This window comes from Papaver somniferum, chromosome 7 (genome assembly GCF_003573695.1).
Source record: "Papaver somniferum cultivar HN1 chromosome 7, ASM357369v1, whole genome shotgun sequence".
In the NCBI taxonomy this organism is placed as follows: Eukaryota; Viridiplantae; Streptophyta; class Magnoliopsida; order Ranunculales; family Papaveraceae; genus Papaver; species Papaver somniferum.
Window position 1 is genome coordinate 27,586,669 of NC_039364.1, and position 72,089 is coordinate 27,658,757.

The window sequence follows — 72,089 nt, forward strand, 5'->3', positions numbered from 1 at the left end:
AATGCCTACAATGGTAAAAGGAGGAACGTCAAGTGGACAACCGAATCCTTAAATCATTGTGAGAAAATAAAGAGGCATACGAGAAAGAAAGATAAGTCAAATTCCTTGATAGACGCATTTATGTGTCTAATTTGTCCTCAATGTTTCATATTGTTATTACTCGATTTCGTACTTATTATGGTGTTTTGTGTGTTTATAGGTATTTTTTGGAAATAAACATTGTTGGAAAATTCGGCTCTAAAAGTTGCTCGGGATACCTCCAGAGAACATTTGTTATACGGATCCCAGATTTGGATAAGGGTCACCTGAGTATAACCTAACAGAAGCAATTGTCCATTTTCAGGATTCTGATGATCTAGAAATTAGGGAAATTGTAGTTAGTCTACCTAGAGACACCCAAAACTCTAAGTTTGGGGGTGATTATCATTCTCCTTGTGCTTTACCTTTAACTCTTAGAAAGTTCCCTCGTGTAGTTCTTGACATTTGTGCCTCAACCATCGTACAAGATTATCTCCATACACGTTTTCCCGAACCTAATAATGTCCAGAAAGAAGTTCAGTCATTAGAAACCCATCCTCTGGCTGATGTGGTTTGCCCAGGCTATGATACCCTTATTGACTTTGTTTTCCCACCAAATAGTTTTCTTCCAAATGTGGGAACGTTTATATTTCAAATGTGTCGAATATTTAGTTGTGATACTAAACCTAAATGCTTTAGGAAATTAGAATCAACACATTTTCTTAAGAATGACTACTACCCTCACTGTGGTCAATTTTGTAAGTCAAACCTGATTGACTTAGAGGATCCTCAATTATTTAGGTTATTATTATGTGCTTCTAATTTTTTTTTTGAGTTTTTACAGACTCTAGGACCTAATAATTCGGATCTCACTTTTGAGGAGTTGCAGCCTAAAGAAATATATTTAGACCCTTTTATAGAACCTGGACCTGAACCACAATTAGATGTAGTTGTCTTAATCAGGAAACTAGGTAAGGGCATGCTAGTCTTGTTCATTTTCTTGGTTTACTGCAGTTTCCTTTGGTCAGCTCTATTTGGTTTTGAAGACCCACAGTTATTCCGGCTACTGTTATACGGTTCGAGTTGACTAATCCTTTCCTAAGTCTGGCTGAAGACTTTAAACTTAGAACTTCTTTGGAGGTAACCCATGCTCATGCAACATGGTAATATCTTTCCTTAACTCTTTTTCTTCAAGTGGTAACAGTTTCTCCTTGTTCATGCTTTTAATTTTATCTTTAGAACATCGAGGACAATGTTAGATTTAAGTTTGAGGGTGGGGAAGAACTTTTTAGTTGCACTTTTGAAACTTCTAGCGTCACATGGTATCCGGTTAGCTAAGTTTACATATTGTTTCTCACCGAAAAGATAGAAATTGGAATGCTAGGGATAACAACCTTTTGAGACATTAGAGAAAAAGACATTGAGATCCTTGAAATTCAGGAGAGAACTTGTTCCTTTTAGAGGGTAACCGTGATGGACCTAACCATACATGATGGAAAGGCAAGTAGGTCGGGAAATGCCAGAAAGACAAAGCAACCTCACAATGTAGTCTTAGTTACTGGATTGCGACTCTCTCTCAGTAGAAACTTATCATCATCAACAAGCGGAGTGACATCAAAATCTACGAAGAAAGTTGAAGACGTTTTAGGTTTAGAAGCAACCATAGAAAAGAATAATTAAAAAATCAAAGTTGAAGTTATAAGAGAAAATCATATAAGTTGTTAGAATCCATGATACCAAGACATCACAAGTTGCGAAGATCCAAGTTTTGAAAGTCCTTCTCTCATGGCCATGTAAATTGTTGTCTTGTAATTTTTGTTTCAAAAAAAAAAAAATGAAAAAAAAAATCATCGTTACGTTTTGTTCAATAAAGCCAAAGGGAAGTAGAAATTTATAAGTCAAGGAAGAAATCGAAGAGAAGAGTTAATTGTCAAGGTTCTATGAGGTTCGATAGTTTATCATCAACAGTTGAAGACCGAAGAAGACGTTGTTTCTACTGAGCACTATGAGAGAGTCGAAGAAAGATACATTTGGTTGCTTTGTTAGTCCGCTTTCAATCTGGCACAAGATCTTTCTAGCACTGGTTTAACTCATCACACGTAATTAGTCCAGCTGTGTAGCAGATGTCCCTCTCATCTCTATCTCTCTCCTAATCTTATCCAGCTGTAAAGCAGCGGACGCATCTTACAATGTTTATCTAGCTGTGTAGCGGATATCTCTTTATCTAGAAGTGTTGCGGATGTGTCTCCCCTTTTCTTTAGTCAGCTTTAGAGCTGACACCTTTAATTTCTCTAGCATTCTAGTTACTTGAAGATAGGTTGAGAATATGTATGTCCTCATAGCTCTTTGGATACTTGTGACCAAGTAGAAGTCATGGTTTTGTGGGTACACCTCTGGTAAACCCTCCCGAGATTAACTCGGTTTTATTTTCTTATTATTAGTTTTGCTCGAGGACTAGCAAATAATAAGTTTGGGGGTATTTGATAGACGCATTTATGTGTCTAATTTGTCCTCAATGTTTCATATTGTTAGTACTCGGTTTCGTACTTATTATGGTGTTTTGTGTGTTTATAAGTATTTTTTGGAAATAAACATTGTTGGAAAATTCGGCTCGAAAAGTTGCTCGGGACACCTCCGGAGAACATTTGCTATACGGATCCCAGATTTGGATAAGGGGCACCCATGGTTATGTGTATCCCAAATTCATCTTCAGCACCCAGGGCTATATGTAGCCCAAATTTGTCCACAACACCCATTTGTTATTGACACCCAAGAAGCTGGTTAAGGGGCACCTTCATCCCCTTCGTTTGAACTGAATATTGGCGGGAAAATATTTTTGTTCACTGTCAGATTTCAATCAAGGATTTGGAGGTGTTATAGGGAGACTAAATGGCTGAAAATTTATGGGATTGTTCCTGGGACATATACAAAGCTATTACAAGTGTTTTGGTCTATCAAATTTGGCTGAAAAATCCGTGAGAAGAAATCAGGGCAGCACGTGCATGAGAGGGACAGTTCACAGGATTACATGAGTTTTGGAGAATTTAAACGTGTTCTGCTCATGTATGATGACTCTAGCAACACTTTGGACCTTGAAAAAGATAAATGAGGAGATTTTGCAGCTGTAGAAATGCGTGAAAAGATAAATCAGGGAAGAAAATATTCCCAAAATATTTTCTTTACTGCCCGAGTTCAATGAAGAATATTGAGAATCATGGCGTGATTAAATGAGTCTAAGGAGTATAAATAGGTGGATGGGATCATAGAGAAGTGGTGTCGAGAGTCTGGGGGGCTGAGGAGAGCCAGAGAAGAAGATATTCGAGTTTTCCAAAACTCGGTTTCTGCTGCTGCTGCTGCTGATGAACATGAAGAACACGAAGAAAGGACCTGCAGAGACAGTCGTTTTTTAACAGTGTCAGCGACACATAGGCGAGGGTCGCAGCACAGTGTTTACAGCACTTTATGTCTGTCATTTTCTGTAACAGCCGGTTTGTAACACTTATAACTGTTACAAACCCGGTTTTATTGTATTTCTCATATTCTCCTCATTTGTAAACCATTTTTGAGTATCAATGAAATTCTTTGAGAGGTTTTCCAACATGATGAGCGGCTAATTCTCTCACAACCAAGGCAATGAGGAAGCTATTTACGCATGAATAATTGGTAATTATTTATTCTCTCTAATTTATAATTTATAATTCACTCAATCACTGCTTTTGCAGAGTTTTTAATTGTTTGCAAAAAAATTCTTCATTAGTTGTGATTCAATTAGATAGGTTATGCTTTGTTTAGATAATCTATGCTTATGGGATACAATTAATTTTTGAGAATTTTCCAGATTATTTGTGAATTAAGAAATAAGAGTCTTAAAAGACAATTAGAGTTTTGAAATATGTATCATTCAATCTTGCGTCATAGTGGAATCTAGTGTCTTGGTTACCTCTCTCCCACTTTGTTAATATTTTTGTATATAATTTTATTAAATCTTTAAATTTAATCTTCACAAGTCCGAGAGTTTGAACCTCATTACTACAAAATCATTCAAAAATATTATCATTCCTTCTCTCTGTCTGGAGAAGACCGTGAACCAGAGGTATCTGCTCCAGATTTTATTCATATCAATAATCGAGTCTCTAAGCTCAAGATAAGCATAAACAGACTCAAACAGAGCATCAAAAAGGCAAGGAAATCAGCATGTTCATGTATTCCTCGTTCCCCTCTGACAAAAACTCTTTCACTAATCCTAGTGATTCTTTTGAAAATATTCATGAAGGAAAGAAAAAAGAAGTCAATATTCTTGATGAGAAAAATGCTAATCAAAATACAACATGACTGCTCAATATAACGTCCTTCTTGTAATATGGAAGGATGCTCATAATTCTCAAGAAGCCCTTGCGTCTTGAGAAAGTAGTTGTTGTTATCTTTTTGTTTGTTTTGTTCTTCAAAACAATGATCATATAACTGTTGAGCCTTGTTCCAGTACTTGCATGATGTAATGTTTTTGATCGTTTACTCTTGAGAATAATTCCTTGTTGATTTCCTTGGTTTACAACAATTTTCTTATGTTCCTATGAACTAAGAATGTCTTCCTTTGTTTATAGTGACACTTAAGTTTTTCAAGACTTCGTCTAAATTGGCTCCATTATTCTCTTGGTCTCATACCAAGGTGGTAACCATAAGTGCACGTACCTGACCCACACGGAACATATACGAGTAACCCTAGGGTTTCCTATGAAACACTCATATATATTGTTATGTATCATGCTTCGTTTTGATACATACACGTTCGGTAAAGTCAGAAGGTTCACCTAATTCATATGTGCATAATGGATGGATGCAACAAAGAAGTCAATGTTGATAAGGAAAAGACTATCGAGTTTCACGAGGATCCTGTTTTCATAACCTGCTATCATGTTGTTTATCATGAAACCAAACTACCCGTTCAGATGTCATCACAACTGGTAGGAAATCTCCTTCGATATTTTGAGGTCGTTCGTGAACAACTTGGAATTACAACAAGGAATCTTGAATTTCTAAAAAAGCGAACTGAAGAAAGCAATTGATGAGCTCGTTCATTTTCAATCCCTGGTTGCTGGTCATGCTTAATGCTTTTTGAAATATGTTCCCCAGGGGTTGTTTTTATTTTGTCTAGGAAAGCTTCTTATGAGAATTCTATTCTTGTGTTTTTAAGAAGAATAACTAGTGTTTGGAATAACCATTATTGTGATTACACATAGCTATGTCCAACGATTTTCATCTTCAATTTTTTTAGATTTATTTATTTAAATTCTAAATTTTATTTGGAAGATGATTTTTGCAGTATTAATCTTTATGGTTTTATATATTGCAATCTGTTATGGGATATGTGTGTTTGCGTCTGTGAACTATGATTGTCCCATACGTGGTCAAAAGTTAAGTCTTTCATATGTCGATATGCAAGTATTGATAAAAGATTGAATGGACTTTTGACAAACGAAAGTTAATCTTTTTGTGTCTTTATGCAAATATTAACGTAAGAAAGGATGAATTTTGTTTACAAATATTAACTCTATTGTATGTCATTGTGCAAATAGTCATGAAAGATAGAATGAATCTTTGTTTATTCCGCAGTATTGATCTTCCCTGATCCATATTTTTTATGTATATATTGTGTGGCTCCGTAAGTTTTCTCATGTTGAGCACTTCCGATTGAATTAATCATGGATCCTCTCATGGTTAATTTAGTTGAGTATTTTGGATACAAATTCATGTTTCATGTGATTTGTAATGTCCAAAGAAATCCTTCTTTGCTTGTGAAAGTAAGTTCGCTCTTGTTGTTATTTCGGGAATGACATTTTATGGGGGAGAGTTCTTAATTGAACTTGTGCTTAATTGCCAAATCATTGTGGGGAGTGCGGCTGTGGAATATTATAGGGATTATCTTGTATCTTTATAAACTCCTTGATGAATGCATTTAGCTTCGGCTATATGATTGCATCTAAAAAGTTGATATGTGCTTTCTTTTGGTCATGAAGTGTCTCTATGGATATTTCATTAGGATCCCACTAGTTTTCATACCTTTTCCAATTTAATTGACAAAAGGGGGGAGAATTAATGTGTAGTTCACACTACAAATACATATGGTTTTCGGATCATTATATAAGGGGGAGTGGTATTCATGTGAGATAAAATATTGACTAAGAGGGAATGATACATATCACCATAGTATTGTTGTCGAAGTTGTGATACAATTGAACTTTTATGGTATGTAATAATACTATGACACTATGTAACAATGATTGAGAGCTTTTGCTTTCTCATTGTTATGGCTATGGAACTTCAACAACGATGATGTTGAACTTACAACCTTTGAAATCATTGGAGTACTTGGAAGTGAAGAAGATTTCGAGTAATGTTGAAGAACCAAGGAGATCATGCATGTGGAAGAGAAGATGCAAAGTTTATTTATTTTGTATTCCATATGTATTGATAGTTTTGTCACTAAAATTGACAAAGGGGGAGATTGTTAGAGCACTGCTCGGTCGAACTCGCAAGCGTTGCTATCTAAAGCTTGTTTGTCAAGTTTAGTTGCCAAAACTATAAGTCTTGATTTCTAGTCTATTTATAGCTAAGTCTAGGACTAAGATATAAAGTGTAGTTGATCTCTAGACTCCACGACGTTCATCATGGAAAGACGAAGAACTACTCAAGGAACTGGTGGATCTTCATCGACTAAAAGGTATGTGGAGACTTGAACTTATCTATCACTCAAAAGTCTATCTACTCTATATCCCATCTTGAGACAAAAGTTGTATTGCTATATAGACTTCGATTATACACATTTTCTATTTCGAGTCGAGTTTATCTCGCTTATCTATTTCTCGAAATATGTGTTGGTAAGCTTTCGCTTTGGCCAAGTTCATCTTTACAAGTGACGAAAGTCATGTTGGTTATTTCAATATCTTGAAAATTGCTTTGATGAAGAATAGTTTGTGAATAACCTCTATTTAACATCCTCTAAGAATGTTTCAATGATTGAAATGAGAGTTTAGAAGATATAACCTTGAATGGATATAAACATTGTATGTGAACTCATATGTGTATAAGTCCAAAATTCTTGAACCAAAGTATGCGTACTTTGCTGCTCAGGATAACCGGAACTAAAGTCCGCGTACTCGTATGCGTACTGCCGGAAGTTCACGTCCCGTAAATTTCTGCTGGAGTTTGTGAACTGAAAACAAACTTAAACCGGGTACTTAAGTATGCGTACCGGTATGCATACTTGAGTGGGTTATTTTCTAAAAACGGTTTATTCGTGAACTTAAACTTATATAAACTAAGGAATGCATATTTGCAAACAGTGGCTATAAAGTTCATGAATCGGTTCGAGTGAATCAAAATCGATTTTGTTTCGAATGTGTCTTATATACTTCTATGAGATCTAAGCAATTTAACAACTCTCCAACTAGTTCTTTTAAGTCATTTGAACTAGTTATGGTGAAGATGAATAAGGTTGATATGAAAGTGCTCATATGGCTAACCATTTGGTTAACTATTGTTGAACCAACTAGGTGTACACGTTTAGGTTCGGTTACAAAAACCTAAATGGTTGTGCATTTCATTTGTGTATAAAAATCTAAGTTTGATCTAACGGTTGAAAGATATTAGCTTGAATCTAATCAGGTTTTCATCTAACGGTGAATATTGAATGCTTTATTACCAAGGTAACTTAGATTGCAAACCATGATTTGGAGACTATATAAAGGAGAAATTTAGCAACTGGGAAAGCTAATACCCACACCTTCCGTGTGATACTAGTTGTATAAGCTAGAGTCGATTCTCCTTTAACCTTAGGTTTCTATCGAGACCTTGTAGGTTAACGACTTGAAGACTTCATTGGGATTGTGAAGCCAGACCCAACTATTTTCTCTGTAGTTGCGTGATCTGATCTTGCTGTTTCTATCGTATTGAGTATAATTGTAAAATTGGCTCGAGATTAATTTCTCCGATAGGCAAGATAGAAAAGTAGTCACAAACATCTTCGTCTCATCATTTGTGATTCCACAATATCTTGTTTCGCTAGTCGATTAAGATTATTGTGAGGTGATTGATATTTCTAGGCTGTTTTTCGGGAATATTAGTCCGGTATATCAATTGGTTCCTGTTCACCTTGATCTATCAAAAGACGGAACAAAACTCGTAGGTATTTCTATGGGAGACAGATTTATTTATTCCTGTAGACTTTTCTGTGTCATACAGATTTGTTTAATAAAGTCTTCGACTTTGGGTCGTAGCAACTCTTAGTTGTGGGTGAGATCATCTAAGGGAATCAAGTGCGTAGTATCCTGCTGGGATCAGAGACTAAGGAGCGCAAATGTACCTTGGATCAGTGTGAGATTGATTGGGGTTCAACTACAGTCCATACCGAAGTTAGTTTGTAGTAGGCTAGTGTCTGTAGCGGCTTAATACAATGTGTGTTCAATCTGGACTAGGTCCCGGGGTTTTTTTGCATTTGCGGTTTCCTCATTAACAAAACTTCTGGTGTCTGTGTTATTTCTTTTTCGCATTATATTTTGTTATATAATTGAAATATCACAGGTTATGCGTTGAATCAATCAATTTGTAAATCCAACCTTTGCTTGTTGATTTAAATTGATTGATACTTGAACATTGGTCTTTCGTATCGTTCAAGTTTATCTCTCTAGTATTTGATAAAGACTCGTAGATTTATATTTGCTTGAGTATAGATCAAATCGAGAGATTGAGATATTATTAACTCTTTGATATACTTTTATCTAGATTGAGTATGACTGTCTAGTTGATTCTCTAGAAAGTATATTGGAGTTAGTCCATACAGATTGCTAATCGAAATATTGGGTGTGGTTGTTAGACCCCCGCCTTTTCAATCGGTATCAGAGCAGGCAAACACGTTTGAATACCTTACAAGTCTGTGTTTGTGGCGATCTGACTGTATGTACAGTAATCTCTCTGAGACGCAACACCAGATCAGAGTTCCCCTGAGATGTTTCAAAATCCTGAGACGTCTAAGAAATCTCCTGTCTCTGCTTCTGCGTCTGAATCTGACTTCAACTGGGAAAAGTGTCTTGATGAATAGTTGGATGACCTTTTAGATGAGAGTGATTCAGAAGAAGGACAAACTGTTCATGAGGAAGTTTCTCAATACATCATGTTGATTGATCATGATTTGAAAGAAAAGAAATCAACAGCTTGCTTGAGAAAATATTTGGGACCTCCCTGTCAAGAAAACAAAAAGATGAGAAAACACTTTAAAGGTTATGATTGTGGATATAAGCTGTTACAATCTACCGTTAAAGATTGAGACGAAGACTTATGCTCAAAAAGGTTCGAGTGTGACAGACTTCTTCAAAATCTCTTTGTGTTGAAAGAAAGAATTGCAGAATCTGAAGCAAGATATGACTCTCAACAAAAATGTTTTAATGACATACAACCCACACACCGGATAACCGCAGTGACTAAGTGGGGACAATATCAGTGGAGGGAAGGGTCATTACAAGAATTGTGGAGGACAACATTTTTCATAAAACTAGTATGTCTAGTATCCGGTTACCCCATGAGAGATCATTTCAATATCGTTGGAGGTTGGGTCATTACAAGAATTGTAGAGGACAATATTTTTCATAAAACTAGTATGTCTAGTATCCAGTTACCCCATGAGAGATCATTTTGTGAATAAGACGTCTGTCCCATACGAAAAGGTGCAAACAAAATATAAATCCCAAGTCTGTATCAATTCTTCTTCTCCGAAAAATATTCACCATTAGGATTCGAGAATTCAAAGAGTTTGTTTTTCATTTTGTGTTCGCCTGCTTTTCGAAGTATTCAAGTGGTGTGCTACTTCGAAAGGTAACCGTTGTACCCTGGGAAACCTTTACCATTAACTGTTCAACATATGTATACATGATAAATTGCGCTTTAAGGAAAGAGCGATCCTCGCCTCGGTTTATTAAGTTTGTATTTTGTATCTTTATCTAATTCACTTCTATTCTTATTGTCTATATTCAATGTTGTTGTTGCATATAGAATAGGCTGAAGTAATTATGTGATATTTAGCATGAATTAAATTGCATGAATGTTGAATGATCTTGATTCCCTAATCTTCCTACAATACTGCTCTACATGTTTTGCCAAATATTGAGTTTGTTTTAAGTTGAGTTTGTTATGTACAGTTGAAGATTTTGAGTATGCATATCCCATGTTTGTTTTATTGCCCCTGTCATTTTAATCAGTTTTCTATTTGTAAGAAATGAGTAGGTGCTACCTATGTAATCGTTGTGAATGATCTGTTGATAAAGTAACTTGGACATACAACAACCAATTTTATCAGACTATTTATAATTTATTGGAATGAAAACTAGTTTCCTTTGATTTATGTATGCAGTAACTATGTTTTAATTTTAACCAACACCTTCCTATTAGAGATAGAAGGGTATGTGATCATGCTAAAAATGGTAGATTTTATATTAAAATTACGTATCACTGTCTCTCTATAAAGGAGACACTGCCAATTCTGATCTATGGATTAAAGTATGGGCCAAAGCAATTACGTACAAAAGTTAAACTCTTTGTATGCCAAGGCTTTGAAAGGCGATCTTCCTGTGAAGCTAATACCAGACCAGAGAATACATATATCAGATTTCCTTTTCCCTAGATGCAAGATGAAAGAAGAAACTATTATGCATTCACTAGTTTGACGCTCAAAATTGAACATAATATGGTCCCAAATAAACATATCAAATTCTCAATTTCAAGATCTTACCTTCGCTGAAAGGGTTAGATATTTCCTGCAGCTGAACCCATATAAAGATGATTCTAATAGAGAATAAACTTTTCCGATGATTACTTGTATAGATTGGTCACTCTGGACTAGCATAAATTCAACTGTTCGTTATGAAAAAAATTGAAGAACCAAATTCAATTTTGGCTAGAGAAAAATCAATGTTCTCGTTGTTGACAAATCAATCATATTTATAGAAAAACTCTGCAATAACTGCTGCTTTGAATCAATCTACTTGGATTCTTCCTTCTAGTTATTGGATTAAGGTTAATTGTGATGGGGTTTGGAATACCTCCTCAACAAAATAGGAAATTGGATTTATATTGAGAGATTCTAGGTACCAATTCTTGTTAGCAGAAGCAAGTTACATTAACAAGAAACACGAGCTATTATTAACGGAAAATGGGTCATTTGTCCAAATATATTTAAAACATGGTTCAAATGGACGAGTAAAAATTTGTATGGGTGAAATGGACACCAAAAAAATAGCAAGGATGAAACTGGATTCATCCTGACTTAAACTTAAAAAATAGCAAGGATGAAACTGGATGCATCATGATGTAAATCAAAAATAAGAAAAAGTATTTGAAAGTGGGTAGGATGAAACTGTTTACATTTTTTCCCATTTAAACAGTATCAAAATCTAAATGTTCTTTTCACCCAGGAATTGTTGATTTTGGTCTTTTTAACCAATTTTGTGTATTATTAAGGAGGCTCTGTGAACGACGCGGATTAAAAAAGAAAAAAAATCGTGATACTGAGTGATATAGAAAGAATTTCTCTCCAAAAAAGGCAGAAACACGAGCTATTAAGAAGGTTATGTGAGCGACGTCGACTAAAAAGGAACAACAAACAGTGAGTGATGTACAAAGAACAATTAAGAAGATAAATTAGAAAGACTTTTGTGAATATCTTAAAACTCATTTTTTGTTTACGGATATTGAAAACCTAATCTCAAAACTTATGAAAGTAATTTTCGTTTTTGTGCACCGGAAATGAGGTTGTCATGATATAGCCAAATGGGAAAAAACAAACAAGTATAATCTAATCTCTCATCCATCTTCAATCTCCAGCTTACTAACCCGTGTTATGCTTTTTCTTTTTTTGTATTAAGAATTTAGTTAGGTTTGTTTTTCTTTTTGCTTTTTTAGATCTAGTCTTCAACTTTATGAAGATAATCAAGCATACCAGCAACAACATCAAACGATCTCCAACACCAGCAGAAAAGGCTTATCCTAAGACACCTGCAGCAACAAAAACACTAAAGACACCAACAACACAGAGATTCAAAAGACCGAGTTCGCTTCAGACCGATCCAGTCCGATTCAGCCCTAGGATAGTAGATTTCAGTTATTTGTGTTACATGTATAATTGTATGTTTGGAAAAGAGGTTGATTATTGGTCGGATCTATGGATCATGTTACTCCATTATCAACTGTGTTACTATAGATTTAAAGAAAACCTTGAGAAATGGTTGGATCTTTTGATCCTAACATCTCTACTACATGTAGATTTGTATAATGATTTGGATGTGATACTCTTAATCCAGATCAGGCCATTTAAACTAGTCTTGTTACTTATGAATCGGAATGGGATGGTTAGATGTCATCTTGAAAACAGTTTATGTATCATTGTAAAATGTGTTTGTTGTTTGCTCGATGAATCTAGGTTTGTTTTTAATCTCCTGGTCAGTCCTGTAAACGAGTTGACTCGCTGTATCACTATCACTGTTAATATATGAGGCTGTGCCTCTTTTCCTAAAAGAAAGAAAAAAAAAAAAAAACAAACAAGTCTAGCACCATGCAACCTAAAAAATGTGCCCATGTAAAGGACCAAAACAGAGACCAGCGGATATTCATTGAAATGATGGTACTGTATGTGAGAAGTGAGCATGTGTCCTCTTTATGAGAAAAATTGTGACCACCACCACCAAAGATACTCCTACAGTCTTGCTTATTCAGTTATTGTATACCAACCCACTTTCCCTATTCTCTTTGTCGTCCATCTTCTTTTTCCTCATTTGCTCTCTCACTTTCTCTACTTAATAGTTAATACTCGAGTATCCTCTCCACTCCACTCCATTCCACCACACCCTCTCTCTCTTTCCACTTGTTGATACATACTGTGACAGATTTTATACTTGGATGAAATCAGACGCCATGAAAGAATCACCAGGCAAGCTTTCTTTCTGTCTTTTCTGTTTTCTTTTCATTGTTACAGTGAACCCTTTTCTTTCTTTTTATAAGAATTCAATTCATAGAAACCAGTTTTTGAATTACTGTTCACTCTGGGTACTGAAAAAGATCAATTTCGTGGGGGTTGAAATTTAACTAATTTGAAATCAATACTGAAAATTTAGTACCTTTATCATGGTATTGGTAGGGTTTACTAATATTGGAGTAGTATGTATGATTTTGTATTTCCGGACTCCTACTGTCAAATTTTGATTTGCATGAAATATATATCAATGGGTTTGCTTCCAATTACTCAAAAAATGATCTTGATTGTCTGAATAATGATGATGATGTGATAGGGTTTTTGATGGATGTGAAAATTGAGAAATTTCTAGCCTTATTTTGTGTGTACACCTTTTTTCTTGGTGAAATCGTGACCAAAGTATGCATCAACTCTGTCTGGGCTTACCTGGTAGAGGATCCAAAGGCGGATTCTTAGTGAGGATTTCTTATCACCGTTTAGATCATTTTTCCGAATTTCAACCTTTTGCTAATTCTTTTTGATCTCATCCTCAATTTTATGATCTCATCAAGAATCATGCTCTATTAGTGCGAAAGATTGATGTCTCTAACATTTTGGATTTCATGATTATAAGAGAGCTGTAGGACCAACTTTTCGACCATGACATGACAAGGTTATCTCACCAATTGTTTCCATAGGTTATCCTCTTCTATTTATGGAGGCAGTCATTCTTTTCGATGTTGGACTTGTCATTTTTGTCGACATATGCATTAGAAAGATCGCAGCACGTTCCTAATGGAAAATAGCTGTAAGTGGTTCCTTTTCCATAGCATAAGCTAAGAATCCTTCATCTGTCTACGGAAAAATCTTAGGAAATGTTAGAGCTTCCCAGTTGATGTGGGAGAATGCAATAGATTCTAGACCACTGTGAGAAGTTTCTCAGGTTATTAGGGGTGTGCTTTGGAATGTTGCAGTTTACAGTTATTCATGGGCTAACTTGGTACCGGTGGAGTAAGTATTGCATATTAAGGACTCTCTAGTTCAAGTTACAGTTGTTGTGTAGCATTAACAACATCCATTCAATTGCATTAGGAGAATAACACATGCAATCATTGCCTATTTCGTATGAATCAAGGAGTTTCGTGTATTAGCTATAATCAAGTGCTCCGTAAAGATTTTTGCTCTGTGAAATGAGTTGAAATTTGAGGGTAGCTATGATATCCACACCTTCACAATATTTCGATCCTTGCCCCAAAATTATCGTTCAACCGATTTAATGGTCTCTATCATAACTCCTTCACATGTCATTTCAGGTTCCTGTTGCTTATGTTCCTCTTTGAAGTCTTTTTTCTCTGACAAAGTCCAAGGCATGCTTTGTCGTTGCAATACATCTAGCAAGTATAAGAGGCTAAATCCAAAGCTTGAAAAGAAAATGGTGGAGGCCATCAAGAAAAGAGGCTCTTCTGAACCTAACACTTTTAAGTCAATTAATAGCATAATCTTGAAGTTTCCGAAGTTCAAAGAAGGATTAAAGAACATCAAGAGTGTTTTTGATCAATATGGTGAATCTCGCTAGTGTTTATTTTGTTCATTTGCCATATTATTCTTCAATTTTTCACTTTTCTGAAAGAGTTAATGGACAAGCACAGGCCTTTTACTTTTCACATATTTTATTTGTTTAGACGAGGATTCAAATGGAACAATTGATCACGAGGAGCTAAAGAAATGCTTAAACAAACTGCAACTCCATCTGACCGAGAGAGAAATAGAAGATCTTTTCCAGGCTTGTGATGTGGATGGAATTGAAGGAATACAGCTGAATGAGTTTGTGGTTCTTCTATGTCTCATCTATCTTCTGATGGACTCTCCAGACAATTCTCATTCTGTACCCACAACAATCTCCAATCCAGTAATAACACTTTTTCTTCTTCTTGGTTTCATGTTTACAAGATTCTTGCTGATTGTTGGTGACTTTGTCTTCTTTTCATCTCCAGATTTCAAGGACGGGATCTCCTGAACTGGAGGCCACCTTTGATACGATTGTTGAAGCATTTATGTTTCTTGATAAGAATGGTGATGGGAAACTGAACAAGGAAGAGATGGTAATGGCACTCAACGAGGCCTCTCCTTGGGAAAAATCCCCTGGACGCATTTCCAGAAATCGGTTCAGTATGTTCCAACATCCCCCCTTTTATACTACTATTATAGTATTATTTAAAGTCGGCATTTTCGCTGCTGTTTAGGCTCCCTGTTGAAATGATGTCTGATTCTGGTGAAACTATCAACCTTACTGGATATCAGCCTGTTGTAAAAGTTTTTACTCCATCTAAGAACACTCTTGTTAAAAATCAGCCCTTGAATCATCTGCACGTAGTTTAAAGAGCTTAGGTGGTGATGTTATGGTGCTCATGACTTTCCCTTCAATATTTTTTAACGAAACAAATTCTTTCCGTGTTTCTCCCTATTGCTAATGCAGAAGAAATGGACTGGAGCAACAGTGGAAAAGTCAGCTTCAAGGAATTCCTCTTTGCATTGACCAATTGGGTAGGGATTGATGCTGATGACGAGAAGGAACGCATATTGTGACTGGTCTGTTGAAGATGGGGAAATTGGACATCAGTGTAGCAGAGCAAGTAACTTGGAGAGGTGACACTAAAATCCTGAAATTGTATGTGGAATCCAAACTTCTTATCCTGTTGGCTTGAATTGACTTGGTTTCTTGCTGTCTTGAAAGTAATGTCGTCGTTTGACATTCTAGTAGATTGCAAGTTTGTGACTGGTATTGATGTAATTTTTATCCCCGCATCTATTTATCTTCAGTTCTCTATAGGGAATTCTTATGAAATGTGTAACGACAGGTGAGAAGTGTGAAATATGTTCTTTCAATTCAGTCTTTTGCATCACAACTATACATCCAAAACACACTGGAATTTGAAATTCATAACCAAATAGAACTACTATTCACATACATAACTCTTACCCTGCTAACATATTAGTTAAACCTGTAGTAGTTAAATCTCCAGAATCCTATATTACACATCTCTCAACTGGTCACACAATATACAGCTAAAACATAACAAAAAAAAGAAAGAAAAGTAGTGCTGTTTTCTTTACAAAACTGTTACTTATAATAGGAAAAAAAACTATAGGAGTCTTGATCTGTAGATTTGTACCTTTGTTATCAGTTTATCTGTTTGGATGTTCATTGTATTCCAAGTGCTTGGATTCTTCTGATCAATGATAAAGAACGGCCATTCTGGTTCCGCCATTCTTCCGGATTTTCCGGTCTTTGCACTTCTTTTAACAGCGAGTCATTTCCATCAAGTATACTTACAATCTGCCTCATGCTTGGCCGCAATTCTGGGTTTGAATTTGTGCAAGCCTTTCCCAATCTTACCAGCCTCGCCAGCTCTTTGTGATCATAGTTTCCATCTAGTCTCCCATCAACTAGTTCTAATAGGGACCTTTGCTGATTCTCGAATTCATGGACCTTCTTTACTAGTAACACTTCAGGTCGGCGGAAGTCAACTGCCATTCTTCCACTCACCACCTCAAGCACCACCACTCCGAAGCTATATACATCAGTGGAGGTCTTTGCTTCTGCAGTTTGAATATACTCCGGTGACATATAACCAAAGATCCCTTGAACTGATTTCTTAGGGTCAATAATGACATGGGGGCCATGCTCATTTCTGGCCAGGAATTCAGCTAAGGCAAAGCAACTTAGACGCGGGTTCATGTTCTGATCAAGGATAATTGCTGAAGAAGTGATGTTCTTATGAATGACCTGCTCATCCCATTCCTCATGAAGATAAAGGATGGCTGATGCAAGTGACTTCATTATCTTGTACCGATGACTCCACTTTAAAGCCAGATTTGTGTTCTCCTGACGGTGTTGAAAGAGAAGATGGCTTAAAAGCTGACATGCCGAGTAATCATAGACTACCAGCATTTCTCCTTGTTCTGTGCACCATCCACGGAGCTGAACAAGGTTACGATGTCTAAGCCTTGTCAGATTCCGAAGTTCATCAGAGAAGCGAGACCGCAGAGCTGGACATGTCTTCATCCCCAGACGTTTTACCAAGACATGGTGGTGATTGTCTAAATAGGCATGGTAAGCTGTTCCAAAATCCAGCTCTGCGACTCTCCGATCTTCTGAAAAGTTATTTGTGGCAGAAACAAGTTCCTTATAAGATATCTCTCGTGGTGTATCAACTGATAGGATTGTCTTCACACGTTCGTCAGATCTGCTTTTGCTTTCCCCATTTTCAGCAGTCAAAAACATGGTGTCTTCAGTGGCAGTGAAGTAAATGGATGAATTTGATGCGGCAGATATTGATGATATGGTTGTTCTGGTGGCAGTGGTGGTTGCAGAGGACAAAGAGATATAAAAAGGGTGTGACTGAAATGATGGGAGGGCTGGTAACTCACCGACAAAATTGCTTGAAAGTGCTTCTACTACCCATTTCATGGTGGGTCGCAGTTGTGGAGAATTCAGTGAGCATAACAGACCAAGATGCATAAGCCGCTCAATATCAGAACTCTTATAAGATCCTTCTGGCAACCTCAGATCTCTGGCTTTCAGACACATTCCTTCATCAGAAAGCTTCCTTACCCAGTCCAGCAAAACTATTTGTTCATCCGGATATGCAAGATCCACCGCTCGACGTCCAGATGCAACCTCCAGCGCAACAATTCCAAAGCTGAACACATCAGATTTTGCTGTTGCCATTGTATTTCTCTGGAAGCTCTCAGGTGACAGGTAACCAATTGTTCCACCAATTCTAGTTGTTTCAGCTAAACGAAACTTTTGACTTCTTGTACTCAACGTAGGCGTAGGCAATGAGGTAGGGAGTTGGATTTCATGATCGAGCCATCTAGCCAAGCCAAAGTCACCAAGCCGCGCGTTATAATGTGAATCAAGCATCACGTTACTCGTTTTGATGTCACGGTGAATTATCTGAGTCTCCAACTGCTCATGTAAATAAAACAAAGCACCTGCCAGACCAGATATGATTTTCCACCGGATTTCCCAACTCAAAGGTGCAATTCCTGTCTTTTCTTGTTGCTTGAAGAGTACTCGATCAAGACTTCTATTAGGCATATAATCATAAACTAGCAATAACTGATTCTCATAAACACACCATCCACGCAGCTTGACAAGATTCCGGTGGCGAAGCTGCGCAACAGACATTAATTCTGCAGCAAATGTCTTCTCAATTTTATCTCCTTTCTCTACAACACATTTCACTGCAACAATAGTTCCATCACTAGGCAAAACTGCTCTGTACACCCTACCAGAACCACCGCTTCCAAGAATTTCATCTTCACTGAATCCATTAGTACCAATATAAAGCTCAGAATAACTGAAAATTCTTGGATTGTTGTTGTTCAACTTATCTGACAATAAGATTCCAGAAATATCCTGAAAAGTTTCCGCGTAATTCTGCTTATGCTGTTGCGGAAAATCTCTGCAGAACCCAACCCATCTATGGTTACAGAAACGTTCAAGCGATTTACGGATGAAAGCAATGAAATGATGGTAACGACGCCGATTTTCCTTTTCCTTCTCCATATCAACTTCTTTGTTTACGGTTCCTGGTACCTGTCTTGGATCATTTTGCTCGATTTCGTCGAGATCAACAGGTAACATGAAACAAAGATGAGTTAGCTGCATCTCATGAGCAGAGACTGCAACAGATGAAAAATGAACAAAGAACAACAGAAGATAGCTAGAGATGGTTGAAATTTATGGTGCAAGAAGTGGGAATAGTTTGGTTTGTATATTATGCTCTTATTCAAAACTGTGTTCGGTAGGATTATTGACTTTTGCCGTCTAAAAAAAAAAAGATGTGATTAGAAGCAAGAAAAGAAGAAGATTATTAGATTCTTGGGTGGACGGACACTAGATAATATAAGCACTTAATGAGCCTATCATTAATCAGAGTCTTTGCATAACCACTGAAATCCTGCCATTTGGACATTGTGCAGGTGAGAAAACCAAACGACTTGGCAAAAAGAAAAGTAGGTTTAAGATTTGTCATGTTCTGCATGATGAGACACCATTTCCTTGCTTTTTCTGGTCCCTTAGAAAAATATTAGAAAGAATGGCTTTATCTGTTGTAGACCTGGCATTATTGAAGGTGTACATTTCCGAGTTCCCACCTTGTCATTAAGCTGAACTGTGGATATCCCGCGGTGTATGTGTCATTATATCTGACTGTTTTTGGAAAGCCGGCGCCGCGCATATATTTTTCGCGGTCAGAATTTCCGTGGGAGAAAACTCTGGCATCTAGAAGGACTCGTGTTAGAATGTGTGGACTTGGTAAATTTGTACTATTGAGTGGACAGCCACGGCAGGTCAAAATTCTTGCATATCCGCAGTACAAGAATATTTTGGTTCTATATATGCTGATTTTCGAACGGCCGAGCTTATTTTCGGAATGAGATCTAGAACATGAGGCAACGAAGGTACGGGATCTGCAGAACTCGAAGAACACTAAACGTTAACTACTTAACCAAAAGAAATATCCTGCTGATCACATTGAACAGTCGTGGAGTCATGGATTTGCACATACGACAAAATTTACCTAGAATTTTCTTGATTAAGCAATTTTCTATTCATGGCTAAGCGCCTTACTGGTTGCCAAATTTTCTTGCCGAACCATATTTTCGTAGGTTGTTTGGCTTTTATGTAGTCGGAGTTGTTGTACTACTTTGGTAAATGCTTTTCTTTCCTTCACCACTATACTACACGCAGTACAGCGACATAAAGTTTGAAACTCGATAGACTGGACGCCTTCTGTTAGATTAACGGGGTACATCACGATACAACTGCCAAGCACAAAAACGCTCATCAAATTTCATTTCAGTCTCTTTCGAAGATTTTTTTGATCTCACTTCTAGCTTATCTTGCTATTGTTGCCACAAGAAAAATGGCCGAACAAATCGACGGATTTTGTATAAACACGTGAGTCTTGATTGATTTTACAACTGGCGGAGCCATCTACATTTAATATGGGGAAACCGACCAAACTGTTGAGTAGAAGTGGGAGTGGTGGGTGGTGATTGTGCATTCAATTCATACTATTACTATTAATTAAAATCCTCCTTCTAAATAACCACCCACCACTGCCACTAATATAACCGAATAAAAGAGTACATTGAAATTGAAATCCTACTTCTAAATAACTTAAATTACTACTAATATATCACTTTAATTTAGGGGATAAGTGGCATTCCATGACGGGCCAAAATTTCGTTCTTCGATATTTTGTAGACGGGCTTCTCCCATTCCTGTAATTCATCCAAGGATTGTCGTAGAATTTTCATGTCCAATTCTCTTTGCTGCGTTTGTGCCAAGACTGAAGAGTTTTCCATGTTCTTCTTCAAATACTCTTCCTCTGTTTCATACTTGGCCGCTCTTTGTGCTTGTGCGTTTTCAAGAAGTTCGATGAGTTTATCCATTTTTTTCATCTGATTTCTGCGATGCTTTAGCCTCACGAGCCCTTTTCTTTGCTTGATCTCTCCCTCCACTTCTAACGTCATCTGTTTGTTCGAAATAGCGTCTTCTTTTTGATATGTCCGAGGTTTCAGAATTATGAGTAGATGAAGTGCTACCAAACCTTGCCATATTTTCCAAATCTTCATCCATATTATCATCTTCATTTTCTTGAGTAGCTTGAGTCTGTTGAGTAGGTTGAGTAGGTTGAGTGGAAGTACCGACTCCATCATCATTATTCACCGCAGGGTTGTAATCAGGTTGATAAGTCTTCAGGATCTGGAAAACCGATTCGTGCTTCCAAAGTCTTCCAAACTCTGCTTCATAATTCTCTTTTCCACGACATACTGGGAAAAAATGAAAGTAAAAATTTAGAGAAAGAAAGAAAGAGATCAAAATAGAAGAAAGAAAACATTAAAGAAAAATTGAGGTACTTACATAATCCTTCAATTATCCTTACATAATGGAAGGATAACAATCCATAAACAACAAATAAATAAATTATAACACTCCATAAAAAATAAATCATAATACTCCATAAACAACAAATAAATAAAGTATAACACTCCATAAAAATAAAAAAACTTATAACACTCTATAAAAATAAATAGTACTTAAAAGTATAACACTCCATAAATAAATAGTACTTAGAGTTTAATTCAGGTCAAAAGAAATTATGGGGTTGTTGGCTGAACTGAGTATCATAAACAATGTTAGACTCGCTTTCCCCCAACAACGCATCGGTAAATTCATTTCCTCCTTGTTGATACTATGCATTTCCTTGTTGTTGGTATTGTGATGTAGTAGCTCCATCTTCGACCATAGGAGTGTAAAAATGTTGACATGTAGCCCATTCATATGAACCACCTAATGTGAGGTCTTGTGATGTATTAGCTTCATTTGGATTGTTTGGAGGATGGGATTGGATAGATGGTACTGAAGAAGATGTAGATCTGCCAGATGAGGAACATGAAGTTGTAGCCAATTTGTATGACTCGTCCCATGCGACTTGACGAGCTCCAAGCTGGAACGAACATTGTTTTTTCATAAACCTAATGCAATCATCCTACAAGTATATAAATTAGAGAATTTAGTCAAATATTCAAGAAACTTAAAATGAAAATGAGTACAAAATGTAAATGTACTTACCACTGTCAAATTCATCTCCTGAAAGTTATACGGACAAGGAACCCTTGGAACTGGTACGTGACGTTCTACGCCGGCTTCATCGGAAAATGGTAAACTGAAATCTATCTCCGGCAATTGTGATGGAGGCTCATTCTGTGTGTTATAGGTGTATGTCTGCGACATCATGTCAGGAGGAGGATGACTAGGAAACAAACGACGAGGAACAACTGAGCTACCCAATGCTATCTCATCGACGTTCTGTGCATGGTATGACTCAGTGACATAAGTTCCAACACTCTTCTTCTTCCACCAAGTGTTATATTGATCCTCAGTGACTGCATAATAGTCGGTGACCTCTACAATATCTCTGTCATCAATTTGATCCAAATTTGGAGGATTTGTTGGGACTACATCTCATCTTTAATCTGCCTCTGGAATCTCTCTGCCAAGTAACAACTAATTCTTGTGCGTTTTTCAAAGTCAAAAAACAGAACTCTCTTTTTGGAGATATTTAGTGCGTGAGTATATTGGTCTCCCACAGAATACTCACTATCTGGCCATGGTTGCCAAATACATGATTCACTTGTTCTAGTGTCAATCTGTATTCTTGCACTTTTGACTGAGTGTTTCATAGTGTCCTTTTGTCCTACTTGATGTCCTCTCTTCCTTGATGCAATCCTAATCTTCTTGAAGAGACAAATCTTTGGGAAAATATCATACTGTCCTCCAGGTGTCTGACGAAGCAAGGGTTGCATGTTGCGGAAGTAGTAATAGTACCAATACTCAAGTACCATAGCCATGCCAGCTAAATTCGTACCCTTGGTTGACCAACCTTCGAGATATTTATAGGTATTACCTAACGAAGCTAGACCCCAATCATACTTCCCAACTCTATCTAAGTCAGTCAATAACAGGACCCAACGTTTATCTACTTTTCCAGTAGAATGCGCTAGAAGAAAATGACCAAAACACCACATAAAGAACGCTCGTGTCAATGTCTGTGCACACCCAGTATTATCCCAGTCTTTTCTACTATCCATGTACGCTCTCAAGACTGCTAAGGATAATGAATTTTTCTTAGAGTCCCATGAACCATAAATTTTGATATCCGAAAAATATAAATCATCCAGAGCGGGATATGTTAGATGACTACCCAACGGAGGAATAAGTATTGGTTGTTTACTACGGTCACCAGTGGGAATTCCAGTTAACATGTACCAATCTAAAGGAATGAGGCCAATTTCAAACTCCCGAAAGTGAAAACTCTTGGTTTTTGACCACCATCTCTCAGCTATGGCTTCAACTAAGGCTCTATCCCCATTGGCGAAATCATACTCAAAAACAGAAGAAAATCCACAATTATCACAATATCGTTTTGCTTACGGATTATCTTTCACTACAATATTGTAATACTCTTCGATATCATTCAAACTACCTCTAAAGCTTACTTTGCGAGGGGATTTAGTAACATCTTGACATACATGTTCACTACAATTCATTGATGAAACTACATCCAACCGATCTAGCATTTCATCCATATTCAATTCATCCATGCTACAATCAATAACAAAAATGAAAAAAATATCAATCATACTAAAATATCATACATACTAAATTATCATACAAATTATCATTATAATTCATTATCATTCATTTTCATCCATACTAAATTATCCATACTCAATTCATCCATATTAAATTATCATACAAATTCATTATCATTCATTTTCATCATACAACTAATCAAATTATCATACAAATTATAATTCATTTTCATCACAAAAATCAAAATTTCATTTCTATTCATCACACATAATCAAATTAAATTCCTAAGAAAAACATCACAAATAATCAAATTAAATCATACACATATCATCTACATCATCTAAATATGAAAGATCAATCATCAAATTCATTGAAATCGCACAAAAAATCAAAAATCATAAAACTTTAAACCTAAAACTTAAATTTTTTACCTTGAATGATTTGTGGATGGAATCGCACCGAACCACCTTCAATCAATCACAAATCTGATGAAGAACAAACCCATGGAAGGAATTTGAAAAAAAAAACTTCGACAACTCATTTTCATGGACATGCATTTTTCGGTAGTTTGAGAGTGAGATGTGAAAACAGATGAAAATGGGGAAGAAGTCGATCTTCTGTGAAGATAAACGTTTTTCTTGGACGTTGTTCGGTGCAGCGTTTCAACCTAGCTGACCAAGTCAAAAGCTGATCGGTTCAGCGTTCACCTGGACGCTGCACTGATCAGCGTTTCGCTGGTAGATTCGCCATTCCATAGGACTTAGGAGGTTGCCCATGCTGACGTGGATGGCCAATCTAGCAGCTAGATATCAAGCCCATAGGACTTAGCCTTACGTGGACTTCCAATCTAGATGCTAGATTAGAAGACCACATGACCTAACCTTAATTAGTAGCCCCAAATTATCTTGGAATAGCTCTTAAAAAGAAGGGTACAATCATCAATTAATAGGCAGAAAGGTAAATTAGTATTTACAAAGACCCCTAAGCCACCCCACAGACACAATTCGTGTGTTGCGCAACCAAATTTCATTGAAAACCTCCTAAAGAACCCAACACGTTGAATGTGCTCTACAAGCTGTTTACACACATGATGATGTATTATGTTATACAGACTGCTAAAGGTTTTATTCATTGATTAGAAATGTAGTTTATGAGAGTAAATCCATTAATTGATTCATTATTATGTGATTATTATGCTCTGGAGCAATCGAGGTTCAACTTGGAATTATTTAACCTTCTTCCATTGTAAGTCAATCAGTAATTCGATAATTATTAGAGACTTTCGTATGTGTATGACTAGTTTAATCATTTACCACATGGTACAGATATTAATGGAAATCAGTAGTATGAAACTCTACCTTTGAATGGCTGAAGAATTGTCCTTCACTAGAAACTTTCCCTTCTTGGTTTTTTCATGTGAAAACTTCGCACCAGAATGGCTGGGACATAACATTAGACGACCTTCCTGTTACCAGACAATGTCGGGTAAAATAAGTTAGCTTCACGCTTAGCTAGGAAAAAAATATATAGACATGCGTTTAATTACTTAACACAAGGAGAAAATAGGTGCAATAATCAACATATAAAGATGCATGCTAATTATGTAACTTACATCATCCCACCTGCAACCTGAAGTGTCAAATGCACAAGGAACGTGATAAGCATTCTTGCAAGAACGCATAAAACAGCCAAGAGCTGCACCCTTTAACCCACAACAACAACATTTGATCTTCGAAACTCTTGTCAGCTCCAGCTCCAAGTTCATAACAGTTTTACCAACATAATATACTCGAGGCGTCCTACATCTCCAAATATGATTATACGATTCATTAAGGATGAAATAAGATGAAAATCAAGAAAAATTAAAAAGAATACAAAAACTTACAACTCTACGCATTTTCGGTGAACATGTATGACATTCGGTCCAGCAGATACCTCATCCTCTTTTACCTCTTCTCCATTGGCAATATGCAACATGGATCCAGAGCCCTAAATGCACCCCGTATAGAAACATGGAGAAATATTCATTAGTAAAAGAGAGAATATATTATTGAGAACCACTTATGGAGTGCAAAGAAACATTTTTTTCACAATTGACAAGGAAGGAATGAACATTATGCTTAAGATACTTCAAGCCTCCTATGCTACTCTAAAAACACACCACGTACCTTTGATACTGTAGAGGTTTGGCAAAATGCACAAATAAAATCTGAATCGTAATCCAGACATACTGAAGTATTAGCTAGTAAGGTACTGGTACTAGCAGTGGTCTCGATACAAAACGATTTCTCTTGAAACTTTGCCACTGATACCTTATCCGCTAGTTGTTTATTGATTTTCTTATCTAGCTTCCTATGTGAATCACATTGTTGTGTTGACATTGTAACTAAATCCCGCTCCTCGACAAATTCCATATGTTCCATAGGCACCAACTCCTAAATTACAATACCAACAGACACAATAGTACATACATTCATAATTTATCAAGGCTGATTTGGATAATACATAGTTGTTGGTTTAGGAACAACAAGCTACCGACCTCTTTAAAATCTTGTATTGAGTCTAAACAGAATTCAACTTCAGTAATACAAGCATCATTCACGATATACCCATTGCTAGGGTCTTTGAGTTCTTTTAACTGTATGAACTCATCAAAACCCCAGTCGCTCTCATCTTTGGTGAACCGGAACATGTCTTCTGTGTCTATATATACAAAAGGATAGAATTTAGAACCTATATAAGTTATCGATTTGATTTGTACACTTGTGAAAGTAACATATAGTGCACAAATGCTACCTTTTCTCAATGTGTTTTTGTTATTTGTTTGATCAACAACGGACAAACTGAATTTCACAAATTGCCATTCCTTGCATTCAATAGCAACCACGTAGATTGACAAGTAACCGTTTGTATTACATCCCCTGCGAAAAGCCAGCAATCGCCTAACACAAAGATGGCAAATTTGGATTATTCAATAGAAATTGCAACATAGAGATAGTAATAGTATTGCAGAGAAAGGGTTGGTCACAAAATTGATTCATATACCATTTATGAGGACCTATTTTGAAAATAGGTGAGAAACGATTTTCATCATTCAATTTTGAAATGTTTTCAATCTTCCATTGAAATTTCGAAGATGAAGGGACGTCGTCTGCATGCTCCTTTTGTACTGCAAGAATTAATGGAGAATTAAGTAAAAAGATCACTTTGCAAAACACACACTAGCTATTTTTCATTTGGGGCAAAACTGCAGGCTAGCTAAGAACATCAAAAGAAAGATAAATGTACAAAAATTTAAAGACAACTGAATCGAGTACATATATTGCATACCATTTCTGGTAGTATTTTTTTGCATTGAAAATGTCTAGTTCAATCTGCAGTGATCATGAAGAAGAAGAAAACGTTGGAGATAAAGTGTTAGTATCTAGCAGTGCAATGAAGATAGCAAAAACAAATAAAGAAATGAACTAAAAACCATTGATACCTTCCGGAGTGAGATTCCCAGAGGAATTCTTTCCACCGATCTCTTGCTAGATTTTCTTCCTTTTTGATTCTCTGATGAGAGAATAACTAATACTAATAATCTCTTCTCTCGTTGTCTGTAGTTAGTTAGCAATTCGGGATTCGGTAAACGTACGGAACGGCAAACATACGAGTATTATACGGTTTTGTAAAATCCAGATTCGGTCCAAAATTCGGTCAACGGGACGTGATTCGTCATTAATTCGGAACGGCATACGTACGTGTATAATTCGATTTATAAATGTGAGTTCGGCTCTGAAAATTCGGTATCTATATATAACAAATAATTTGTATTTATAAGGTCATAGACCAATTTTTATGCATATGTGTGAGTTATTTAAGGAAAAAATAAACTCAATATGATGATATTAATAATATATACAACATTAGTTATCCAAAAGGACGTCGTATGGTGGTTTAGATGCTTGGTTAGTGAGTTTGAGATCTCTCTCACCTTCACCTTCAAATCTCTTCAGTCGTTTTTGTTTCATAAAAATTACAACACGTCTAATATTCGGTCGTGTATGTTCGGGAGGCAGTAAAGCCCAAAAAGTGGAGTCTTTGAAAAGTAAAGCTAAAGAATTTATGGCGAATTAAGCGGACGTATCATCGGAATACGTAAAATTCGTGAACGATTCGTGAATAATCCGGGAATGCCATATAATACGCGATTTGGGTTCGGAGTTACAAACGCACGCAAATAAGACGATAAAATTCGTGATACGGAAAAATTCGCGAATAGTAATTAACTCTTCGCCGTTTCCCCTTGCACCTAAAGTGGGAGAGAGAATTGCACCTACGCACGCTGAGTAGGAACTAGACCTAGGGTTTAATTTTCTTGATTTCTCTTGCCAAAATTGAATGGACTCATTTTAGGTGACACTGCTACGCTGCATACTTACCCGCGCTTGCTCTGCACCATTATTTCACTTGTGTATATAGTTTTAACCAATCTGAATGGACTCATTTTAGATTGACCAATCTGCGGGCCACTATATAATTTTAACTTGGAATTCAAACAATTTAAATAAAAAAAAAAACATAACGGATTAGGGAAATGTGTATGGCCTTGTTTGGTAAAATTTATGATTATCTATAATCATAAATAGATGAATGATTTTTGTATAATTATCTTAAAAATAAATTTTTCCAAACATTTTTTTCAAATAATTGATTATCTTAAAATGATGATCTCAAAAAGAAAAAGAAAGAACAGTGATCTAGGATTTTTTTTTCTATTCCTATGTTGTTCTTTTACCTCTCTCTTAATAATTTAGAGAAAAATAAAAATAAAAAATTCAATTTGAGTTTGCTAGAAAAAATAATTGATTATAATAAATTTTCAAAACAACCTTTTTTGTTTATGGAAATAATTAATTTTTTCAATTATGATTAAAGTAAGCAATTATTATAATGGTTACCAAACGCATATAAAATCCATTATAATCTGCGTGATGGATTATGGGCTGATAATCCATTAAAATAATGGTTTCCAAACAGCTCTTATATGATCTTAACACGGTTTTCTTGTACTCAACGGAAGAAGAACAACAAGAAATAAAGAAATGCAATATAATACCTTCTGCAGTGGGATTGTGAGAAAAAAGTAGGGATGATTCTTTACATTCTCTTGCTAGATTTTTTTTCTTTTATAGTAGTCAAATAATCAAGTTCGCCCGATGTAGGTACACATATCATCTTCCGCCACGTGTCCACAAAGACACACGTGGAGGACATGCGGCTGAGAGCATCAAGATATGATATCACACGTGGACAGCCAAGAGACGCGCCTTGTCAAGATAGCGTCGCCACCCACCAGATCCAACAGTAGAGGATCGAGGAGACAGAAACACTAGAACACTGCGAAGCAATGGAGGATAACCCAAGAGTCACTTTATCCTATCCCCAGAAAGATCTAAGATCTACGGCTGGGGATAGTCTGACTGACGCAGAAAAGACAGGGGCAGAGGACAGCTGTCTACCGCGGACAGACATCTCAACTACCCGCATTAAATACGCTCAAACAGCATACGTGTCAGTCAGCCTGTGGAGGAAGCGCAGATAGCACTGCATATTCAAACGGCACACGCAGAGAGAACCGAGAACACGAAGACCTCTGCGTAAGAGGCACAAGACACAAGAGGATAAGGTTATAACGGGCTTCAGAAGTGGACCCCACGTAACCACCCTATAAATACCCCTCTCTCCCAAGTGAAGAGGGGGGCCGAAAAACATTGAGAGGAGAGAGACAGGGAGATAGGGAAAGTGTAAGTGAAGTTCCTCCTGCTACGCAGGCTTATATTGGTCTCAAAGTCATTCGACTATTTCTGTAACCTTCATACATATGATGAAAAATCCAATCCCGTAGACAGAGATCTGAGTGATGAATCATATAAGTTAATCGTTTCATCTATATTCATGCATTTATATTTTATATGTTCAATTCGATACTTATGGTATATCATGTTCGTACATTTTATATTTCATCCACTATTTATCTTATTGTATGAGCCAAGAACAATGATTGTAGTTGATGAGACGAGGAAGAGTATTAGAACTCTGAGTCAAGGATTCGACATAACCTATCCATTCCCCTCAGGCGCAGCTTATTTACTGTATTGTCATGAGTCTGCGCGCATTATTTGTGAATACTCATATGATACCAGATCTTTGTGTTCACAATCTGGCGCTAGAAACATGGACCTTCATCCCGGTAAAATATTTATCTTCTCCCGTGACTTTTTCCAGGCTTCGTTTTCTGAAAATAACGATGTATGGAACACTACGGTTTTTTCCGTTCATGATTTCAAAAACCAAAATTTTTAACAGATCCGCGTTTATCTAAGTAGATCTGATTCTTCATGCATTTTATAAGTTTTCACGTCTTTGAAAATAAAAATTATGAACAGATCCGCGTTTATCTAAGTAGATTTGATTCTTCATGCATTTTCTAAGTTTTTAGGTCTTTGAAAATCAAAACTTCGAACAGATCTGCGGTCATCTACACAGATGGACGCCTTAAGTATTTTCAAGATTTTACACCTTTGAGGACTCAAAACGCTAATATATATCACGTGGGGCCCATTGTCTTCGTGATTTTTTCTCTCTCTCTTTCAGGAAAATATTAAAAGATGGAGAGAAGCAAAGATGTCGGGAAGGCTAAAGCTCCTTCAAAAGAGATACCAAGGACAACCCCAGTGGTAACTAGGAGTAAGCAGAGAGGTGAAAAGCTAAAGGCAGCGGATAGGGCGCAGGATAATGCAGAAAGCATGGCCCCCATCAATGCCAACATCATCGCAGCAAACGCAGTAAATGCAGCGGCAGCCAAAGCAGGAGCTTCAAGAGCTGGCGGATCCAAAGTTGGAGCTCCCAGAGTAACCAATGCTCAACTACAGGAACATCAGGAAGTCGTGGCAGAGTCGGGAATACAACAACCCCTCTATGGGATGCCCTTAACCAACGAACAGAACATACCCTTTCCAGCCAAGCAACCGCTTCTAATAGCAGGCCAACCCTCACAACAACCGTCGAGGTCCCAAGGTGCACAGTTAGACCCACTAGAACCAGTAATACAGATCGTGGATGAGGAACAAACCATAGCCGCTGATGAGAAATTGCGGGCAGGAACACCAAATCAAGGGTCAAATCATTCCGCTCAGATGATGGCCGAGCTGACAGAATTAAGTAAGAACTAGAAGGCATGCGCAGATGTTGTGGCGATATTAGCACAAGAGAACCAGACACTAAAAGAAAGAATCATTCATAGCGCGGAGGTAGAAAACCAACGCGACGAAGCCAACTCCAAGGCTGTAACACCTAATCAAGATAGAAGAATGGTGATCGCAAATAACCCACTTCCATTGAATCGAAGAGGATCAAGGATAAACCAAAGATCAGACCCTGATTAAAATCCCGAGAACTCGGACTACTACGACGGTACCACCTTCCCACGAGCAAAATCTACCATTCATGAGGAACACCAGATCGCAATGGAAAGTCTGCGTGCCGAGATGCTGGAAGAAATCTAGGAGCTAAAGATTAGGCAGGGATGCGGAAGGCTAGAGAAAGTGATGAAGGAAGCAAACACTACCCCGCTGACACCACACTTGGCCAGGGCTTCCATACCGTAAAAGTGTTCGGTTCCTGCTTTCGATTGCTATGATGGATCAACTGATCATGCGGCTCATCTTCGATATTATAATCGAATGATGGCCCGTTGGGATAACGAAGACTCCATACTGTGCAGATACTTCCCATCAAGTTTAAAAGGGTCCGCGTTGTCATGGTTTGATAACTTGCCATCAAACTCCATCGACTCCTACGACCAACTCACAGAAAAATTTCTAGCAACATACATGTACAACAAGGTTGTCAATACCGGCATGGACAAACTATTCTCGTTGGAGATGAAATACAAAGAGACCATCAGAGAATATACTATAGATGGCACAAGATTTTCCAAGCTGTTGTCAACGTAGATCCCGTGGTTAGTATCAACTGCTACAAATGGGGGATGGACAAGATGAGTCCTTTATTTGTCGAGATCCACGGAACCATCCCTACCACCGAAGGAGATCTCCGGATAATCATAGAAAAGCATGCAAGGTTAGAAGAAATTCAGCGTGAAAATCCCAGAGCTCATACTCAATGTCCCACACGCACAAATTCCATGGATCAAGCCAGCGGGTCCAAAAGAGGAATCACAGAAGAACGTCCCAACGAAGAAAGGAAAGAACGAAGTGATGATAGACGAAGAGGTGATCAAAAATTTGAAGATCAAATCTATACCAAGCTGAATACCAGTTATTCGCGCATCCTGAGAGAGATCAAAGGGAGGGAGAACTTCGATTGGCCATGGTCCAAGGGAAAGCAGCTTCCTAGATTAGAAAAATCCAAGGAATACTGTGAATACCACTGTTTCAACGGTCATCAAACAGAAAAGTGCAAAAATCTCAAGATAATGATTCAAAAACTAATCTACGCACGAGACCTGAAGCAATATATACGGAAGATTGATAACGAAGATAGAACCAAGAGAGGCAGGCAGGTTCAGTTACGAGAAGGCAACCGCACCCTCAACACGATTTCATGTTCAGAGATTCAAGGACCATCCCTAACCGCTCAGATTGGGAAGAGATTGAGAAAACAATTCGAAGATTATTGTGAGCTTTATAAGATCGATGGGAAAGAGGTAAACGAGCATGAACAATGGATGGACGCGCCCATGACTTTCGATGCAGAAGATGTGGAAGAAGACATGGAAGACCATAATGATCCTCTAGTCCTCACACTCCCAATAGCAGGGTGCAATGTCAAGAAAATTCTCATCGATGGAGGAAGCTCAGTCAACGTCCTGTTCTATGACACGTTCAAACGTATGGAACTCAATGACGAGCAACTGCTGTTGTCTTACTACACCATCTACGGATTCAACGGCGCAGCTACAAAGCCCCTAGGGGACATTTCCTTACAAGTAGACGCATGACCCATGAAAGTGGACACTCGATTCAGCGTCGTAGATGCACCTTCACCTTACAACGCCATCATCAGAAGAAGATGGGTTCACAAGCTCAAGGGAGTAGCGGCAACCTACCATCAATATCTCAGATTCCCAACACCCCAGGGAGTCATGGAAATTAAAGGAGACCGAGTAACTGCGCGGGGATGTCAGACCTTACAGAATCAGATCAATAATGAGCGGGAAGAAAAGCACCAGTCCCGAAGAGCCAAAAATAAGGAAATAACCATAGATACATATCTGGAAGAAATCTCCGGAAAAAGCCTTCTGAACGTAAGCACCACTGGCAGCACAGAAGCCAGCACCTCCGCGACAAAATAAGACGGAGATCCCACCAAATAGCAATCAAAGAATGTTCCTCTCTTGGGGGAACCAAAACCCACGTTTATACCTGTCGAAGCAGCTAAAGAAGTCAACATAGGTACTGAGGGAAACCCGAAGATTATCAGAATAGGCACCTTGATGGATGAAGAAAGAGAAGCCGCGCTAATCAAACTTCTAAAGGAATAAGCGGACATCTTTTCTTGGAAATTGGGGGACATGCCGGGAATTGACCCAAAGTTAGTTCATCACGAACTCCGAATAAAACCAGGTACCCCCCCTTGTAGGCAGAAGGTGCGCAAAGTAGCTCCAGAATACCATCGAGCAGCTGAAGTGGAACTCCGCAAACTACTGGACGCGGGATTCATCAAAGAAGTGAAGTACCCAACATGGATCTCTAACATGGTCATCGTACCTAAGAAAAATGGCGGAGTAAGGATATGCATCGACTTCACCAACCTCAATAAGGCTTGCCCTAAAGATAGCCATCCACTGCCAAGCATTGACCAACTTGTCGAGGAAGTTGAAGGATACGAAGAAATGTCATTCATGGATGGATACTCTGGATACAATCAATTATTCCTAGCAGAAGAAGATTAGCAACATACAACATTCTATACACCACACGGCCTCTATTGCTATGTAAGAATGCCCTTTGGACTGCGAAACGCAGGGGCAACCTACCAAAGAATGGTGGATGCAATTTTCAAACCATGGATTTGAAGTACGCTGGAATTATATGTGGATGATATGATCGTTAAAATCAAGCTGCGCAAAGATCATCACCAAGACCTAATAGATATTTTCCAAGCAATGAGAGTGCACAACATGAAGGTAAACCCAGAGAAGTGCACTTTTGGTGTCACTTCCGGAAAGTTCCTCGGATATTTGGTGACGAAGAGGGGTATTGAAGTCGATCCCGCTAAAATTGAAGCCATCGTAAGAATGCCATCCCCAAAGAATTTAAAAGAGGTTCAGAAACTCAATGGTTCGCTGGCTGCGCTGGGGAGGTTCATATCCAGGTCCTCGGATAGATGTAAGCACTTTTTTAACATTCTCAAATAAGGAATCAAATTCGAATGGACGGCAGAGTGCGAGGAAGCTTTTCGAAATATCAAAGAATACCTGGTTGAGATCCCTATATTACAAAAACCAGACCCTGATGAAGTGTTGGCACTATACATAGCAGCAACAGAAGATGCAGTCAGCGCAGTATTGGTTAAAACCAACACGAAGATAGAGCAGCCCATCTATTACATCAGCAAGACTCTGAACGCAGCAGAAAGGAACTACACGAAGATCGAGCAGCTCATCTTGGCACTAGTATGGGCAACCCTGAAACTCAGAACTTAATTTTTGACTCACTACGTTCGCGTCCCATGCAAAGCTCCGCTAGAAGCAGTCCTTAAAAACGCAGGAAAAGTAGGCAGAATTGCAAAATGAAATATTCACCTAGATCAATTCAATATCATCCATGAGATACAACACTCTCAGAAGTCATAAGTATTAGCAGATTTCCTAGCAGACTTACCATTGGATAACTGCGAAGAAGTCATCATCGAAGGACGAAAGGCAGCATGACTACCAGAAATGGACGAAGGTAAAGACCCTATAGACATCTTGGAACCAAAAAATCCTAGGCAATGGGAAGTCTTCGTAGATGGGTAGAAAAATAAAGAAGGGGCGGGGATAGGCATCGTAATCACCACCCCAACAGAAGACATGATCATACATGCTTTCAGGTTAGAATTCAAGGGGCATACCAACAACATAGTTGAATATGAAGCAGTGGTGCATGCCCTTCAGTTGATAATAGAAATGGGCATAACTGACGTGCGTCTGACAAGCGATTCACAGCTGGTCATTCGACAAATAAGGTTGCAATATAATGTTTATGACTGAACATTGTCAGCATACATGAAATTGGTGCAAACACTGGCATCACAAATCCCAAACTTCAAATTCCGACACCTGGCAAGGAAGGAACTCAGGCACGCGGATGCCCTGGCCTACATATCATCGATGCTCAGAAACGAGGACGTCAAAGCAATCAAAGTAACCAGGATTTACGAGCCTTCAATTGATATTCAAGAACTCTGCGCTGCACAGCAGAGGAACCACGCAGAAGAAGATATTGCAGATGATGACGTGGGAGAATTCATCGCGGATGATTTCCAAGAAGACAACATCATGTCTAAGGCAGATCAAGATGAAGACTTCAGCAAAGAAGAAGATTGGAGATCTGAGATTCATCTTTTCCTAAAAGAAAGAATACTACCCTCAGATCTAAAGCAAGCCAGAAAAATACAGTCAAAGGCAGGAAGATATGATCTGAGAAAAGAAATTTCGTACAAAAAATCTTTTCTCGGACCATTATTATGTTTCCTATCCAGATCCGAAGGACATTTGATTTTGAAAGACATAAACCGCGGCGACGCAGGAAATCACAGCGGAATGAGATCCCTAGCAGATAAGGCGAAAATTCAAGGATATTACTCGCCAACAATGATACGAGACGCTGCAATAATGTCACGAAGATGCGAAGAATGCCAGCGTTTCTCCAAAAAAATCCACGCACCCGCAACAATGTTGAACCCAGTAGACAGCCCTTGGCCATTCTCAAAATGGGGCATAAACATCGTGGGTACCTAATCGAAGGATCAGGGAAGAGAAAATTCTTGATAGTGGCCACGGACTATTTCAGAAAATGGGTAGAGGCTAAAGCCCTGGCAAGGATTCGAGACGCAGATGTCTTCACATTCATTTTTCAAAACATCATTTGCAGGTTTGGCATACCAGCTGAGATTGTATCTGACAATGGCAAGCAATTCCAGGGAAAAAACATCGACTTACTCTTCGATACTTTCAAAATTCGAAAGAACAAGTCAACACCAATTTACCCTCAAAGCAATGGTCAGGCAGAAGCCACAAACAAAACCCTTGCACTCATCCCCAAAAAGCAGTTGGACGAATACAAGAAGCATTGGTGTGAGCAACTACACAACGTTTTGTGGGCTTATATGACAACTCGAAGATCAGCCACGGGAGAATCCCCATTCTTACTCACCTATGGAGCCAAAACTATTATCCCAACAGAAATAATCATGCCAACTACGAAGACTGAAGCATGGGAGAAGAACCTCACAGCGGACATGATGTTGGAAAGGTTGGATGATCTAGAAAAGAGGAGGGAGGCAGCACTACAAAAAATGGAAAACTATCAAAGGAAACTAGAAAGGGAGTATAATAAGAGGGTTAAGCTTAGAAATTTCGTAGAAGGGCAGTATGTGCTGAGGGCCATTCCCCAATACCAACGAGAAAATAAGTGGGGCAAATTAGCACCAACATGGGGGGGACCCTTCGTCATACATGATGTTGCAGGAAATGGGTCTTATTATCTGCGCAACCTAAAAGGGGAGATCCTCAAACACCCATGGAATGCAAAATATCTCAAGCCATACTACCCGTAGAGGGCAACGCAGACCTGCATCTGCGTGAAGAGCGCCAGAAGAAGAAAACGACGCTTGCGATCGACATGTTTCTATCTCTGAGAGAGGAATAACAAACCTCAACCTATCAATCAAGCAAACTTTTGGCAAAAAATAGTCACAATACATGGAGCAACATAGTAACAAGACGACTGCGTGTAAATATAACACCTCACGAGAACCATACACCTGTAAATACAGCCTCCGCGTCAATACTTCATCCTCCTGTTTTTTACTATTTACTACCTCAGAGGTTCCATCAATGGAATTCTTCTAAATGTAACTCAACAGATTGAATAGACACTTTAACCCTCTTTCACCCGTGGACGTAGACACTCTGCTGTCGAACCACGTAAACACTGGTGTTAATTGTTGTTCTATTTTACTTGGGGAAAGTAGTCACCTACAATCTCTCGGGACTCCCCTATCAGCATCTATAAGTGTAGGACCATGGGGAAGGCATCCAGCAGAAAGAGATACCCAACCAATCTTATGGCATCGGGTTGACGGAATGAACGTACATTCCAAACAACTCATATCCTAGAACGCTGCCCCAACCCCCATCGTCTGGGAATCCTCTGGCCCAGGATTAGCCAACGGGGTGACAGGTCTCAAGACGTTCACGAAGATACACATATCTTCGGGTTCGCACTCAAACACTTCGCTATCCCTGATTACATTCAGTTATATTCCAAACTAACCATAACAATATTTTAAAAAAAAAAAAAATCGGACAACACAGATAAAAGTTAAAACAATGATCAATTCATTAAAAGTTGATTATAGGCTTGGCAATGATACGCGGAAACAAGAAAATACAAAAGGAATCTCACGAAGCCTCATAATCAACAAAGATGAACTCTCTACAAAAATCTACTTGGATGGTTCAACCCCACCAGCAGGTTTAGCAATCTTCCCCTTCTGCGTTGAAGGTACGCTCCCACCCGAGGAAGGCCCTGAAGAACCAGATGTAAGGGGCGGGGGTTTTCTCACGGCGCGGATAGATCTTGATAAGGCCATGCTCAGTCTTAAGATCATACTCGATGTTATCCAGAATTTTGTTAGTCTCTTCCACTAGTTGACACCGAGCCTTGTACGCTATAACAGTATTCATCATCTCATCCTTTGACAACAACGAGGAAAGACGACTCACTTCCTTCGAAGCGGCTTGGGAAGCCTCGTCCCTTGCTGTAGCTAAACCTTTATGATAATTAATCTGACTTTCCTGATGCACTAATTGAGATTGAGCCTCTGCAAGCTCTTCATTTGCAGTGCGAAGCTGTCCCTGGAGCTCTGCAAGGAAAAGAAAAATACAGATGGTTAGGTCCAGGAAATTACAGAATCACACTCGATAATATAAGCATATACCTTCGACTCTCGCCGAAGCTATTTCATATTCGTTAACAACAGCATCACGGGCTTCTTCAAGAAAATCACACTCATCTGACAACTTCTTATAATCCTCTTGAAGGGTTGAAAGGGCGTACTGACTCGCATCTAATTCTACCTGTTTCATTGAATCCAAGTGACGAAGATGGTTGACCTCATTGTTTAAACCCTCCAGACCCTTGTTGAGCCGATACATATTTACTTCAAGATTTCTCTCAGACTCAGCTTAGCGTACCACATCAGCCCTAGACGCAGCTTAAGCTTTGCTAAGAGCACCTGCCTCAGCCCTAGCGTCATCTCTCTCCCTAGCAAGACGCTGAATGTAATCTTTAACATCAGAAGACTGTGAAGAACGAGCTTGACGCAATTCTTCTTCCAAGAGATTGATTTTAGCTTCCAATGATGAGACATGTTCTCGGGATTAACGAAGATTATCACGCATCCACAACAACGTTCCATTAAACAAACGACGATCATTGTTATATTTATTCTGCATATCAATCATTTGGACTCGTCTGACCCGCCACTTCTCTGCCAGAGCATTATGTTCATCGGCACGAGCATTCCACTTATCAGCCTCGCTCTTTATCTTCTCTACCAACTTTGCGATGCGAGATTTCTGACGCTGCCGCTCTTTCCGAAGCCATACTAACTCAGGAACTCCACCCACCGAAGATAGGGTGGGGGAGGGAGACTCAGAAAGAACACTAATTACAGTAAAGGACAACATCAAGGATGAGAACAGATAATCAAACCTGTAACAGCCGAAGAATTCTTCTTGGCCTCCTCCAACTCACTACGAGCCATAGCAAGATCCAAGCGAAGCTTCTCCTCCTCCTTTCCTTGTTGCTCCTTAGCCTTGTGGAGACTCTTCAACTCACATATCTCCCTATCCCTATCAGCAATGACAGTCTCAGCCGCAGTAAGCTCCTCTTCCCGAAGACGAAGCTTAGCCTCCAACTTAAGGGATTTGTTCCTAAAAAACTGGTACAACATGTGATTGCAATGCTCACTCCTCATCATCTGTGAATCAGAAGATTAGAACACCTTGACTCTAAAAATTGCTAAAAATTGATATCAAGCAAAATGATAAGAGAACTCACCTCTAACATCCGTTGTTGGGGAAATCCATACTGATACCCATCAGCCAACGCCATCATATCAGCAACAGTCGAGGGAGCGTCGACTACTAGAGAAACCTCCAAGGACCGAAGATTCTTATCCCACGCTTCTGCAACCTGGTCCTCGGGAGACAATTGCATCATCTTACGGGTATAAGCATCAGATTTCTTCTCACCCTACACCACAGGAGCTGGATTGGGTACGAACATCAAGTTCTTCTTTTAAAACCAAGCTAAGATGGCATCATCACCCTCAAGGATCAGTGACTGAGGAAAATCATCTCCAGAAGACCCAACCGAGGCCTTACCCATGTCCGTGAATTTAGCACCCGAAGAGTTCGAGGCTACTCCCGCATCCAAATCTGGAAGGTCTCTAGCACCGCTCCCCTCTGGAACATCACTAGCATCCGCGACTCCCTTTCCCCTTCCGTCCGCCTTGTTAGAGTTACCAAGCACATCCCAATCATCGTTTGGGGAAAGCAGGTTGAACTCAGAAGCCAGGCCCAGGGCATCGTTTATGTCCAAACTATCCTCCGCAGAATAAATCCGACCAAAGGAAAACTCCTGAGACATAGCAGAAATTTCACCACCAACACCCTCATCACCAAGGCCAGTATTATCATCACCCGCATCACTGCAACCCGCAGGATTAGCTTCGGCACCAGCATCATGACAACCTGCGGGATTAATTTCACCACCAACACCCTCATCACCAAGGCCAGTGTTATCATCACCAGCATCACTGCAACCCGAAGGATTAGCTTCGGCACCAGCATCATGACAACCTGCGGGATTAATTTCACCACCAATACCGCTGCCACCAGCGGTAGTATTCCCTTTAAAAAATTCTTCATCATCATGACCTGGAGGGGATGTATCAGTACGCTCTTCCATATCAGACATATCTTCATCCTCTCCAAGCTCAGTCACAGGACTGTTAACTTCTTCATAAACCTCCGACTCCTCGATTGTTGCGGTGGTGGACTGCTTGCGATTTATCCTCCTCTTCTTCGTCGCCTAAAAAGACAAGGCACAAGAATAAAAATCCGACTTTGAAAAGAATTAAAACTGCCTCAACTAAAGGACAAGGAATATGGAAATCTTACCTTGACAACCGCAGCATTCTTCGCCTGAAGATCAACATCGGAACTCTCTTCGTCATCTCCATCAACAACATCGAGGGCATATTGGAAATTCATGCCCTCAAAATTCAAATGCCAAGGACGGAAATTCTCATAACGAGCAGGAGGAGCCGCACGTATCTGGCTGTCTGCGGTAGGACGCCATCCTTGCGGACCTGGAACCCACCCCCAAGCCCAGGGACCAACAACCTCAATAACAGTTGCGTGCCATTCATAGTCATGATCACGCTTGATCCGCTCACGAGTAGGAAACACCAGTTTGTTAGTAGAATTATCTGTACCCGGGACGTACTTCACCTTAGCACCACTTACTTCACTCAGAAGGAGGATCTCACCACGAGGAGCGGCAATATTCCGAAGACTCACACTCCACGGTTTACGATTCCTATTGTTAACATAGTCACCGAAAGACTTGTTAAAATTCTCAGGCGTATACCACTCCCTTTCCTCAGGATTGGGAACATAAAGAGTCATCATTGTCTCTCCTTTGCTCCGAAGATAACACTCCCTCAGTGCACGAAGATAATTCCCATGAAGTTGGGAAATAGAGCGACAGTGTGTGTTCTTCGAAGAACCCTCTCGACCAGCCAGCACATCATGATAAAAAGAATCCCCAGACTTGTACAAAGGCAGCATAAGACCCGCTTCAAAGGCCCCCACCGTGGTCAGCAGATGAAATTCATCAAACTTATATGTCGATATCATCTCATAAGTAATATCATCATCAGCAGCGTAAAAACGAACATCGAATAGCTGAAGACCATGCTTTTCCTTGAAAACCTCCAGATCAATATGTTTGAAGGTCACTTTCTTCTCCCCAACAGCGACGCTACGCATTTCCTGAGAAATATCTTTCTCCTCCACGGGATCAGGCGCAGAACCCTTCGAAGGGTTTCTCTCAGAAGCTTTCCTCTTAGGATGAACCTTAGATACATCAGTCTTCGAAACCACTTATTTCGAAGACCTCCCCTTGGGTTGAGACACTGGAGGGGGAGGTAGAAGATGTTGATGAGACGCGTAAGGAGGCGCCACTGACCGAAGAGGTGGGATATCCCGCGTTCTCTTACGATCATCACGCGGATTAACTAAGGGACGAGAAACAGCATACCGGGAGCCAAGAGCCTCTTTTGGCCGGTCCCCCTTCTGCGTATTCCCTCTATGCGACTCACCCCTCTTAGAAGATAAGTGCCTATGACCAGAAGAAGACGAAACCCTATGAACGCGGGCATCACCTTGGGAAGATTTAGACGAACCTCCACCAAGCGGAGAAACATCAGGATCCCTACGCGGAGGAGATCTACGCGGACTAGGCGGTGGAGTTTGATAAGAAACCCGCGGACGGTCAGCCATGTCTGCGTAGTACACAAACAAGTTTCAGACTTCCGCGGAGACAAAACGAAAATCAAAAAACCAATTTCATCCAGTTCTTCATAATCATGAACCAGATGGAAAATAAGAACAAAACCTAAATAAAAAGGGGAAATAACAAATAGGGGCAACCATGCACGAAGGAAGATATCATTACTGTTTGTAATGACGAACAGGGGAAATCATACACACATCTATATATATGTTCTTCATCACAAACACGTATAGCAACAACAGAAAACGAATATATTTTTCATCAAAAGATAATCAAACACAGTAGAACCACTTACCTATAAAGGAAAAATCAGGGTCGTGAAAAAAGCCTCGACGAACAACAGCAGTAGCAGAAAGCTTCGAGGAACAACAACAACAACAGCAGAAAGCTTTAAGGGACAACAACAGCAGCAACAACAAAGACAAAAACAACAGTAGCAGCAGCAACAATTAATAACAAGGAAACAAAAGCAGAGAACAAAAAATAAAAGTTCTGAGGAAAGAGAAGGAATGAAATTTATGACTAGAGAATTTTCGTATTCCTTCTCATATATATATACAAAGAGAAATAAAACCGCCCAACTACCCAAGAAGAAGTTATTGCAAATAGTGGGGAACGTGCCCTAAAATCTAGGAAAATAATAAAGAGAAGATGAAGAGAGTAACACGTTTTTTCTTCCCACTTCGACTAACTGCCCAGTAGGATGAAAAGGGACAAATTGTAGGTACACATTTCATCTTCCGCCACGTGTCCACAAAGACACACGTGGAGGACATGCAGCTGAGAGCATCAAGATATGATATCACACGTGGACAGCCAAGAGACGCGCCTTGTCAAGATAGCGTCGCCACCCACCAGATCCAACGGTAGAGGATCGAGGAGACAAAAACACTAGAACACTGCGAAACACTGGAGGATAACCCAAGAGTCACTTTATCTTATCCCCAGAAAGATCTAAGATCTACGGCTGGGGATAGTCAGACTGATGCAGACAAAACAGGGGCAGAAGACAGCTGTCTACCGCGGACAGACATCTCAACTACCCGCATTAAATACCCTCAAACAGCATACGTGTCAGTCAGCCTGTGGAGGAAGCGCAGATACCACTGCAAATTCAAACGGAACACGCAGAGAGAACCGAGAACACGAAGACCTCTGCGTAAGCGGCACAAGACACAAGAGGATAAGGTTATAACGGGCTTCAGAAGTGGACCCCACGTAACCACCCTATAAATACCCCTCTCTCCCAAGTGAAGAGGGGGGCCGAAAAACATCGAGAGGAGAATAGGAGAGAGACAGAGAGATAGAGAAAGTGTAAGTGAAGTTCCTCCTGCTACGCAGGCTTATATTGGTCTCAAAGTCATTCGACTATTTCTGTAACCTTCATACATATGATGAAAAACCCAATCCCGTAGACAGAGATCTGAGTGATGGATCATATAAGTTAATCGTTTCATCTATATTCATGCATTTATACTTTATATGTTCAATTCGATACTTATGGTATATCATGTTCGTACATTTTATATTTCATCCACTATTTATCTTATTGTATGAGCCAAGAACAATGATTGTAGTTGATGAGACGAGGAAGAGTATTAGAACTCTGAGTCAAGGATTCGACATAACCTATCCATTCCCCTCAGGCGCAGCTTATTTACTGTATTGTCATGAGTCTGCGCGCATTATTTGTGAATACTCAGATGATACCAGATCTTTGTGTTCACACCCGATTAATTTTTTTTGTTGTACGTACCATACAACGAAGTCCGAACCATAGTTTTCTTGTGCGTGTGTTTTTTATACTTTATGAATCGTTACCAACCAAACACACCCTAGAAACCCACACCTGGTATCCCCCAATCAGGTAAAAAGTTGGGTCGGACAGTGAGCATAAGGATCCCAATTCCCAAAGAAGAAATATCAAAAACTTGATGCAGCGGCAACATCGAGTTTAAGTGGTAGATGTAGAGACAGAGAAGACAGTGGTTTCATTCAAATTCGATGGGATAGGTAAAGACTTAAGAGAAGGCAACAAACCAAAAAAGGATTTCCATGAAAATTCGACTGTGAAACTCTTTGTATGGAAAGATGTTTTATCCGTTTTTTGGCTTTTGTTAACTTGTATCCCATTATAAATGTTAAGAAAAATTTTAATATTATTTAGTTGTATTTAATTTATAATTTTCCTTTGATGTTTGCAAGTTCACCTATATACCGGGATATAGGTTAAGGTTATTAAGAAATTCATATATTGCCATTGAATTTTAAGGTTATTAATATATGTTTGCAAGTTCACCTAGGGGGTCGTGCTATCATGCGAATGCGCGCGTGATAACAATAATAAGGTCGCACCCTACCACCGTTGGATTTCAATTTTTCTGAGATGCATCTATCTCGAATACCGGCTGGTAAAATTAGAATTTTAATCTATTTTCAAGCCCTCGTTTAGAAAGTAATATGTATGAAAGTCCACTGGTTTTCTGATACTTTATGAATCATCTATCATGAAACTTAAAATAACTCGATTTTTTTAATCAGACTATTATGAAAAGTTCGTCTCTAATATTGTTTAGACTTAAGAGGGAATACTAATCATTTTTAGAAATTTCGTAAAATCTTGCACGTTCATTGATCTACTTTTAATCATAGTGATGAATGATCATACTAGCATAATCATAACAAAAACCACTATGAATTCAATTTGGGTTTTATCGAACCGCTTCAAAAAAACACCATGAATTAAATTTCTATGTGACTCCTACAAGTATCCTAACAAGAATCTGTTTGTTCACCTTAAAACGGACTTTAAATAAAATCAAAATCATAAGGAAAAATATTTATTTTTACCATGAATCTCTATGGAAGTGGGATTAGAAGTGTTCTGAGACATGCAAAAAACCAATCTGTTAATCGGTGAACAACCCCAACTCTTAGTTAAGTCCTAACTTCATCTTCATCTTCATACTCGATTCACGCGTTTTAGTGGAAGTTTACTGCAAAAACTTGAAACCCCGCTATTCAAGAAAAATGAGTTCCGATAACTCTTTAGACATGAGTTTTCTAGTTGTTTCTTATTTTTTTGATCATCGGACATGAGTTTAAATTATAGAAGAGAATCACATAACAATTAACATAAACTGTGAGAGCATCTCGAACAATGGGTCAAAAAAATCCTACGTGGATGTCATTGCTAGACCCCATTTATTTAGATTTTATCCCTGAATCTTAATAACACCTTCTATACTAAAACTCATCTCCCGTAGTTAAGGCTATACAATGAATTGTAGATTTAGATAAATATTAAAAAAAAAATATTTAGCTTGATTCCATATTAAAAAATATTTTTTAAAAATAATATTGATGACATGGAATTAGTTAAGGGTCATCCCGAATGTGTAGTTAAGATTTTCTTTAACACCTCGTTATTTAATATTTGATCCCTCCTAATTTATAGGACCTAACCATTGGAAATGCTTTTATACTAAATGGGGGTCTAAAATCTTATGTGTCATTTAAAAAAAATATTTTCACCCTCTGTTGGAGATGCTCTAAGGGTCTTGGAAGATAAACAAAAACATTGATATCAATAAAATATACGAGTACAGATTTGTGTTTGTGAATATCGGAGATGACACGTCCAATGGCCATAAGGTGCGTGTTCATTTTGTAAATATCTTGGAAATCTAATTTTGTTTTATCTAGGAAAGATTAGTTGACCCCACTTCCAATTCTACCCTCTTAATATTAAGATTTGATATGACCACAAAGGCAATCAATGGAGCACCGTGGGGAGGACCTGGATGTGACCGTATACCACCTCCTAAATACATGTTCCTTCAATTTTCTGCCGGTAGCAAGATTCAGCACCACAGACGACATTAGCACTCGGTAAGGTTAAAAATAAGTAGAAATTGATGTTTAGTCCCAAAGTTACTGGGCTTTGGACGTTTTAGTCCATCCATCAGAAGCCTAATATAGTCTAGTCCAAAAAAAATCCGTCCAAAACAGATTAATCCAAACCTGGACGAATTAGTCCAAATTCACGGACGAGTCCCGATTTTGGACGTTTCCCATATACCATAATTACCCTTGAACGATTTATGGTATATAAAGCCTGATTTTAAAATCGAATTTTCTGGATCTGAAACTTGAATTTAAAACAGGATGCAGCTCTGAGATGATTTGGAAGGCGATTTTACAGTTTCAGTGAGGATTTAATCGTTTCTTCATCATATTTCGACTCAGGTTACGTTCGATCCAGTTCTAGAGTCGAAAATTCTTAATCTCAGATTTGAAGAAACCACAGAGTGAGAAATATATCGTTCCAGGTTTGAATTCAGAGGTGATTTATCAGATTTGTAGAGCTTAGATTGGATTTGATTGCTAATGGAGCCGAATTCAACCTCAGGTTAGTTTTCTTTTGGTTGTAATTCAATCTAATTTTCAGGTATTGTTTCTGATGTTTAGTTTTTTTGAGTTTATGAGTTGATGATATCAATTCGTATGATCTTTAGTTGATATTTTGTTATATAGTAGCTTTTGATTCTCGCGATGATGATGATTTACTGTTAATACTAGATAAATTCGATTTTTGTTACTTGATGTTGATTTTTTTTAGTTTTATGATGCATGATACGAAATCGAACTGATACTATATCCTAGTCTTATATTTTTGTTCCAGTAAGATTCTGGAGCTTAGTTGATGGAGTATTTTTATCTAGGTTTACTATTACTTGATGTTGATTTTTTTTAGTTTTATGATGCATGATACGAAATCGAACTGATACTATATCCTAGTCTTATATTTTTGTTCCAGTAAGATTCTGGAGCTTAGTTGATGGAGTATTTTTATCTAGGTTTACTATTACTTGATGTTTTTGGCATTTTTTAAATGTGTACTTTCATGTACACCGTTTACTTTTTAGGTTGTATGAAATTGAAGCTTCAGATGTTTATAATCATTTCTTTTGTAATATGTAGGGGTACCAAATAAGCGTGACAAGTTTATTAATGTTGTTTTGAATCATGGTGAGCATTCTGCTGTTTTTCGTGTTAATACTAAAATAACCGTAGAAGAACTAAATCATTTAGCATGCAAGCACTGGAGGTCTTTGTCTCCTGGGAGTATATGTTTCAACTATATGGACAATGCTCAAGTAGTTTTTGTGACAGGTGATATACAACTGCAAAGCTTAATTGGTTTCATGATTCTTATTGATAATGAAGATGTCTATTTGCATGTGGATATGATTCTTAATCATACTTCTCGTTCTAAGTCTAGTTGTAGCAGAAGTACTGGTTCTAAGTCTGGTTGCAGCAGTAGTTCTGGTTCTTGTTCTAAGTCTGCTTATGAAATTGAAAGTCCTAAGATGGTAAGGGTGTTAGATCATGATGCAGACAAGGGGACGCCTCTTATTATCGATGAATGGAATTATGTATTTGACGAGATTGGTAGAGAATTCGTGGGTGGTGTTAAAGCTGTTAGGATTGCTGTCGATAAGTACAAGATGGCTACTGGTCACAAGATTGCTATTCTTAAAAATGACAAAACTCGTTTTATTGCAAAGTGCAAAGAAGATGGTTGTGCTTGGAGGATTCATTTTGGGCCTGTGAATGGTGATACTTCTCGGTTCGTGCTGAAAGGTTCTAACGCTCACAGGTTAGTGGTTTTCATACTAGTCCACATTACTTATCTTTAGGTATAAATTGTGCATCTTATATATGTAGATTTATTTTAGGTGTACATTGTAGTGCACTGTACTTGTTGTACTCTTAAATTACATGTTCTTGCTTGGTTTGTGTGTATGTTCATAGTGTTGGTTTTGAGATCTTATTAGGTGTAAATTGTGGTGCACATTACTTATTCCAGTTTTTTTTTATAGTTGTGGTGTTGGTTTGAGGTTGAAGAGTCCTGCGGTGACAACCAAGTTAGTCAAGCATTTGATCGCTGACAATTTACAGGGTGATCCTAGCTTAAAACCCAGACAGATCATGTCACTTTTCAAGAAAACTTATGAGTCCAATATTAAGTATCACCATGCCCGTAGAGGAAAAGAAGCTGTATTTGAAGAACAGTATGGCGACGACGAGAAGTCGTATAGCGATTTTACTTGGTATGTCAAAGCAATTGAAGAAACCAATCCCAATATCTATGTGAACTTTGAAGTTGAGGATGGAACCAATATATTTCATAGGATATTCGTTTGTTACGGTGCTTGCAAGCATAGATATAGGTATCTCAGGCCCATGATTTACTTGGACGCTACTTTCCTTACTGGTAGATACAGGGGTACTCTTATGGCTGCAACATGTATCAACGGAAACAATGAGTTTTACCCATTTTCTTTTGTTATTGTTTCTTATGCAAACAAAGATAATTGGTTTTGGTTTCTGGAGAATCTTCAACATGTTAACGATGGTCGTCTGATTGTTTTCCTTAGTGATCGTCATGAAGGACTTCTGCAGTGCATTCCAAAATATTTTCCTAATTCACATCACAACTATTGCTTTTACCACATCAAATACGATCTCCCCATTGGATCAGGTTATGCGAATTCGAAGCCCGTTCTTGATTTGTTTTACAAAGCTGCGTACTCTTACACACCAGCAAACTTTGAAGAAGCTTTAAGGGGAATGCATGCAATTGGAGATGGACATGTTGCTAACTATATCAGAACTATTCCAAAGGAGAAATGGGCAAATGCGTTTTTCCCTGTATGCAGATATGGTGCTCACTCTTCAACTCTTGCCGAGTCCTTTAACAACTGGGTTCTTCCTTTCAAAAAGTTGCCTGCTTTTGTTCTTCTCGATGCGATACCGGTGAGTTTTATGTTTAGTTTTTTATTTATGCAAGTATGTCTACATTGTTTCATACATGGATTTGCTTGTTCTGTAGATACTTGTACACGTGTTCATCTGTGATTCTGCAACTGTGTGTACATTATTGTACACATGGATTTCCTTAATGTGTACAACAATGTACACATGTTTTATCCGTATTCCTTCTGGATCATGTTTTTGATTTTATGTTTTGTGTTTTTATTATGTTAGTTTGAAGGTTATGGAGAAAATGTCTGAGAGAAGGATACTAGGTCTGGAAACATTCAACACTAGGCTCACTCCTGAATATGAGGCTTTACTAAAGGAAAACATCGACATTGGTCGAACTTGGACTGTTGTTCAGTCCATGGAAAGATTGTATGAAGTCAGGTCTCCCCGGACTCATTCTGTAGATCTATTACAGAAAACTTGTACATGTCACAGGTAGCGAGTGAATGGTTTTCCTTGTGCGCATGCTTGTGCTTTCATTCAAGCTACTAGAGAAGACATCTATTCATTTGTTGAGCCATATTTCACCACCGAATGGTACAACAGGACATACCAGGAGATCATCTTGCCAATCCACAATTATGACAAGCCGCAGTCTTATGATCCTAGTGATAGGGTTATTGTTCCTATTCATGTTCCTCCACCGGGTAGACGAAGAACACAGCGCTTCAAGAATGCACATGAGAAGCAAAAGAGGAAAATTATGTGCACAAAGTGCTTCACTCTTGGTCACCATAACAGAGCTACCTTCCCCATGCTTTGATGATTTTTTCTATGTTTCATTTGTTCAAAAATTCTGTCTTTTCAATTTTCTTTTGGCGTGGATAATTAGTGCCAGGACATGTGTACCATTATGTACACCTTCCTGCAAACTTCAGTCTTTTTACAGGTGTACCACTATGTACACCTTGGTGTACAATGGATGCTTCTAGTATATTTTGCTCAGTAATATTATATGTTTTCATATCTGTATATAATTAGTAATTACTTTTGCTATGTTCAATTCTCATGTTTTTCAGTTCTACATGCTATACAAATTTTAGTAATATATTTTTATGTTTTCAATTTTTATACTTTTGATCAAGTATAAAAATCTGTCAGTACATGTGTACCATTATGTACACCTTCTAAACATTTTCTGCTCTGTCAGTAACTGTGCACAATCAAGTACACCTTAATATTTCAAAGCCTGGTGAATGAGATAAGTCATAAACTTGTAACATTAATATTGAAACTAATAAAAATATTAATTCAAGGTCTTTTAGTAGTGATAAGTCAAACAAATTGATAAAAACTGAAATTTGAAAAGAGATAAGTCATAAACAAAGTGACACCGAAATTTAAAAAATTTGTCTGAAGATTAAAAATGTTTAGAAGAAATTCAGAAAGTGATCTTGAATGAAGATTAAAAACTCTTCTTCCTCTTCAATGGTTGCTTTTCTGTAGTCTTGCACAACTGATTATGCTCCTCTCCTTTGCTATATCCCATACCTTTTCATACCATCCGCCTTTTGTCAACATCTTGGCCACCAATTTTGATCTCATTTGCTGACAAATGTCTTCGGCCCTCTGCTGACCTTTTTCCATACCTTTTGTTGTCTTCATACTTCGTTTCATAAAGTAACAAGTATATATTAGACAATCCGGGTTGATTCCTTGTGAAGGGCATGGCATGATGTTTAATTCGTGCTCCTCTATAGGTGGGTGACCCTTCAATGCTCTCTTCTTGTTGAGTTCCACTTGTACCACAACTGCTAGTTTCCTTGCATCATCTTGATATGACTGCTCATTTTTTGAGTGTAACGAGTTATACCATTTCCATTCATTGGCTTCGAAATCAAAATTCAAAAGTGACCAGTGCAATCCCATCCTCGTTTGATCTGTAAAGTGATTGATAGGGATTACAAGAACTTCCAGGTTCTCAGGCATGTCCCATATGAAATTAACCACAAGATTTACCACCTCGCTGGTGACATTATACTTGACATAGTACTGCAATTAATAATCTGTTAGAAAACAAAATTAATTAGGTTCACCTTAATCAGAAAACTAACAAGCATGTACACTACTACAAAAAACTAACAAATCAAACATTGTAGGCCTGAAAACAGGCCGTATATCCATGTATGATATGCAGGTGTACACCTATGTACACACCTATATAAATCTAACAATCAAGAATTAGCAGACCATGTGTCAATCATAGATGCATATTGGTGTACATCTATGTACATAGCTAAATAAATCTAACAATCAACACTTAACATACCATGTGTCAATCATATATGCATATTGGTGTATATCAATGTACACAACTAAATAAATCTAAAAACACATAGAACACGCCATGTCAATCAACTATGTACACAATACATATTAAAGTAACTATACATGACATTTCTTATTTGTTTTGAGAAACTTACACATGCAGTAGGACTCATAATTTCACAGCTCAGGTACTTTTTGCCATCTGGAGGACGAATGCTATCTCTGACAAGTGCTCTTCTACGTCGATGGATGTAGAACTGGAGTACCTCCTGGTCCAGATATTTGTTGAACATCAGTTCACGAAGTACTCTTCCAGCTGGTAGGCTTGGAAAGATGTGTAAATAAGATGAATAAATGGATGCCTACAGTGATACCGCAAGTGCACGTTGTTGTTGCAGTGAGTGCACAAGTACGGGTCGAATCCACAGGGACTTGGGGTGTTATGAAGTTTTCCTATCTAAGCTAGATCTCTAAGTGTAGCAGTGGCAGTGAGCTAATGAAACAAAGGCAATAAGCCTAAGGCAGTGAAGTGACAGCAAAGAAGTAAAGTGAATCAAATAAAAACAAGAAACAGTAAAGGAAAGAGGGATTTTGAGTGAAGACTAGGGATTAGATTCCACCATTTCACCTAGACTAAGTTAATCTCAGTTCAATACTGCTCTTGTCCCTTTTAAAGTTATCAATGAGATTCTTGGCTCAACTGACTAACTAGATGGCAGTGGAGGTTCTATGCCTGCTGCTCATCAAAGGGTTGGGTTATAAAGGAAGCTAAAGGCACTAAGATAATTCTAATCCTAGTAGTAGTTGGGGCTCTCACACTGCAACTACCCACAGAGAAGCCACTTAGGTGTTTTAACAACCTAAAGGATGTTCTGATCACAACTAAAGTGCTTTGATTAAGACTATCCTAAACATTTCAGCACAACAAGCACAATATCTAGCTTGGATTAAATTAGCAGAAGCATCATGATTTCATCTCCCCCTTAGCAAATAAACTAGAACATGATGAATTTGATGAAACAACTGAAGATTAAAATGAACTGATATTGAAAACAAAATTAACAGTTGAGGTCCTGGATATTCCAGGCCTCTTGGTGGTGCTCTGGCTAATCCAGGCATACTTTCTACATCCCTAACATTTCCCTTTTATAGTATTACAAAATACCCAAATTTTCAGAAACCCTAAATTGGAAACCCTAATTTTTAAATTGGAAATTAAACTCACTGATTCTCTGAATTTGTCTCCCCTGTGCTCGACCCATGCTTCCTTCTCGTCCTCTCCTTCTTTTCCCATACTCTCTGATGCTCATGTCGACTGGTACTCAAACCTAGCTCTCTTAGATTTATCTCATAGGGTGAATGAGATAGAGGTGAGAGAAATAGAGTTTAGAGTGATGGGTCTTGGTTTCTGGGATGTCGGGTGAAGGTGGAAGTGGTGAAGCTCGAGGTGGAGGCAGAGAGCAGTTCTGCCATGGTCGGGGAATAAGTTGCAGTGGGAGAAGAAGATGAAATTTGGGGAGAAGAGAGCTCGATGGATAATGAGATTAGGGTCTGTTTGTTTGGGGTGTAGGTGTTCGGTTGCTAGGGTGTGAAGCAGGGATAGAGAACTTTTACGAACAGCGAGTAAAGAGCGTTGGATGATCTCATATAGATTGAATAGAACGGCTACGATGGAGAGGTATGTAGCGACCGTTGGATTATGAGATACAACAAAACTGACGGATTCAGATGGAGTTAGGTACCATGGTGTTTGACAGGAGCTTCGGATTTTGATGCACAATGATGAGGCGGTCGTTGGATGATGAGATGGATCCAATCTGACGGCTCTCATGGAAATGGGTATGGATAAAGGAAATGGATTTGGGTAAGGGTTTTGGGCCTTGGGTATGCCAAGCCCATATCTTCTTTAAGAACAATTCTTCCTCTTCAAGCCCACTTCTAGTTGATCCGGCTCTTGCAAACATCATTCTTCGCTTCCTCCTAGCGGGAGTCTTTGCCGTTCCTTTTCTCTTTTCGCTCCGTGAGATAACCAGGCTTTATTTAGTACCTAAAAATGCAAAATTAATTAAGAAAAGTATTTATTCTTGAAAACAACGAAAACACAGAATATGGGATAAAATATAGACTTAATGCACAAAAGATGATTTAAATGCCAAGAAAAATATATAGAAATATGCACTTTTTAGCACTCATCACCGGCAATCAAAATATCTTCCTTGACTGTTGGATCATCCAGGCTTGTTAGTTTCCAAGCTACAGAGCTGCGGAAACATAAAGGAAATGTTAACATGGTGTACAAAGTTGTGCACATAAATTTTTTTATAACATTCAATTATGGTGTTTTGCGAACTTACTCCAGGCTTGCGTAGTCAAAGAATTTTTGTACCCTTTTATTGTCCTGTCCTGCTTGCATAGCTTGGTATAATGGTGATAGACAAACATCTGGCAATGGATTTTGAGGACAATATACATCTCCCTTTCTCTTTATTGGCGCAGGATAGCCTGGTTCTTGTCCCTCTTTGATCCCCTTGCCTTTTGGATCTGCTTTTGTCACAACTCGTTTGGTTTTACCCTCGGCAGTGAAATCAAGATCTAGCTTTATTTTTGCATTTCTCTTTTGTGGCGTCTTGGACAACTTGCCAGCGGCTTGTGTCTTCAACATCTCTGCTTCCTTTATCTTCCCTGCTCTTGTCCTCACTGGAGTCGTCTTCTCTTCTTCTACCTCTTGGTTTCTAAAAAATTCACTAGGATTTTGTTGAATGAACTGCACTGCTTCTTCAATGATCCTTTCTCGTACATCTTCATTGGATAATGATTTTTGCGACGACTCTTGTTTTGGATCTTCTTGGCTCAATAATGCAAAGCTTGGAAAATCGTGGCGAATCAGGGTTGCCATATTTTCCTTCACTTCAGATGGTGCCGTTCTGTAACAACCTTTTTCAACTTTTACGAACACAGTTTCAGACAAGTTATCTAGAAGGTCCTCAATTGATGTATAAGTCTCATTCTGTGATTCTTCTCCTTGTGTGAGTAAAACGACTTCTTTAGGATCCAACTGACATATGGCTTCAACTGTAATTATAGTAGCTTCATCAATTTCAGCTGTTCGAGTGCCATCCATCACATTCTGGTCATTAAGGTTCACTTGGTCTTGTTTATCTTTATTGATTACACTTGTCTTTGGCATTGAAGTACTGAAAAATGAAATTTTTGTGAGAATTTTCAATGGTGTACAGAGTTTTACACCAATGTACAAGTATGTACACAAATTCAGAAGAAGTCATAAAGGTATACAACCTTGTACACACATACTAAAAACAAAAAAAATATATAATATATATATATAAGCTGAAATCATTTTCTTTATACCTTTGCTTGTTAGCAGCTTCACACCTAGCTACTTTGTCAATTTCATCAGTTTGACCTTCAGCGATTTCAACTTCCTTTGGCAGAAGAGTGCTGAAAAAATGCAATTTTTTTAGAAAATGAGAAATCACTAAGGTGTACATCTTGATACACACACAGAAGAAATCACTAAGGTGTACATCTTGGTACACATATATATAAAATGAGAAGAAATGCGAGCTACACATTTACCTCGGATTGTTACCAGTTTCAGACTCAACTCCTCGGCTTGTTCCATCCTTGCCATCCTCTTCTTCATTTTCCTCATTGGTCTTTGGTGAAGGAGTGCTAAAAATATTCAAGTTTTGAGAAAATGTATTAGCTTTCACACACTGGTGTACGACTATGTACACACATAAAAAAAGAACTGCGTGCAAATTTAAAAAAACTGATGTTGTACCTTTGCTTTTCAGGAGTTTCAGAAGGAACTTCATTCCTTTCAGATTCAGTTCCATGCTCGTCATCACCACCTTTGCTACCCTCTTTGTCATTGTCATGATCATGCGTATCACCACCCTTGCTACCCTCCTTGTCATTGTCATCACCATCATCATCATCTTCCTTGTGCTCCTCCTCAACCTTGTCATCCTCCTCCTCCTCCTCCTTCTCAATCTCATAATCTTCCTTGTTCCCCTCCCCATCCTCCCCATCCTCATCCTCCTCCTCATCATCCTCCTCAGTTTCAAGTCGTATTTCCTTTGCACATTTAAAGATTTCATTCAAAGTTTTATTACGGAAATCATTAACTTGTCTTTCTGTCAAGTTCATTAGACCAACTTCATTAACTTTTAGTATTTTCTCTTTAATGAAACTAAGAAGCCTTTCTTGCCTATCCAGAACTTCAGTAAGCTCCTCATGAAACTCCTTTCTTCGCATATCTGAAATGCGCAGCTTTTCCTTCACAACATCTATGCTATTTTCTTGTTTCTGCCTCCGGTACTCATCCAAAAGCAATCGCTCTTCATCAGTATAAGCCTTCACCCATCCTGGTTGCATCTGAAAACATGCCAAAGTATCAACATTGATCACAGGTGTACAATTTTTTACACATGTTGTAAGAGTGTACATTGTTTACACAAGACAACTTTCTTAAAATCTATCAACAATGTACAATCTTGTACACCTTCTTAAAGGTGTATATCAATGTACATATACTATTCTAAGAAAGTTTTTTGAGATACCTTTTTCATGCAATCATTCAGTTCTTTCTCGATTATATTACTGACATCGCTGATGATCCACCTAAGAAGCCTTGACACACCTTCCTCATTGCTTGACTTCATGCTTTTGTTGTGTTCAGCAAACCAATGCTGCATTAACAAATAGGTGAATAGTTAGAAATGTAAGAGAAAGGAACAAACACAATGAACAAAATTATTTAAAATGGTGAATGGATATGTCAGGTGTACAACTGTGTGCACATGTAAACTCACCAACAGATAAAGCACACAACCATTAACTTTAATTGGTGAATCGTGATGTTTCTTAATGCTCGCCATGAGATACTCATGTATATGAACTGGCCAGCAAGTTCTCTTCATCCTATCCAAAGACTCAAAATAGTGTGCAAACTGGTTCTTGCTAATCATACTTCCGTTTGCCTGGGTAAAAAAGACAGTGATACACAAGTACATAGTAAACAACACCACTAAGTCTTCAGCATTTCTTTCAATCTCCATTTTCGACTTTGGGTTTAGCTTCATGATACGTACGATTTCCTCCTCCACATCTTTTTTTCCCAGCTCAGTTTGTTTCTTAAGAGTCAATCTGTTTATCAGCGGACCGTATCTTTTTTCAGCTGCAGTTTTTACATCTTCCCCGTTTTCAACTTCCATTGGCACCATCTTAATCCCATAAAATAGAAACAAATCCTCAGGTTCACTCTTTACTGCCACTTGCTTGTTCTTCTTGGTAGTATCAAACATGAAATAATGTCCCCCCGAGTCACAAATTTCATGGCGGTACTGTCTCACAATTTTCAGAATTGAGTTTGGGTTCTTAGTCCATATATCATCTCTCTTTTGACTTGTATCTTCCTCATCTTTCCGGTCTGCTTTTTTGTGGACAAAGATATCTATAACAGGCCAGAATGGTCCTTCTTTTTGCTTCTCTAGTTGATAATTGGTGAACCATACTTTTTTTCCTCTTTTTGTTTCATCTTCCTCAAGATTTTTATTCACAAAGTCACTGAAGGCATGGAAACTTGACCTATATGGTTTGTTGGTATCTACGAAAATGAACCAAGAAGAATAATACATTCACTATACTCATATAAGTACAAATCATATCATTGTACACATAAATAGGACCATATCATACAGGTGTATAGCTGTGTACACTCCTACAGAAAACTAACTAAAGCAACATTTGTTCCCACCCAACATGCCATAAATCAATGTGCGTGTACAAATCTTTACACTCATACAGAAATCTATCAAAAACAGCTTTAAAACACAGACAACAGGCAAAATAAAGGTGAAATAGCATGCTGATGCAAAGATGTGTACACAAGCACCAAAAATGATGGGATAATATGTTGATAACACACACATTAGTCCATATGAAGATGAAATAACAGGTTGACAACACATACAACAGGCCATATGAAGGTGAAATAGCATGCTGGTGCAAAGATGTGTACACCGGTAAACACAAGTGACGGCACAACACAACACATTAGGCCATATGAATTTGAAATAGCATGCAGGTGTACAAACCAGTACAATTATACAGAAACATCTTTAAAACAAACAGAACATGACATGAATCACTACAACAGCATTGTGGTGTACAGATATGTACACACCAACAACAATTCCCACAAAATTGCTCAAAAACAAGATAGAACTAGATATGAATTACTGCAACGACATGGCGGTGTATAGATCTGTACACATGTACAAAAAATTGAATAAAAATTGCTCAAAAATAGACAGAACTGTACTTGAATTGTTACCTTTTTTTTGAGATAACAGATGTTGAAGGCTTTGAAGACTTTGGAGGCTTTGGAGGATTTGAAGGCTTTGAAGGCTTAGATTTCTTCTTAGCTGGTGATGTTTTTGAACTTTCTGGTACTGAAATTGATGTTGAATCTTCTAATGATCTCTTCAATCTCGTTGCTTTCCGAATCTCTTCTGCACCAACTGATGGAGTTGGGGATGAAATTGGTGTTGAATCTTTTAATGCTGACTTTGATCTCGTTCTTGGTGATGTTGATTTTTGATTTTATTCTACCGCAACTGATGGAATTTCTTCTTCAGTTGATGTTGAATTTTCCACTGTTGGTGCATTTGCCTTTGAAACTACTTTTTTTCCTTTCAACATGATGTTACTGATACTGCAATCATCTAGGTATTTTGATTAGTAAGATTTTAGGGTTTTTGAAGAAATGTTTTCAATAATTTGAAGAAATTTCTAGGGTTTGTCTGCAAAATTTCAACCGATTTTTTTCTTCTGCTTTTAGTTTGCAAACCAATTAAAATGGATTTATTGTTTTGTCCGTTACGCCGCAGTTTCTTTAATTCAGTTTCTTTTTTGAAGCAAACGTGTCGCAACCATGTTCATTGTGTCAGTTACAAGACTGATTCCATTAGCTGCACGTGTGCTTTATTAAAAGCGTGCGAAGGATAACAACGTCTTTATACATTTTGTGGACTAATCTGTTCCTGGTTGGATCGGGGTGGACTAATATGTTCTTTTTTGTGCGGTTTTGGACTGAACCGTTTTTTTCCCTAAAAATAATTAAAATATTACTTGGACCTAGTCAAGTCCCCCTACTAATTACCGACATACTAGTTGACCAGAGCAATTATCGGCGTGTTTGTTGTGATATAGAAGACAAAGAATACGAAACACAAAGTATAGGGGAGGAAGACAGAGAGAAATTTTATTCATGTGTGTAGAATACAAAGGTTTAAGACTCTATTTATAGAGTTTACATACTTGGTGCCCAAGTAATAGGGTCCCACTAAAGTGGGCATCTATAGGTAAACTTCCGTTTATAACACTCCCCCTAGATGACCACTGTATCTAAGCAATTGCCTCATTAAAACCTTGTCAGGAAAATCCAAATGGACAAAATCTGATCGAAGGAAACATAGTACAATTATGAGAAAACTTAGAACAGATTTGGACATGCATATGTTGCCTCATTAAAACCTTGACAAGGAAAAACCCAGTAGGACAAAACCTTGACCAAGGAAAAGGAGTACAACTAGATAGTCCAGTAAATACCTTTTACTAGGATGCTCCCCCTGATAAGTACTTCAGTTGAATCTTGGCTTGCAAATTTTCGAGTCGACACTTCCCAATTTCGATAAACGAATTTCTTGAATGCTGGAGATAACAATGCTTTCGTGAGAAATCTTCCAGTTGATGAAGTCTTCTTTTGTGTTAGTCTTCTAATAGTAGTGTTCTCGAGTCGTCATGTTTCTTTCAATATATTGAGGACTTGTGTCTTGGATTGTTAGCTTCTCGGAGATGATTTGCAGAAGTAGTTGATGTAGTCTCTTCAACAAAGTGCCAAGATATGAATACCTTATCACACGTGAACAAAAATCGTATTTGTGAGAAGGAAATCCAATTTTTTTTGGAGATGATTAAGTTGATTTGGTTTAATCAAATGTGGGCATCCACTAAACAACCAAAATTGATACAACTCCCCCTTGGATGACCATCATGTTGAATTAAATTGTCTCACTAAAACCTTGCCAATAAAACCCAATGGGACAAAATCTGGACGAAGGAAAAAGACCAATATCAACATTTTGAAAGAAAATTAAACGTCAATGAGATGTTGCCTCGTTAAAACCTTGTCAGGAAAACCACATAGGAAAATCCTGAAACGAAGGAAAAAGAGTACAACATTTGACGTAAATATGGATGCTAACTCAACTATATGAGTATTATAGAAAATAAGCATCAAAATAATATCTCTAGTCTATCTCAAAGACGAGTTTAAGCTAGCATAATTCCAGCTGCAGATTTAAGAAAGAAAGAAAACGGAATCTATGATGCTAAAGCGTGGATTTTGGTGTTTTTAAGGACTCCTCAAGAGACCTATAATGTTGGAATCATCAACTGATTAATCCTGATTTTTGGTTGTGTACCAAATTTATAAAAACACATAAAGGATTGTTAAACCTTATGTAAGCAAATAAGGTGAATGCCTGAATTAAATTTGAATCCTCAAAAGATTACAAATTTAATATGTTCTTCGACCACATTTCTTGTTTTAATGCAATATGAGTCCTTCAAAGACTACCACGCCAAGTGCATTGTATAAAGAGAACAATTAATGAACCAATCATAGGGTCTGAACAAAAATGAAACCCTTAAAATCGTTTTACAACGAAAAATTTCTCGCATAACGCATTATGACTACACTAGACTGTAATTAATAGGCTTGGCATTTTTAAAGTGTTAAGTGTTGGATCCAAAAATTGCGTTAATTGAGAAACTAATCCAACCAAATTTGGATTGTATGACAACCAATCACATATGTCGACATTCCTTTGCAAAGGGGTTCGAAACCACTATCATTTATTTGAGTAGATACTATAAACGAATATTCGAAAATATTTAGCTTATCACGATCCCACGAAATTCTCAAGTGTATTCATAGAATTACTGGCAACAACACCCACGGGCATTATAATCTCCTTATATTCAAATGAGAGATAATAACTTTGAGAATGTGAATCGTGTTTTTGATACACTCAATTGGAGCACTACCAATAGCTTCTTACGGAACGCTACTTATTTTGCTAGATGTGACTGGGTTTTCCTCTTATAGAGGCAAAAGCTTATATAAAAGCAAATGAGACATTTTACGCCTAATCAATAGCAGTCTTTTTTAATTTGATCATGATGGGAGAGAAAATGATATAACATTGAAGTTAATTAACACCAACTTTTGCTGGTGGTGTATAGTTTCCCCCTGATTATGGCGGATATATTTTCATCTCATAAAATCGAAAAACAAGTTTCGTAAAGTATTATCCGATTAATTCGAAGACATATACTCATAATGAAACCTGTCTTTCGACATAAAGAAAATGTAGTCTTAGTAGACCTACATATTTACCATCAACCATAGATTATTTTTGGAATAATAAAAAAAAATATTTAACAAAAGGCATTATAAATATGCAAACAAATATCCAAAATAAAACTGAAATCATGACCTATAGGGCTGATGAGATAATCATTCACTGTACAGTGAAATTATAGACACATTCTTTATCAAAAGAAAATAAAATTAAGATCAATATAGTCACTACAAGGACTAATAATATTGGCTAACAAGCCGGGTGCGCACCCTTTGATTTTTAGTGTCCAATTCCAACTACAATTGGAACTATTTGAAATTTTGGAGAATAATATAATGAAGAAAACCAAAATTTGTTAAATTGGTGTTTGTCGTAATAACCAATCTCATCCTTCTAGGATCCTTGGAGAAATCTAATTTCAATTGGTTTAAATGATTCTTTTGAGAAAATTAAAGAAATCATTATGGTATTCTTTGTAGAGAAAAATCTACTTTTTGGTTGATAAAGATTTCTTTGAAGGAATATAAATCAATAACCAAAATTGGCTAAAATACTTAGAATACCAATTTTTTGCATCTTATTATAGAGAACCTATGGAAAAAATTAATACTGATTAGTAAAACGACATACCAAAATCATATCGACGACTGGAAAAAAAGAAGATGTCGTTTGCTATGGAAATCCATAGTGGTAAAATAATGGTTTCTTGTTAAAAAGAATAGAAACCATAGGAATAAATCACATGATCCTTGTCTAAGGGACAAAGATACCAAATCGAATTGACCGGAGGTTTGTGAACCATGCATATGATTATTTATCGTAAAGGTATTTGCGATAACACCAATTTGTGGTGATTACAGTTTCAATAAAGATAATAGAAACTGTAACCATCTGTATTATTTTTCTTTTCTCTATGAAAAAGAACTAGAGAAGATTAGAAAAAATTGAAACCAACAGTTTCTTATTAAAGAAAACCATATTGACCATAGAATATGCCAATCTTGATTTCTCATCTCATAAAATAGATGGTATAAAACAAATCATTCAAGATTTCTTTGATGGTATAGAAATCCGTATTATCCTAACGTGATAAAATTTTAGGGAAATCATGGTATGCCGAATCAATTAGCAGCACGGCCTTTGATTGCCAAATTAAGGTTGTTTTGTAAAAGAAAGACACAAAGCAGATGAATCATTGTCATAATTTAGATTGACAAAGAAAAAACAATATAAGTTTATAGATCTCTATATAAGAAATCTTGTGATTCATCTCCATGGTAAATAAAACCTTTTTCTCTTTCCTCGTTTTTCTGCTTCCATCTTCTATACTTGATGGCGAAACTAAACTTTTCCGAGTAAACTTCGGGATCGCCTGGGGATGAAATAGATCACGAGCATGGGGTTGTTGATGAGGATCCGATTATGGCAAGAGAGGTTGGTAACAGGGGCGAGGTTTTCTTTCAAATTTTTTTCCCCCTCTTTATTTAGATTCGTCTTTATCTTTGTCGTATGGGATAAATATGTTGTAATTTCAGTCTCTAGGTCTTTGATTTTTAAATCCCACTTTTTAAATTATGTTTAGGTGTGGTTTGATTAGGTTTCAATCTTCAAAATTCTGAAATTTTATTTGGGGATTTAATCTAGGGCTAGCATTTTATGGTCTCCTATTTGGGTTGGATTTTGATTTTGAATCAGGGACTCTCAATTGGTTTTCTAAATTAAACTTCTCTGGATTTCTCTTCTCCTATGTGTCCTAGGATCTTCAGATTGATTTTTATTGTCGGGATTAAGGTCTTCTGTAGTGTTTCCAATTGTTTTAGGTGACGATATACTCCCTATTTTCAACCGGGGTTCTTTTGACCGGTACTTAATCGATGTTCCATTTTAAGATTACCCTCTGTTTGTCTCTTTCTCTTCAATTGGGTTTGGTTTGAAGTGCAATTAGATTTTTCCTACTTCTCCTCATCTTCTGTTAATTAGCTTGCAAAGGAATAGTGAAACTGCTTTAGATTACTTTGGTTTACTATATGATTGTGTAATTTCGGTTGAAATTGTGGTAGTGATAAAAAATGATTTGTTAGTTCTTAATTTTAATCATGAGTTGTGTAATTTCTTTTGAAATTGTGTTAATGGTTTCCTTCTTATTAGTTTTCTTTTGTTCTGAAAATCTAAATTTAAGATTGTATAGTTTCTTTTGATTTGTGATTGTGATCAGAAAGGACCTATGTGAGCTATTTATCTACTAAGGTTGTGTAATTTCCTTGAAATTGTGATTTTAATCTTCGGCTTGATGTGTTGTAATATGTTTGAAATGTGAGTCTGGGTTCTCTATCCAATTCCTGCATATGTCCTGCTTTGACTACTAGTTATCCCCCTATTCTCTTAAGTCTCACCATGTACCGTGCTTTGTTATTTTGGCCTTGTGTTGTTTTAATGAATTTGATTTTTTTTGGATTTGACTATATAAGTATAGCAATCAGTAGCTGGTTTTTGCTATAATTAACCGACTGTAGAAATTTTTGAATGTCTTTTTTTTCCCTTATGTCTTCTGGCTAAGGACTTATTTTGTTTAATGTTCGGTAATCTAGGATCTCTTTTCCTGGATTTAACCTTTTCCAGCGATTAGTTTTTAATTTTATTGTTTTCATGTCCTTGTCTTAAGTTTACTCTTAGAACTCGTTTTAAATCAAACACCTTAGCACCTCTTTTGCTTGTGCCGAATACGAAAAATGATACACCCTGTCGTAAACCCAAGCTCCCCTGATCTATGTAACCCCCAGGTAAGTCCGTCCAAATAACATTGGTTATATCAAATTCGTCACTTTTACATTTAAATTTACCTACTTTGTTTAGATTGATCCTTTCTTAATCACTTCTCAGTTCTCCGCTTTGCGAGTCTTGCTGCACTTTGATTATCCTTGCTCGGCTTTCAGACCACTTCAAATCCTGTAAATCTAAAAAGACTCCACCAGACTACATAAAACCGCTCACCCTCTCTCCGTAGTTAGATCCCACAACCACATTGATCCACCTACCCTAAACTAATCCCATAACTTACCTAAAACCATTCACTTTCGCTCTCACTTCTACCGCTCTCACTTCTTCATACTCCGGAATTGTTTCTTTTACTGAGCATCTATAATCCAAGCTTACTTAATTCAATTTTACTTACCTTGATAATGACTACCTTAGCTTGGAATTTTCAAGGCATAAACCACCCGACAACTATACAACACCTGCGAAGTCTAGTTTCCTTTCACAAACCCAATATCATATTCCTCTCTGAAACCTTGGAAAATAATCATCATATGCTAGGACTAGCTCAATATTTACAATATCATAATCACTTCTTTGTTCCTAAAATTGGAAGGAGAGGTGGTCTTTGCCTAATGTGGGAAGATAACCTCAACATCCAAATATTACTTCACTCGCAAAACTTCATCCATGCTTTGGTCACCCCTTTACCCCTTGAACAACCATGGTTGTGTACAAGTATATATGGCCCACCACACCCATATATGAGGAAAATCTTCTGGCAAGAATTCCCATCAATCTTCAATAACATCAATCCAGCTATGCCATGGCTTTTGCTAGGAGATTTCAATGACGTGCTAGATCAATCAGAAAAAAAGGGAGGAAGACAAGTAACTTATGCTCAATCGCAACCTCTCCTCACAATGATGGAATAGATGGCATTTATAGACTTAGGCTTTAGAGGCGATCCATATACATGGACAAACAACCAAATGGGGCAAGACAACATTCTAGAAAAACTGGATAGAGCAGTAGCAACTCAACATTGGCGTACTGCAAATCCTCATGCAGCAGTTACTCACCTTCCCATAACAGCATTTGATCATGCCCCAATCCTACTACAAGGAAAAGCAATAGATTGGCAGGGAACAAAAAATTACAAGTTTGAACATTTATGGCTCTCTCATCCTCAACTCAAACAAGTGATTGATTCGGCTTAGATACAACAACAAGATATTGAACCTACCCTAGACCTTCAATTAAAACTAATAACCACCGGACAAACTCTTCTGGAATGGAACGAGGAAACTTTTGGGCACCTTCCAACTAAGATCAAAAAATCGACGGCAAAGATCAAAATGGCGCAACATCAATGTGCTATCCAATCGGGTAATGAACTAGAATTCTGTCTTGGTCAAGAAAAGCAATTAAGGACAGATCACATTGAGCTGTTACAATGTCATGCAACTTACTGGCAACAAAGATCCAGAATTCAATGGCTACAATCAGGAGACCTCAACACAACCTTCTTTCACACTAAAGCAACCATTCATCGAGCCTGCAACAATATACAACAACTTCAAGATTCACAAAACAATTGGATTAATAAGAAAGAAGATGTTTCAACTCATTCTTAACCATTACTCTGAAAAATATACGGCTCAACCTACAGTTATAGCTGAAGAGATTTTCAAAGATATCAATCCCAGATTGTCTCCCAGACAAATGGACATGCTAACTAAGGAAGTGACTGAGGCGAAAATAAAAAAAGTCCTATTCTCCATAAACTCCGAGAGTGCTCCGGGTCCAGATGGTTACACCAGTAAGTTTTTCAAAGTTTTCTGGGAAACAATTCATCCCCAAGTGGTAGCTATGGTTCAAAGCTTTTTCAAAGATCTTAATATCCATCCACTCATGAATCACACAAACTTGACACTGATACCTAAAGTAGATTACCCATCAAAACCTTCTCAATTCAAACCCATAGGACTTTGCAACGTCACCTACAAAATTATTGCAAAAATCCTAGTTAATCGAATTAGACCCTTACTCGCCTTTCTAATAAGCCCTTACCAAAGTGCCTTTGTCCCGCAAAGATCAATCCATGATAACATAGCAATCACTGGAGAGCTGTTTCATCATATAAAAACCTCAAGCCTCACCAAGGACCCTAAAATAGCACTCAAACTGGATATTCAAAAAGTCTATGACACCTTAGATTGGGGATTCATCAAGACCGGTTTCACCAAGTTAGGATTTCCAACAATCTTTATAGATTACATTATGTTATGTGTCACAACTGTTACATACTCAATCAACATAAATGGCACACCTCATGGATATATCAGTCCAACTAGAGGAATTAGACAGGGAGACCCACTATCTTCATATATATTCATAATATGTGCACAGATGCTGTCTACGAACTTAGGAAACCTTCAAAATCAGAAGTTGGTTCAAGGTATTAGCATATCAAAAAAAGTACCTCCCATTATTCATTTAACGTATGCTGATGATCTTCTAATCACCTATAAAACCTCTGCTCAGAGTAATCTCCATCTCAAGAATCTTCTTCACTCTTATGGCACTTCGGCAGGCCAGGTGATTAATACATCCAAATCAGTAATCATTCATCACCAGAGATTGGATCCGATCAAAGTTAGTAATCTTCAACAATTCTTTGATATGCCGACAACAACAAAACCTCCAATCTATCTAGGAGTTCAGTTTAAGCAAGGAAGAGCATCTAACCACACCTTTGTGCCACTACTACAAAGATTAGCTCGAAAAGCCAAAGGATGGATGAAAAAATGCCTAACTCAAGATGGAAGAGTTGTACTCATTAAAACCTCCTTAACTCCCACCTCAAACCATCTTATGCAAACACAAAACCTTCCCATCAATATCCACAAACAAATAGATCGTATCACCAGAAATTTCTTATGGGGACATGATTCATCTGTTAAAAAGCTTCATCCTATAGGTTGGGACAAGGTAACAACACCAATATATGAAGGAGGATTAGGCATAAGGAAAAGCAGTGATCATAACAAGGCTCTTCTCATGAAAGTAATTTGGAGTTTGCACGAGCAACCTAACTCAGTTTGTGGAAGTCTCTTCAGCGAAAAATATCTTGATCAACAACCAATTTTACAAGGTATTGATACCATACCTTCTTCCTCTAGCCCCTAATGGAGACAATTAGCATCAATCGTCCCTACCATGCAACAGCTGATATTTCATCGTATTGGAAATGGGGTGTCAACACAAATAGAAGCCAACTGGATTCCACACTCACAAAACCTAGACCCAAATCAATGCTACCCGATCTGAAATGTAGCTGATATCATTGATCCAATCTCTCATAACTGGAACCTGGAAATATTAAACACTCTACCTAATAATGTAGCCCAAAAAATCATAAACATCCACCTCCCCCAAGATATCCCCCAAGACAAAATTATCTGGCCACATTCAAAATCCGGAAAATACACTACTTCTTCAGGATACAAATGTCTAACATACAATCAACCTAACCATGCTCCCCTCCCACCCACCAAATTCCTGTGGACCTTACCATGTCCACCAAAAATTCAGCTTTTCTTGTGGAAAGCAATCAATGAAGGATTACTAACCTTCTCTCTTCTTCACCATATCCATTTAACCAATTCAGACATTTTCCCCAGATGTAATATTCATCCAGAATCAACAACTCACCTGCTAATTCACTGTCCAACGACAACTACATATTGGAACACTTTACTCATTCAACCCTCAACCACACCAAACAACAACATCGCCCCCGAATTTGCTTTAACACCTCATACAACCATTTCTCAAATCCTAAAACAACCAGCTCCAAAATCTGTCATCTCTTCTTTTTGTTTTCTTTTCTGGACCTTATGGCTAGCTAGGAATGAACTAGTATACCATCAAAAAAAAAACAACAACAACAAAAATATTAGCTTGGGCTCGAAAACAACAACAAGAATATTGGGAAGCGCTACAATCCTTACCTCCGGTCCTACTTGGAGATTCAGCGATACTCAACCACTCAAGAAACACCAAAAGGATCACAACAATATCGGTAGGATGGTCCACGTCGAACATGAACTGGATTAAGATCAACACTGATGGAGCGTCCAGAGGACATCCGGGTTATGCCGGTGCAGGTTTCATTTGCAGGGACTCCAACACTCGAACAATATTGACTCTAGCTCAACCCTTGGGTATTACGACTGCTTTAACAGCAAAAACTTGGGCTCTTCTTCTAGCTTCGAGAACGACAGCTGAAAGGCAATAGCCAAAAGTTATCTTCGAGATAGACTCAGAGAACCTTCTGCGCTTTATCACATCCACTGCCCCCCCTTGGCATATCTCTGGAATGATTGAGGAAATAAAGAATAGGATTCAACAGATTCTGCATGCTGCTATACAACACAACTACAGAGAAGGAAATCAAGTTGCAGATGGTTTGGCCAATCATGCGGCAGATGGAAGTCAAATAGGAAATTTGTCAACCAAAATTTGGGACCAGGCAATCGCAATTTTTATTAGTCAAATTATTTATCTTGACTCCATGGGTACCACATACCCACGTCAAATTGTAACCTAATGTTCGTTTTATAAAATGCATGCTTCAAAAAAAAATCTCCATGGTAAAAAAAAAAGTATACCACGTCATATATAAATATATATATATATATATGGAACAACTAGGAAAATATATATGCCATATTTTTTATGCGGTATATAAAAAGTATATACAGTCGAACCTCGATAAATGAATGTTCGATAAATGAATAACCTCGCCAAATGAATAATTTTCTCCGATCCCGATTTGGGCCAACGTGATAAATGAATAACCTCGCTTAATGCATTAATCAATAAAGAAAATTGGATCCTTAAAGGCCCTATAGAAATATAAACGAATAATCACTGAATTATATATAAAAAATATAAAAATAAACCAAAATACAAAATCAGAAAATTTTACATAAAAATATATGTAGGAATGAACTCAAAAAAAAAATCATCTATGGTTGATTGTCTTTTTCTTCCACCCAAACCAAAATGCACTGTATCTTTAATTTTATGCAATGCTTGCACAATTTCTGGAATATTTTCCTCGTAGTGTAGTAAGTAATTTTTTTAATGTGACCATAGCTTGAAAAGCATCTTTAGATGACGCATTTGGTACGACGCTACTATCATCTGGTTCAGGATCATTCTCATTATTCGTTACTGACTCAATAATTTCTTCGTCTGTTGAAGACTCCATAGTTGCATCATTCTCGTTAGGATAGTTCAAAAGATGTTCGACGTCCATCACATTTATATAACGTAAATTAGAAATGACACCAGTTAACTCAAAAGAAAATGAATGTTAATTGAATTATTGATAAGAATTTTGACCAATATTTCCTAGGTATACTTGTACATTTTTTCCTATACAATTTAACTTCTTAATTAAGAAAATATTGTCTAAATGAATAAATATTCGTTTATCGATAAATGAATAAAATATTCATTTATCAATAAATAAATAACCTCGCTAAACGAATATTTTTTCTTGGTCCCGAGAGCATTCATTTATCGAGGTTCGACTGTACCATGCCATATATATATATTATTACACCTATGTGGAACGTGTTAAACAAAATAAGAAAAAAATGACAAATAATTAATGTGAAAACTACAGGGAGACCCATTATCCCAGATTTTTCCACTGAGAAACCCACGGACAGAAAACTGAAGGCGCGTACCCATTTTTTGGGGAAAACTTATTCTCACACCCATAATTTATAAAATTTTGTTTTGTTATTTTTTCAAGCACTGAAATCAGCTTCCATCAACATCAACTGGGAAACTAATTTCTTCTTCCTATCTCTCTTATCTTGTTCTTCATTTTCAGATCTACTAGATTTAGAACAATAATTTCAGAAAAATCTATTTCAAAACAAAGGCTTGTTCTTCAATACAAGTCCGATCTGTTTCAAAATCTTGATAAAAGATGATTTTGGGTTACAAATTTACGATCATTAGACTTTCCTCTTCAAACCCATTGAAGATTTTTTCACAAAACACTGATAATCTTAGCCTAATTCAGGTCTTTTCTCTTCACGAACGAAATTAATGACAAGGGAAATCATCATCGCTGGATCTATGGGGATTTAAACTACGAAATTGGTGTTGGTGAATGGTAGCTGCATACAGTTCTTGAGATGAGAATGAAGACGGTCTGATGGTCACAGATTTGTTGGATTGAATCTGCTGGTACTCACGATGGAATTTCCTGAGATAGTGGTCAAGTTGCTGGAAGAGATTAATGTCAGCATGAGATGAAATTGGCTGAATCGTTACAACATTTATGGTATGAGTAAGTGAAGAAGAAAGGTTCCCCTGCCATGGATTCATGTGAACATTCGAGTTCGATCGCACAACAAAGAAACAGTCAGCAACGTCATAAAATTTGAGAAGGCTTGGTACATATGTGAACTCATTCTACAACTATAAATACAAAGTTAGGTTATAATGGTGGCTGTCAGGGGGATTTGCAGACGTAAATGGAGAACATGTATTGATTCTTAGGTTATAGAACGTGTGTTGTTATGGGTCTGTGTTGGTGATATGATGTTCATGGAAGAGATAGGAGCTGAGGTCTGAAACTGTGGTGATTTGGTTGAGCTATGGCAGTGAAAGATGTATGCTGCTACTGGCTTCCTTCTAAGGGTTAACAACTTGTTTTAGATGATGTTTCAGCTGCTAACCAGGGACTGGGATTGAGTTATTGCTGCTGGTGTTCGAGTAATTTGTGGAAGAGATAAAGTTACAACAGTTCCAGTGGGGTTAGAAGGCATGGGCTTACCTGATTGTGTTAGTGCGATGAATTTGGATGAGTCATATTCTTAATTAACCTTGGTTCAGTGACGTTTGGGTCAGTTAATATGTCCAAAATTCTTTTGTGTGTCTAAAGAAATGATTGCATGATTTGTTTTTTCAGATACAAAAGTGACTACATAATCTATCATGCAGCTGAAAAAATGGTTGCATAACCTATTATACATCTACAAAATTTGTTGCATAACGTGTTATGCAGTCCGAAAAATGATTGCATAACACGTTATACAACAACATTTTTGTTAGTATTGAAACCAACAAAAAATAAGGTTGCATAACTTGTCATGCACCTACAATAATATCTACATAACATGTTATGCAGTCGTGAAAATGGATGCATAACCTGTTATGCGTCCGAAATATGACTGCATAATGCATTATGCATCGAGAAAATTGTCGCACAATCTTTTATGCATCGAGAAAATAGATGCATAACATGATATGCATCCGTAAATATGGATATATACTGCATTATGCATCAATTTTTTATACTCAAGAAGGGTGCGAAAACAATGGGTACATGACTTGTTATAGATGCATAATTTGTTATGCAGTCGAGAAAATGGTTGCATAATTCGTTATGCGTCTGCATAATGCGTTATGCATCCTTTTTGGTGGCTGCATAATGGTTATGTATCAAGTTTTCGAAAATTTTGCCTAAAACGATGATCACCTCCGATTTTTCATGAAAAACAAAAAATTTGATATTGTTGTTTGTACTCGTTGCGTAGCTCTCTTTAAAAGATTTCCAACCATATAAAATTTGTAAATTTCTAAGGTGCGGATTTTCAGATATGTTATGTCCAAGTTGAGTTGCCAATTATACCCCTGATGCATAACTCAGTTATGCAGATGCATAATCCGTCATGCAGAAGTTTTTAATAATTTCATATAATTATGGGTGTCACGGAAATAATTATGGATGTCACAGTATCTAAAATTAATTACGGGCCTGAGAATGAGAATATTTTTTTTTTGGGTCTCCCCCTAATTGGAAAAATGTTAAAGGCCAGACCCATAGTCAACATCACCATCTTATGTCACCCAAGTAGAGTTTATACTTTATATCCTTGAGTGCCGTGAGAGGATCTTTGCAAAACGTTATTATGGGAAAAAAATTGATCCAGCCGGGTATGAGTCCAGTCCATACAAAGAGATATAAAATAGGATATTAGTTTAGCTTTGGAAGAAGAAAACAAATAAACATTACCACATAATCGTAATTAAAGGGGTCTCAATTAAATATTAAGAAAAACTGGTATAAGAGATAAGAGATTAGAAAACTCATTATAACACCGACTCCACGCCTAGTTAGTAAGTTCGCGAATGATTCGCGAATTTTTCCGTATCACGAATTTTACCGTCTTATTCGCGTACGTTTGCAACTCCGAACCCAAGTCGCGTATTATGTGGCATTCCCGGATTATTCGCGAATCGTTCACGAATAATTCGCCATAAATTCTTTAGCTTTTACTTTTCAAAGACTCCACTTTTTGGGCTTTACTGCCTCCCGAACATACACGACCGAATATTAGACGTGTTGTAATTTTTATGAAACAAAAACGACTGAAGAGATTTGAAGGTGAAGGTGAGAGAGATCTCAAACTCACTAACCAAGCATCTAAACCACCATACGACGTCCTTTTGGATAACTAATGTTGTATATATTATTAATATCATCATATTGAGTTTATTTTTTCCTTAAATAACTCACACATATGCATAAAAATTGGTCTATGACCTTATAAATACAAATTATTTGTTATATATAGATACCGAATTTTCAGAGCCGAACTCACATTTATAAATCGAATTATACACGTACGTATGCCGTTCCGAATTAATGACGAATCACGTCCCGTTGACCGAATTTTGGACCGAATCTGGATTTTACAAAACCGTCTAATACTCGTACGTTTGTCGTTCCGTACGTTTGCCGAATCCCGAATTGCTAACTAGGCTCCACGGTGGTGTTTTTGTTTCTTTGAAAAAATTCGAAGACTCGATGTAGAGTATGCCATCGGTTGAGCAACGTGCCTGATAACATGTTATGATATAGAAGACAAAGAATAAGAAACACAAAGTAAAGGGGAAGAAGACAGAGAGAAATTTTATTCATGTGTGTAGAATACAAAAGTTTAAGACTTTATTTATAAAGTTTACATACTTGGTGTCCAAATAATAGGATCCCACTAAAATAGGCATTTATACGTAAACTTCCGTTTATAACAGTGTTATTATTTTTTTAGGTTTAGTGTGTAACTAGTCAGTGTTCAAAACAAAACAATTTTTTTTTCTGATCAGTTCAAAACAAAACAAAATTAGTCCATGTTCAAAACAAAACAAAAAAAAAAGAGGGAGTGCAAATTTTTGATGGACAAATGCCCAAGTGCTGATCACGTTATTGTATATATACTGTATGTAAAATAAATTTGTAACAATAATTTTGTTTACTTTTTTAATGTCGGCTTGAGCTTGTAAGGGCAAAATAGGAAGTTAAATCATTTAATCTCTCCTAGATGCAATAATCAAGATATTTATACGGAAAATGAGTCATTTGTCCAAATATTTTTAAATCACGGTTCAAATGGACAAGTAAAAAATAATTTGGGTGAAATGGCCAAAAAAAAGTAGTAAAGATGAAACTGGATACATCCTGTGTAAATTAAAAATTAGAAAAAATATTTGAAAATGGGCACGATGAAACTGGTTACATCCTGCCTATTTTTACATTTTTGTCTATTTAAACAGTATCAAAATCTAACTGTCCATTTCACCCAGGAATTGTTAATTTTGGTCTTTTTAACCAATTTTGTGATATTTATAATACCAAA

The 72,089-nt window shown here is 37.6% G+C and overlaps 4 protein-coding genes across 8 annotated transcripts; 2 read left to right on the forward strand and 2 right to left on the reverse strand.

The window, feature by feature from the left end:
* Positions 1-12,796: 12,796 nt before the first annotated feature.
* On the forward strand, positions 12,797-15,899 carry LOC113296794 (probable calcium-binding protein CML22). 2 transcript variants are annotated; one of them, XM_026545132.1, is made up of 5 exons: positions 12,797-12,988; positions 14,323-14,571; positions 14,692-14,918; positions 15,004-15,178; positions 15,486-15,899. In XM_026545132.1, exons 1-5 carry the CDS (start codon positions 12,958-12,960, stop codon positions 15,593-15,595), a joined length of 792 nt encoding a protein of 263 aa, XP_026400917.1. In that variant the 5' UTR covers positions 12,797-12,957; the 3' UTR covers positions 15,596-15,899. The 2 variants fall into 2 exon arrangements, with proteins under 2 accessions (XP_026400917.1, XP_026400918.1); XM_026545133.1 differs by lacking the exon at positions 12,797-12,988 and adding an exon at positions 13,790-13,817.
* A 47-nt stretch (positions 15,900-15,946) lies between these two features.
* LOC113296793 (receptor like protein kinase S.2-like) lies at positions 15,947-18,869 on the reverse strand. Its single transcript, XM_026545131.1, has one exon. It carries the CDS (start codon positions 18,684-18,686, stop codon positions 16,212-16,214), a length of 2,475 nt encoding a protein of 824 aa, XP_026400916.1. The 5' UTR covers positions 18,687-18,869; the 3' UTR covers positions 15,947-16,211.
* A 2,217-nt stretch (positions 18,870-21,086) lies between these two features.
* On the reverse strand, positions 21,087-26,745 carry LOC113296795 (BRCA1-associated RING domain protein 1-like). Of its 4 annotated transcripts, XM_026545134.1 has the most exons (11): positions 26,668-26,745; positions 26,514-26,557; positions 26,229-26,352; positions 25,980-26,125; positions 25,723-25,886; positions 25,352-25,618; positions 25,069-25,172; positions 24,796-24,982; positions 24,542-24,648; positions 21,660-23,192; positions 21,087-21,576 (listed from the first exon to the last, which is right to left on the reverse strand). In XM_026545134.1, exons 2-10 carry the CDS (start codon positions 26,536-26,538, stop codon positions 23,018-23,020), a joined length of 1,299 nt encoding a protein of 432 aa, XP_026400919.1. In that variant the 5' UTR covers positions 26,539-26,557; positions 26,668-26,745; the 3' UTR covers positions 21,087-21,576; positions 21,660-23,017. The 4 variants fall into 4 exon arrangements, with proteins under 4 accessions (XP_026400919.1, XP_026400920.1, XP_026400922.1 ...); XM_026545135.1 differs by lacking the exon at positions 21,087-21,576 and having other exon boundaries at positions 23,066-23,192; positions 24,806-24,982; XM_026545137.1 differs by lacking the exons at positions 21,087-21,576; positions 21,660-23,192 and adding an exon at positions 23,643-23,668 and having other exon boundaries at positions 24,806-24,982.
* An 18,691-nt stretch (positions 26,746-45,436) lies between these two features.
* Positions 45,437-48,641, forward strand: LOC113294428. The gene is made up of 6 exons (XM_026542825.1): positions 45,437-45,458; positions 46,031-46,709; positions 47,023-47,869; positions 47,946-47,995; positions 48,101-48,259; positions 48,425-48,641. The coding sequence occupies exons 1-6, from the start codon at positions 45,437-45,439 to the stop codon at positions 48,639-48,641; spliced, it is 1,974 nt and encodes a 657-aa protein (XP_026398610.1).
* Positions 48,642-72,089: the final 23,448 nt, after the last annotated feature.

Excerpts from the sequence above, each read along its gene's own strand:
- LOC113294428 (XM_026542825.1), top strand. The coding sequence starts at position 45,437 with ATGGAGCCGAATTCAACCTCAG. Across the intron at positions 46,710-47,022 it reads AAAGGTTCTAACGCTCACAG|CTTAAAACCCAGACAGATCA; the intron begins GTTAGTGGTTTT and ends GGGTGATCCTAG. Across the intron at positions 47,996-48,100 it reads GCAACTGTGTGTACATTATT|TTTGAAGGTTATGGAGAAAA; the intron begins GTACACATGGAT and ends TTATTATGTTAG.
- LOC113296795 (XM_026545134.1), bottom strand. The coding sequence starts at position 26,538 with ATGCAAAAAAATACTACCAGAAATG. Across the intron at positions 24,649-24,795 it reads CAGGTTGCAGGTGGGATGAT|GAAGGTCGTCTAATGTTATG; the intron begins GTAAGTTACATA and ends GTCTGGTAACAG. Across the intron at positions 23,193-24,541 it reads AATTCTTCAGCCATTCAAAG|CATGGATGAATTGAATATGG; the intron begins GTAGAGTTTCAT and ends TATTGATTGTAG.
- LOC113296793 (XM_026545131.1), bottom strand. The coding sequence starts at position 18,686 with ATGCAGCTAACTCATCTTTGTTTCATGTTACCTGTTGATCTCGACGAA.
- LOC113296794 (XM_026545132.1), top strand. The coding sequence starts at position 12,958 with ATGAAATCAGACGCCATGAAAGAATCACCAG. Across the intron at positions 14,572-14,691 it reads GAGTGTTTTTGATCAATATG|ACGAGGATTCAAATGGAACA; the intron begins GTGAATCTCGCT and ends TTATTTGTTTAG. Across the intron at positions 14,919-15,003 it reads CCACAACAATCTCCAATCCA|ATTTCAAGGACGGGATCTCC; the intron begins GTAATAACACTT and ends TTTCATCTCCAG.